This window comes from Spinacia oleracea, chromosome 4 (assembly GCF_020520425.1).
Source record: "Spinacia oleracea cultivar Varoflay chromosome 4, BTI_SOV_V1, whole genome shotgun sequence".
NCBI lineage: Eukaryota > Viridiplantae > Streptophyta > Magnoliopsida > Caryophyllales > Amaranthaceae > Spinacia > Spinacia oleracea.
Window position 1 is genome coordinate 3,977,588 of NC_079490.1, and position 71,025 is coordinate 4,048,612.

General features: G+C 35.1%; 7 protein-coding genes and 1 long non-coding RNA gene across 9 annotated transcripts in view; 4 read left to right on the forward strand and 4 right to left on the reverse strand.

Moving 5' to 3' along the window:
- The first annotated feature begins 10,033 nt into the window (after positions 1 to 10,033).
- Positions 10,034 to 14,452, forward strand: LOC110783401 (protein FLOWERING LOCUS T). The gene is made up of 4 exons (XM_021987744.2): positions 10,034 to 10,410; positions 10,547 to 10,608; positions 12,077 to 12,117; positions 13,938 to 14,452. The coding sequence occupies exons 1-4, from the start codon at positions 10,210 to 10,212 to the stop codon at positions 14,159 to 14,161; spliced, it is 528 nt and encodes a 175-aa protein (XP_021843436.1). The 5' UTR covers positions 10,034 to 10,209; the 3' UTR covers positions 14,162 to 14,452.
- Positions 14,453 to 15,423: 971 nt separating this feature from the next.
- LOC110783272 (uncharacterized mitochondrial protein AtMg00810-like) lies at positions 15,424 to 16,704 on the reverse strand. The gene has a single exon (XM_021987582.1). It carries the CDS (start codon positions 16,702 to 16,704, stop codon positions 15,424 to 15,426), a length of 1,281 nt encoding a protein of 426 aa, XP_021843274.1.
- A 9,958-nt stretch (positions 16,705 to 26,662) lies between these two features.
- On the forward strand, positions 26,663 to 30,311 carry LOC110783403 (uncharacterized). Its single transcript, XR_002532052.2, has 4 exons — positions 26,663 to 26,904; positions 28,723 to 28,838; positions 29,140 to 29,251; positions 30,159 to 30,311. It is a non-coding gene; the product is annotated as an uncharacterized lncRNA (long non-coding RNA).
- A 5,997-nt stretch (positions 30,312 to 36,308) lies between these two features.
- LOC110783402 (protein FLOWERING LOCUS T) lies at positions 36,309 to 41,656 on the forward strand. The gene is made up of 4 exons (XM_021987745.2): positions 36,309 to 36,890; positions 37,058 to 37,119; positions 38,239 to 38,279; positions 41,073 to 41,656. Exons 1-4 carry the CDS (start codon positions 36,690 to 36,692, stop codon positions 41,294 to 41,296), a joined length of 528 nt encoding a protein of 175 aa, XP_021843437.1. The 5' UTR covers positions 36,309 to 36,689; the 3' UTR covers positions 41,297 to 41,656.
- A 7,172-nt stretch (positions 41,657 to 48,828) lies between these two features.
- LOC110783406 (protein FLOWERING LOCUS T) lies at positions 48,829 to 53,543 on the forward strand. The gene is made up of 4 exons (XM_021987747.2): positions 48,829 to 49,496; positions 49,647 to 49,708; positions 50,672 to 50,712; positions 52,937 to 53,543. Exons 1-4 carry the CDS (start codon positions 49,296 to 49,298, stop codon positions 53,158 to 53,160), a joined length of 528 nt encoding a protein of 175 aa, XP_021843439.1. The 5' UTR covers positions 48,829 to 49,295; the 3' UTR covers positions 53,161 to 53,543.
- Positions 53,544 to 54,002: 459 nt separating this feature from the next.
- Positions 54,003 to 60,105, reverse strand: LOC110783404 (acyltransferase GLAUCE). The gene is made up of 2 exons (XM_021987746.2): positions 59,567 to 60,105; positions 54,003 to 55,090 (listed from the first exon to the last, which is right to left on the reverse strand). The coding sequence occupies exons 1-2, from the start codon at positions 60,032 to 60,034 to the stop codon at positions 54,161 to 54,163; spliced, it is 1,398 nt and encodes a 465-aa protein (XP_021843438.1). The 5' UTR covers positions 60,035 to 60,105; the 3' UTR covers positions 54,003 to 54,160.
- Positions 60,106 to 66,180: 6,075 nt separating this feature from the next.
- LOC110783407 (protein RETICULATA-RELATED 3, chloroplastic-like) lies at positions 66,181 to 67,946 on the reverse strand. The gene is made up of 2 exons (XM_021987748.2): positions 66,632 to 67,946; positions 66,181 to 66,556 (listed from the first exon to the last, which is right to left on the reverse strand). Exon 1 carries the CDS (start codon positions 67,723 to 67,725, stop codon positions 66,646 to 66,648), a length of 1,080 nt encoding a protein of 359 aa, XP_021843440.1. The 5' UTR covers positions 67,726 to 67,946; the 3' UTR covers positions 66,181 to 66,556; positions 66,632 to 66,645.
- Positions 67,947 to 69,214: 1,268 nt separating this feature from the next.
- LOC110783408 (uncharacterized) overlaps positions 69,215 to 71,025 on the reverse strand; it is a 4,783-nt gene continuing 2,972 nt past the window's right edge. The window contains exon 2 of one of the 2 annotated variants that reach the window (XM_021987749.2): positions 69,215 to 69,867. In XM_021987749.2, the coding sequence (XP_021843441.1) occupies positions 69,609 to 69,867 (259 nt within the window). In that variant the 3' untranslated portion in view covers positions 69,215 to 69,608. The remainder of the gene's footprint in view (positions 69,868 to 71,025) is intronic. The other variant, XM_021987750.2, reaches the window with a different exon arrangement.

Genomic DNA, 71,025 nt, shown 5'->3' on the forward strand with positions numbered 1-71,025 from the left:
CCCCCTACCTCACACAGTTATATGAAATTGTATTGATTTTCTTTTACTGGGTCGTAGTTGTTGTTAAAACAAAGAAACACAAGAAATACCTTGCTATGTTAGCAAGGTTATTTGTTAAAAAAAAATATGGGTTTTGCTCTTTTTTCCCCCTTTTTCTTTCTTTTGGAAATTCTGGGTTATTTTGTGTTTTATGATGATCAATGGGTGTGTTATTTATTTTCTCTTGTTTAATTTTCGCCATTTTTACGGTAGGCAGCAGTCCTCGGCGGAAACTCTTGACGCTCAGCTAGGTATAACAATTAAAATCTTAGTTCTTTTTTGTACTTCCAATTATTTTTGTTTGTGTTATAATTTTTAATTCAATTTTGTCTGTATTTTGATGGGAGTATTTCCTGATTAGGCCTAACCGATAGTTAACGTCATGCGTGATTAACCAAAAAATCCACTTTTTCAATTAAGTTCAAAGCTCGGAAGTCATTACACGTATAAGTTTTGTCAAGTTGAGCACTTGAAAAACCAGTTCATAAACAGAAAACATATTTGCATGAATAAAAAAAATGAATTATGAATACTTGAATTTAGGTGATTGAGAATAGAATGACTAAGCTCAAATGAATAACATGAGATCTTCAAACTATAATTCTAACCTCAGCTTTCAACAATGGAGGAAGCATCGTTTAAATGAATCATGGGTAGTGCTTCTCTCTCCCCCTCTCTTTCTCGGTTAAGCGATTTTGTTTATATGTTGTGAAGGTTTCTACATAATTTTTGATGTGACGAGGGAGATTGCAATGACATGAGTCAAATGAGGACAAAACTGTTTTTTTTAGAGGTGTAAGATTCTTTTTCTGCCACAAAGAGGTCAATCATATTTTGATGTTGCACTTTATTCCTTCCCCACTTATTTCTCATATTCTAATAAATATCTGTTTTTATTCCTTATGCTAAATTGAATGGAGTTGGAGAAATTTACATATGAAGTAGATTTCCCCGGTATTTTTCTTATTGTGCTCATGTTGACGTACCGTGATAATGATCAAACAACAAATATTGTGCAGTGCTCATGATGATGTACCATGATTATCATCAATTAACAACAAATATTTTGCTCGTGATAACTAACCATTATTGTGCTCATTCTGCTCTGTTCAAAGAATTGTTCGTGCTCAAGATTTGCTGTTAAATCTCATATGGCTGATTTTCTACTTTCTAGGATAGAATAGATCAGTTCAAAACTTCAAACATTTTTTGTCCACGACTCCACGCACTCTCTAGAGCTTATTAGGAAGTTTGAATATTTGCTTGCATCCTCAACCGGCACAAATTAGAAGGTGCATCTGGTTGTATGTAGCTCTACATGCAACCGGGTTAAAAGTACATTTTTACGGGTTAAAAGCACATTTTTACAATTTACAAGCACATTTTAGAGTTTAAAAGCACATATATTATTTGTTCTTTTAAAGCGGATGTACTTTTTGTGTAAAAATGTGCTTTTAATGGTAAATATGTGCTTTCAAACAACAAAAATGTGTTTTTTAAAGGAGTAAAAATACAAAACCGACTTGGTTGCATGTAGCTCTACATGCAACCGGGTGTACCTTCTACCGATTGCTAAACTGGGATGTTAGGAGTCTAAGTGCTCATCTATTGCAAAACTTGCAAGGTTGTTCGTTGCTCAACTTCTTTAATGAGAGGTTGTTGCAGTTTTTATTAAATACATCACTTGATGTTTTGAGCTTTTTACATTAATCTGAAGCCTTTTTCCTAACCAATATAAAGAAAAAAAGGGGGGGGGGGGGGGAGAGGGAAACCAAGAGATCTTAGCAAATGACTTGAGATAAGGAGGGAGATCAAGAAAAGATAAATTTAGGTCTAAATTTATTTAAAAGTCGAGATTTATGCTTTGTCTTTTCCTGTTGACCAACTGGTTCCTCTTCATCTAATGAATCAATCAGTTTGTAATCATTAATTGAATGAAACTATTTTCTATTCAGTCTTATCTCCAGGTTGTATTAGGAATCTTGATTTGGTGACTTGAAAATTATTGAATCAATTGTTTTCAGCTGCAAAATCATAATTATTTTATTCAGGCATGTTTGATGTGCGTGAAGATAAACTGGTGAATCGTAGCTCAATGGTCACATCTGAAGATAGAGTGGAAGAATCACGACTTATTAATGGTTTTTCAGTGGGAATACGTACGAGAGGATAAAGTGGTATTATCAGGTAACACTCTCCATTCATCTCATGTTGATTTTATTCTTATACTTTGAATCAAGATTTAAGAAGCTAATTAAAGGAGTGTGTAAATTGTAAAGCACCGTGTCAGATATATACGTTTTAGTGGATTAGGGTGAAGGGTTCGAGGACGGGGGAGAACAAGATGCCGTATAGAGCAATTAGTTTTTACTTTGGTTTAGTTCAGTTTCTGTAGTTGATGGTGGATATTTGGTTTTCGTAGTCAAGTTATGCCTCTTTTTTCTATGAATGTGATGAGGTATTCGGAGCAATAGATAAAAAACGCTCGAACTAATGAAAGATTAGGAAACATTTAGTATTCTTGATGTCTGGATAGAGAATGTTTCGGACGAGCTTCTCCCAATTATGTCCGGTAATAAAATAGGACAGGTAAAGAAACGTCTGAACTGTTAGGAGTGTGCACAGACATTGGACATGGAAGAGTGGCTGAAGAGTCTGAAGTCTACATTTATGGTAAACGTTAACTGAACTTGTTATCTTAGGGTGCGTTCTATTCACCTGGTTTTCACTTATATTTACTGAACTTATTTTATTTGAACTGAACTTAACTTATTTTAGAACTTATCAAATCTTATTTTAGTTATAAATTGTATTTTGATAACTCTTATTTTTCCTGAACTTAATCTCTTTTTCTTTTACCGTAGACATCTTATTTAACTTTGAATCAACATCGCAAGCATGATTCAAGTAATTAGCATGTCGTTTGTTCTTGACTTTAAAGAGCAAAACTAGGTAATTGCTTTAGCCTTTAGCAAATGGGACAGTCCTTGGCGGTCCTCGAACAAACCAGTCCGAAGAAACGGCTTATGAACCGATGAACGTGATCATTGACGGTCGTCAAATAGACAAGTCTAGTTCACAAATTTGGGAGTTATGTTCATATGTTGAACAAGTTTTTACCTCAAACATGTAGTAGTAACTAAATATTTTTTCATATGTTTTTACCTCAAACATGGAGTTATGTTCATATGTTGACTTCATATGCATATCTTTTCGTGTGCAATCATCTTCACTTCCTCCACATTGTGTACTAATATATTTGATGGTACTACAACTTTTAGCAATGAGTATATAACCATATGTTCTTTTTCCTTGACTAGCATCCTCAACGAGCACTACTCTTCTCGAGAACATGTCAAATCTCGTTTATCGAGTTGATCACCACCAAGTTACCTCTTTTAATAATGTGATTTTTGCACCCTATTGCCTTAGCGTGTTTGATTCCTTCTCAAGGTGTTGATGTTTAGGCAAATAGGATGAAGTCTTCCGCATGAAGAGCTTTGTCCCCCCCACTAACATCAAGCCTGGCTATGTGGGGTCCAATCGGAGCTTCATCACAGGGCCACAAATTTTAAGGGCCAAAATCGTTGGTTAAACCCCAACATGTTACAAGGTTATATATTTTCAGTTTCTTTATTAGATGACAAAAGAACTTATAGGGTCCAATATTTATATTTAGCACATGGCCGGCCACCAAGTAGCCGGAGACGACCCTGACTAACATCACTCCTTTTTCATCGCGAATAACCAACCCCAAACTTGTGGTGAAGCTTTCTCTTTTGGCACCAACGAAATTTAACTTAATCACATGGATGCAGATTCCACAACACTAGCTTTATGCATGACATGTACCTTTTGTAGGAAGAGAGGAAGAAGAGTCTTTCCCTTCGACGTTCAACCACATCTTTTTACATGGTTAATGGAAAACAACTACTTTATTTATGTCACAGACCAGGTTTCATTTCCAAACATTATGACTTTTCTAGTATACCTTATCAAATTGTAGCTAATTTTGCTATGGCACTCACCCTGGGAACTGGGGAATAGGGAGTCCTTAATGTGAGTTAAGTTATCGAGCAAGGAGACATTGAGATCGATCAAGGAAAGTGAGACACCAACCATGAGTCCATGACAAAAAGAAATACATTGCAATTTTGAAGAGATACACAAATTTTAAAATAGCATTTTGACCTTTTTTTGTGAGCATCTTAACCTCTTCTTTATGAAAAAAGGTACATTGAGAATAACATCCTATCCGTTTATTCTAGACGCATTTCCCTTTTTCTATTGAAATTCCATGGGAAAAAGTGAGACGTAAAGCAACTATGTGTTGCACTTAAAAGGAAGTGTAGAGTCTTGTGACTATTCTAACTTAAAGGATAAGAGCTTTCCTCTATTTTTTTTTTCTAAAAACTATTGTCACGTTATTACTAACTGAAGAATACTCCGTATTTTTGTGTGTGTATGTGTGTGAGAGAGAGATTGTGTTTGTGCGCGCGCATGCACGCGCCATAATAATTACTCCCTCCGTCCCGGAATACTTGACCTGTTTTCCTTATCGGACCGTCCCTTAATACTTGACTTGTTTCTAAAAATGGAAATATTTTAACAATATTATATTATTTCTCACTCCACCCCTATTAACCCACCTACCCCCTACTCCATACAAAAAATAATTAAAAATTCAACCCCTACTCTCCCCCAACCCCACCTCTTAACCCACCTCTCACTAACTACATTAAAATAATGCCCCACTATCAACTACTACCTATTAAATTAAATAAGTCAATTCAAGTCCCTTAAACTCTGTGCCGGTCAAACCGGGTCGAGTATTCCGGGACGGAGGGAGTAGTAGTAGAAGTACGGAGTAGTAGTTTTTACTCATGCACCTAGCTATCCTCATTCCTCACTCTCTCTTTCTCAACGAATTCTTAATCTTCCCTCATTCTCTAATCCTCGCACTCCCTTTTCCACATACTCCCTCCCTATTTTTTCCGACTCACAATTACTACCCGGTCGTGCTTTTTAGCAGTCACAATTTTATTTTTGGTAAATTTTATACCCACTTTTTAATTGTGTATTATATTTTCGAAAATGATAAAGGTCGCAACATGCGACATTTAAGCCGTGTCACAATGATGACATGGCATGCTTATGTGTCATGATTTAAATTGGAAACTAAAATATTTAATTTATATATCCTATTTTAAATGTTTCATAAAAATCTAGGAAAATCTTAATATTCTAATTTGTTTCCTTATTTATATCGAATACCTTATTTACATATTTTCATAGTAAAAATATTGCATTGATAGTAAAAATATTAGTTGTCGCAACTTGCGACCTTTATCATCACCCTTATATTTTTACTTTCCTAGGAGTCTGTTTAAATCATAAAATAATTTCATTTTGGTAATTACACCCACTTGTTTTTTTATATATATTTCTTTATCGTCAACTACCTCCACTTACATCATTATTATATAAAATTCAACTATACTTCCTTAATACTTGTGTCGGCCAACATGTGATTGCTAAAAAAATCGGTAACTTTTGTGTAAGACCGCCTTACCGGAATGACCATATTGATTGCTTAACTAATTGTTTCTATTGCTTAACTAATTAGTTGTAGTGCTTTACTATTTAGTTTCATTGTTTAACTAATCGATTTCTGTGCTTAACTAATTAATTTCATTGCTTAACTCATATAACATTAATGTGATCTTTTCGGCTTATATAAAAGTTGGTAATAAAAATACGGATGAGTAAGACCTAACCAATCGCCCCGACTAGTGCGCAATTTACGTGTAAAAAGTATTGTTGTGTCTTGTTCATAGTACATGAATTGGAGATAACATCTACATCATAGGCATCTTGTTAGTATGATAAAACTTTCGATACTTACAAGTGACAAAAGATCAAATGATTTATCATCAGGCAAATCGAATAAAGTTTTTAAGGATCATCATTAATTCATTCACTTTCTTTATGAAAGTGGAAGTTTTTGGTTCCTTCCTAAAAAGCTCCTTATCTTTCCAAAGTGGACAAGGTCCAATAGGAGATTAAGATTGACTTTATGCCAATTATATGTGATGTGGAACGACATAATTTTTACTGGTGTAACTGATTGGGTGCTCGCTACTTGTATATTTATATTTGATTTTTAATAGTTGTATAATGGTTGTAATAAGCAGTCAAATAGAAAACACAAATTCAAATTGCTACCGGTGTGACTGATTAGGTGTTCGTTGTTTGCATATTTATATTTGGTTCTTGATAGTTGCATAATGGTTGTAATGAGCGGTCAAATGGAAAACATAAATCCTTATACGAGGCTCGCAACGCCATAATTGCTGGTGTGGCTGATTGGGTGTTCGCTACTTGCATATTTAGAATTGGTTCTTGATAGTTGCATAATGGTTGTAATGAGTGGTCAATGGAAAACACAAATCTGTACATGTGGCTTGCAACGCTATAATTGTTGGTGTGATTGATTGGGTACTCGCTACTTGCATATTCATATTTGGGTCTTGATAGCTTCATAATGGTTGTAATGAGCGGTCAAATGGAAACCACAATTCCTTGCATGTGGCTCACAACGCCATAGTGGTTGGTGTGATTAATTGGGTGCTCGCAACTTGCATATTTATATTTGGTTCTTGATAGCTGCATAATGGTTGTCCTGAGTGTTTTTTTAAAAAATATTATATAAAAGAATCAGTATTTCTCTATTAATACGTATTATTCACTCCGTTTCTTTTTGTTCTTTACGTTTGACTTTTTACACGTTTATTAACGACTAATTAATGTATATTGAAATTCCTCTATTTATTTAAACAAGCCAAATTATGTTTATTTATAATGTTTCACTTGTATCAAAATTCCGATATTGGGAAGATGAGAAAATTTTAATGTCCCGATGAAAAAGTGTGAAGGATTAAAGGACCCAATGAATTTAATTGGTTAAAATAATTGTTGGACACAAATTTTGATAGAATATTAAAACATTTATGTGATAATATAAAAGGAAATGTAAAGAAAAAAAAAATATAAAGAACAAAAAGAATCGGAGGGAATACCTTTGAATATAATTTTTTTAAATTGAATTTCACATTTGCCATTACACAAATTTGCAACACCAATTAGTATTGGCAACGCTTATTATATTGACAAGATCTCATAGGATATTGAACCTTTTAGATTGACTTTACACCAATTACAAGTTAAGTGTAATGCTATAATTGTTGGTTTGATTGATTAGGTGTTCGCTACTTGCATATTTATATTTGGTTCCTGATTTTTATTTTTATTTTTTGAGGGGAAGATATAGCAGGCATATTTATATTTGGTTCTTGATAGCGCATATTTATATTTTGTTCTTATTAGCTGCAAAATGATTATAATTAGTTTTATATATATATAAAAAAAAAAATCAGTATTTCTCTTTCTTTAAGAGAGTAGAAGTTTTTGGTTCCATTAGGGATTTTGGATTCCTTCCTGAAAAGCTCTTTACCTTTACAAAGTGGACAAGGTCCCATGGGAGATTGAACATTTCACATTGACATTATACCAGTTTACTAATTTACTTTAGTCTAATTTTTTTGTTTTTATTGTTTGGATAACCCTCCAGAAAGAGCTAACATGTAGCATCTTTGCCTATAATTTTAGTCCAGAATATTTAAGGTAAATGACTTTTTTTACTTGGCTAACTTTGTAGTCAAATGAAAAATATAGATCCTTATATGTGACACGTAATATCATCGCTGGTGTGACTGATTGGGTGTTTGCTACTTGTATGTTTTTTTTTTTTGACAAGTATTCATATTTGGCTTGATAGCTGCATAATGATTGTTTTTTTTAAAACAAAAAACTCAATATTTCTCAATTTATACTTCCTTCTATATTTTTCAATTGCCAAAAGTCATTAACTCGAATTTACATTTGTCAATGCACTAGTTATCATTATTATTTTTAATTATATACGAAATATTAGTGAAAATTACAAAAATCATTAAACAGTTTCATCTTTTCCCTACAATAAAAAATGTTTTTTATAATTTAGATTATTTTTAGCCATTTTTCCATACAAGAATGTAATTCGCTGTTGAGAACCCCTAACACTCCCCCTCACCCACATGGCCACATTAGGAATCTATGGAATATGTATTTGCACCCAAAAAAAAAAAAAAACTATGGAATATGTATGAAGTGCTACGGAGTATATTGCTATGAGCATTTTTGTGCAAAATGGTAGTATGAGCAAAATAATTGTTGAAGAAAAAGAGGCTTAATTGAATTTTATTGCGGCCAGGGAATTTGATTACAAAATCAAAGATAAAAGAGTAAAGGTAGACGTTCCATTGTTATGTACGGGAGACATTTTACAATGCAAGATCTATTCAACGAGTGTAGTTTTGTGTAAGGAACAGTTTATTTGACTCAATTTGTCATGTATTTGTTAGATCTATATTTCTCTTGTAGATATCGTATGACTAGATTAGGTCCCGTGCACGCACGGATATTTGAAAATTATTATTTGACTATCTATTTTATAAAAAATTTAATTGAATTATTTATCCTTAAATCTATTGCGTAATTAATAATCTCGAATGGACTCATTTTATCATATTTTAACTTACTACGTATTATATATTTGTTATGTTTAATATAATGATCTGACTAAATTTTTTTAATATAAGTATTTAATATGCTAATTTGGCCAAAATATTGAGTAAGATTATTTTCTATTATTGATATGACAATTTGACTAAAATATTACCAAAATTTTAATAATGGCATAATCCATAATCCTATATTTTTTTTCCATAAATAAACATTTATACAAAAGGAGAGAAAATAAAAAAAGTATATAGTAAAAAGAGTTTTTGGCGGGAAAATTTTTCACCTGGAAATGACATGTGTCATTCCTGGTGTCTTTTTTAGTATATAGTAAAATAGATTCTTTATTAATGAATTAATTTTCCCTTAAAAAAAAGAAATAAAATATTCATTTAAATAATTACAAAACAAAAAAATAATTAGAACGGGTGATGATATTAATATTACACTTACATAGTTTCTACAGTTTAGATTAATCCCACACGTCAAATAGTTTGGATTATTTTTAGGCAATTTCTCAAACTACATAATACGTGTAAGAATGTTGTTCCGGTGTTGTAAAGATGGAAACAATGGGCTTCGAATGAAGGCCCTTTCGTATGTGTTGAAGATCTTGCTTGAATGAGTCGAGTCCGAATTCACCTACACAAGAGCAAAGTCACTAGCCTCGGGGGTGTTTCCGAGGAAAGCCCCTCCGATGCATAAGTAAGAACGATGCTCGGATTCTAGAGAGAAGTTCTCTAGAAGAGTAGTCTTAAGGCGATAAATTGGACGTACCTTGAGGTGTGAGCCTTGGCGGCCTATTTATAGTGTTTGCATAATAAATGCCCATAGGTCATTTATTGCTATTGGGCCTTGGGCCTTAATGGATGGCTGAATAGCCATAGTGGTAGGTTTGATGCTGTTGTTTAGAGCCATTGGGCTTTGGACTTAGTGGCCCAATTGAATATCAAATGTAATTCACTATTACCACCCACAAGAATGTAATTCGCTAATCGTTATCAGCTAAACACCTCCCACACTCCACAGAGTCCCCACACCCACACCCCTACCCACACCCCTCCCCCTCCCCTGCCGAAAAAGAGAGAATAAGGTGAAATGATAGTGAAGCTTATTATGTTCCTTGTAAAACATTTAGCTTTCATTTAGAATCTCTTTACATCTTCTAATGTTATACACCCATTCATGCTAACTTCTTCTAAGAATCTAACCCCACTATAGTTATGAAAGTAGGTGGACCCCTAATTGTTATGATCACATAAAAAGATTTTGGTTGTCAAAAATATTTGAAAATGAAATAAAATAAAAGTTATGCTTAAAACATGAGAATAACGAAAGATAAATTTGCTACACTATACTATCAACTGATGCAACATGAGATGCGCTGGAAGATGATGGGCGTTAAAAACTTAGTATATAAGTGCACATTGACATAATTTCTTCTCTACAACTTCTTAGTAACTCATCTTCTATTTTTCTACATAGCACGTCTTAGAAAAATTATAGCACGTCTTAGAAAAAAGAAAAACAACTTCTTAACCATTCTCTATCATGTCTAGAACACATAGAGATGCACTTGTCGTCGGTCGGGTTGTCGGTGATGTTTTGGATCCCTTCAATAAGAGTGTAAATATGCGTGTTAGATACGCCAATAGAGATGTTAGTAATGGATGTGAATTTAGGCCATCTGAGGTTGTTAGCCAACCAAGAGTAGAGATTGGAGGTGACGACCTTAGAACTTTCTATACCTTGGTAAGTCTATTTAATTTAAAATTTGTCTCTTAAGAACCCTTTCTCAAATCACGTGTCATTTTATCAAAATATTTTCATACTAGTAAAATTATGTAATTTGTTTTATTTTTTTTGCTAAATGATTGAAAATTTGTAGGTGATGGTGGACCCCGATGCTCCTAGCCCAAGTAACCCACACTTGAGGGAGTACTTGCATTGGTTAGTTTACAATATTTATACATCTCTAACTTTTTGCCATATTTATTGATGTTTTTCACAATTTTCATATTTGCATACTTAATTGTTTTTATTTTTCTGATTTGAAAAATATATACTAAAACCCTTCCCCTTTAAGAAAATAATTATGAAAGATAAGATCATTAATTACTTACTTGCAATTGGGATCTTCCATAGGTTATAATCCCTTATCTCCCCCCCCCCTCCCCCTCCCCTCTTTTCATCATTCATGCTACCAAGTACCAACCACCGTCCGCCACCACCGTCCGCCACCACCGTCGTCCAATAATACGCCGTCGGTATTACTAAGAATCCGTCGGAGAAGCGTACGTTCCAAAGATGGCTAGAGTGGTGGTGGTGGTGGTGGTGGTTGTGGTAGGAGGAGGGTTGGTTGTGTGAGTGTGTGAAGGAGTTTGGGGGAACCTTATCTTCCACCCTTTTATTATTTGTACCTTTAGTAGTACGTACTTGTATTAAATTTCACTCTTAGACTACGTACGTCATTATAAAATACATATAAACGAAAAATAAATAAAAAAGCCACTCCAAATCATTTTCCAATACTTTGTTCTATGCTTTTTCTTTAAAAATGATTCTTAACTCTTTTTTTTTTTTTTTTAAAGAAAAATTATTTCATCATAAGTTATTTCAACACTTTGTCTTTTTTGACGGTGCACCTATGTTATCCGGATTTGGATACTGGAGAAGGGTATGTGTCCAAGTGTATGACACGACTATTTTGTAAAAAAAAAATAAAAAAATTGCATGAGTTAGGTTCAAAATGAAGTGCAGATGTGTCTATATCCATGTCCGAGTGTCGAGTATCCAACACGAGTATTTGAACCTTTAGGTAAAATGAAGTGTCCAATTAGCAACGTTGTGCACATTTGCCAATACACCATCTATATATTTAATCTCATATTAATAATAATTAAAAGATTAAATATTTTTAAAACATTCATTGACATGAATGGAACAAGATACCATAAAGTACACATAAAGAAATAAATAAATAAGAGGCAGTCCAAATCATTTCCAGGCACTTTGTTCTTTGCTTTTTCTTCAAATGATTCTTATTTTTTTATATTTCTCTTATACTTTGTATTTATGACATCATAAATATCAATTCATGTTCTTAAAGTTTTTACCACATATGCTCTATAATGTAGAGGTTGTTTTTTCGCATATCAGATATGTGTGGTAACACACATATCAGCTAAAAGACAAATAGGTAAAAGACAAAATAGTAAGTACCATTCTGTAAAAAAAAGTACCATTCTGTAAAAAAATGTACCATTTTTGTTTAAAAAAGTACCATTTAATTATTTTTTTGTCCTTTTTCCTATTTTATCTTTTGCTATAATATGTATTTACAAGCACATAACTGATATCCGAAAATACTTCCTCCTATAATGTATGCTAACTGGATCCAATTTCTTTTTGGTTAAAGGTTGGTGACTGATATTCCCGGGACCACAGATGTTTCCTATGGTGAGTATTACTGATGTACGGAGTAGTAGTTGCTAAGTTTAAACATAATTAGACTGATCTGCTCTGATTTTTCTAATTTTTGGTTTAAACTTATTTGATTTGGTATTATTTGAATGTTTTCTGTGCGTGTTTTTTATTTTGTTAGTCTAATTTGGTCTAATCTGGTATAGCATAATAATAAATTAGAATAAGGTGAATATGATAAATTACTCCATATTGAAACATAATGCATACCTTTTTTATTAGAAAATATAGCTATTTGACAAGAAGTTTATGTTATACTCCGTACATAAAACCATCATATGTTATATACTTCAAAACGCTACTTATGAAAGTCAAAACACTTGATATTTGGGTGTTCTATTTAGATTAGTAAGTAATGAATTACTCGATTTTTTCTTGGTTTGGAAATGAGGTAACTATTTATAAACAAATGAAGTATTAAGGATCTTATAAATAGCACACACGTCATTATATTATGTACTCCGTAGCTGCGAATTTGTGACGATGTCTTCATTTTACCTTAAGTATTCACATTAAAATACTCGACATTTCAACAAACAAAAAAAAAAAAAAATTATATAAAATATGAACTTTTGACACTTTTTCATGAAGATGGGTTCTTTTCCTGCAAAGAAAGTAATTATTCTTCACTACTTTATTTATTTTATTTAAAAAATGCCCTTTCTCTGACTTTAGGTTTGCTAACTGAGGTACATGATCCGTACTTGTAGATGAAAGTTAAAATTAGTGAATCGAGTGGTAAATCGAGTTTAAATTTGAGTGCAAAGCTTAATCATTTGTACTCTTTGTCTCAACGTATGTACCAAATCCATCTTGTTACTATGATCATGTAAATCACTTTTTACCTTAGCATAGAATCATAGTGTCGAGATCATATAATTAGAGTATATGATTCTGAATTGGGACGCTATTAAAGTACGTAAAATAGAGTATTGATTCACACTTTATATCATTAGAGTATATGATACTGGATCGGGTCACTATAAATTGACGTAAAATAGAGTATTGATTCATACTTCTATTACTAGAGTATATGATTCTGGATCAATACACTATTAAAGGACGTAAAATAGAGTATTAATCCATACCTCTATCGTTAGAGTATATGATTCTGAATCAGGACACTATTAATGGATGTGAAGTAGAGATTTCGTCAATGATTATTTCTCAAACGCATAATGATAGAGTATAAGATTACACATGATAGAAAAATGTTAAAAGAGCAAAAATAGATTACTGATTCATACTGAACAAAGTAGCTTCAAATATTCGAATTGAATTAATAGTCTTTATTGACGGTGGGCACAAAATTTTATGAACGCGTAACACTTTTTTTTTTTGTTTTTTTTTTGTTTTTTAGAAGTGGATGGCAAATTTTAGCTTTTAAGTACTCCAATACTGAACATGCCCTACATGGCCTTTTGCATTTGTGCCCCCACAACATATTTGTAATATTTTGCTTGATTTGTGTTAGTATGTGACTATGTGTAGCCATCTTTTATCTTGTTTTTCTATGTATATTTCTTGCGGGTAATTGATAATTTTTATAAACCAACTTAACAAAAGTTGGTGGAGTTAATGGAGAATCGACCTTGTGACTTGAAGATTATAAGGTCGAACTTTATAAACTACGAAATGTTTGAGAGTGACTCGAGCGAGACCTACGTAGCTATGCTGGTTAATCTATAATAGATGTTGGTTCAGTAGGGTCCCTTCATTTTTTTTTTTTTTTTTTTTTAAGTTTTCAACAATGGGTTCTCTCTTAAGTCTTAATATGACAATATATTTTTGTTTAGGTCAAGAGTTGGTTTGCTATGAGAGCCCAAGCCCAACAGCAGGGATACATCGATTTGTATTCGTGCTATATCGACAACTTGGAAGACAAACCGTTTATCCTCCTGGTTGGCGCCAAAACTTCAAGACTAGAGACTTTGCTGAAATATACAACCTCGGCTTACCCGTTGCTGCCGTTTATTTCAACTGCCAGAGGGAGGGAGGCTCTGGTGGAAGAAGACTGTGAAATCCTGAAAATTATTAGGTGCACTCGAATACGCCGTGCATCTATGAGTATTTTAATACTCATTGGTGATCCCTATCACATTTTCTCTTCGCTTATAAAGGGAAAATGTGAGAAGGTGCACGATGCACCTACTATGTTTTGGTGAAATCCTCGACATTTCTTTACTCTACCGTAAAGAGGCCGTCACCAAACATCTATATATGTACCACACTTTTTAATGTCTTGGCTAATACTCCGCAGTAATCAACACTTCTAAAATAAATAACATTCTACCGATGAGGTATTGGCCTAGTGGTTAAGACTGAGGGCCTATTCACGATAGGTCTCAGGTTCGATTCTTCCCGCCTCCTTTATGATTTATATTGCTATTTATGACTCATTCGCAAAAAAAAAAGAAGTCATTTTAAGACATTTTTATTAGAGTTATATAGTAATGATCTACTTTTACTCCTCGGTAATTTAACTATCAAGAAAAGTAATTACTGCTTTGTTTTTGGAAGGGAATTATTTCCGTATTACTCTTAATATATAAACTAGTATAGTAACCGTGCAAATGCACGGTATAAAAAGTTTAAAATTTAAGTTTGCACTAAATTAAAAATATAAATATTTAGTTAGTGATGATACGAAATACTTCCTCCGTTCTTTTTTAAATGACACAATTATTTGGGCACGTTTGCCAATGTACGACTTCAAACACTAATATCTCCAACTTTGGAAAAGAAAAAATTATAAAAAGTTGATATTTAAAAAATATTTATTGAGACGAATCTAATAAGACCCCACACGACTATGTTTTTTCTTAAGTATAAACCACAAAATCAAGTCAAAAGAGCTTGTGTGAATAGTATCCAAAACCCAATTGTATCATATAAATAAGAACAGGGGAAGTATATATTAAACTTGTTCACGAAGTTATATACGTATATGATTATATAATAAAAAAGTTATTATAATTTAGCGAAAAATCAAAATTTTACGCCTTAATTTATACGCAGTGTTACCCGTTGCAACACACAAATCATACCACAAATATGCTTTACTATTTAAATTATTAGTTTGGCAGTCAAAGCGGGAGGTTGTCGTACGCTTAGACTGTCCCTGAAATCATCAAAAAGTACACGCGGAAGACCTTTAGTAAAAATGTCTGCAATTTGGTAATGGGACGGTACGTGAAGAACACGAACTTCTCCACGGGCTACTTTTTCACGTACGAAGTGTATGTCCATCTTAATATGTTTCGTGCGTTGTGTTGAACTGGGTTACCGGAGGAGATAGATGGCACTAACATTATCACAATAAACCAATGTATCTTTCCGGATGGGACAACGGAGCTCCAAAAGTAAGTTTTGAAGCCAACAAGATTCAAAAACTACATTTGCCACACCACGATATTCTGCCTCGACACTTGATTTGGACAATGTAGGTTGCTGTTTTGAGGACCATGACAACAGATTATCACCAAGAAAAATACAGTAACCGGATGTGGAGCGACGAGTGTCTGGACACCCACCCCAATATGCATCTGTATAAGAGACTAGGGATGCAATAGAAGACTTATACAGATGGAGCCCAAGATCAATAGTACCTTGAATGTAGCGCACAATACGCTTGAGAGCATTCATATGCTCGACTTTCGGATCATGCATGTGTAAACACACCTGTTGAACAACATAAGAGATGTCTGGCCTGGTAAATGTGAGATACTGCAATGCACCTGCTAGTTGCCTGTAGTGTGTAGGATCCCCATAAGATGGCCCAGCCGAGGCACCAAGCTTGGCCTTGGTGTCTACGGGAGTGTGACTCGATTTGCAGGAAGTCATGCCTGCACGCTCAATAATATCTGTTGCATAGTTCTTCTGAGAGATAAACAAGCCACCTGAAGTGCGGGTAATAGAAATACCCAAAAAATAGCTCAAAGGACCTAAGTCCTTCATTGCAAATTCGGCACTGAGAAGAGACATGATGGATTTTCTGAGAGCATCTGAAGAAGCTGTGAGAATGATATCATCAACATATAGAAGAATATAAGCAATGTCAGAACCACGACAATTGATAAAAAGTGAGTGATCAGCTCGGCTATGGGAGAAGCCAATGGTGAAAACATAGTCAGCAAACCGTTGGTACCAGGCACGTGGGGATTGCCCATACAATGACTTCTTCAATAGACACACATGATTTGGGTATTTCGGATCCCGAAAACCCATGGGTTGATGCATATAAACTGTCTCATTAAGATTTCCATGAAGGAAGGCATTCATGACATCCAACTGATGCATGGGCCACGAATGTGACAGTGCTATACTCAACACGGCCCGAATAGTTGCCGGTTTGATAACCGGGCTAAAAGTTTCGTCGCAATCCGCTCCAACCTGTTGAGACCTTCCATCACCTACAAGACGGGCCTTATACCGCTCAAAAGAACCATAATATTTCTTTTTATGCCTAAAAATCCACATAGAACGAATAAGATTCACATCATTAGGATGCGGTACTAATTCCCACGTCTTATTTTTAATTAGAGCATCATATTCATCAACCATCGCAACTTTCCAATTCGGGTCATTAAGAGCACTAACGGGATTTCACGGAATAGGCGAAGGATGTGCTAGTGAAGGTGCTCAAATTGAATGGCCTTTTGGGTTAATTTGTGAATCCCATGTTGGCTTCTTGTGGTCATTCTGGTGGGCTGTTGAGTATGGGTCTGTGGTAATGGGCTGGCAGTAGGTGGGCTAGTTGGAGAAAGTGGTTGGCGGGTTGCTGGAGGGTTAATGATATTTGGTGTGGTGAATTGGGCCGGCTGCACAGCAGCAGTAGGTGTTTCAGTATCCGGTTTGACCTCGGCCTGGTCTGTGTTGGGGGGGGGGGTGTTTGGGAAATTGGGTTTGGCATGTTTTGGGCTTGTGTTGCTGAAGTGGGCTGACTGGAGGGAGTCCGGTATTGCACAAGGTAAGGGGAGAGCCCATTGTTTAAGAAATCATAGGAAGTGTTTGTAGGTTTATTCAAGTTTGAAAATGGGAATTGATTTTCATCAAAAATGACATGCCTTGAAATAATTATTTTCTTACTTGATAGATCATAACACTTGTACCCCCGATGATTTGGCGGATATCCCAAGAAAACACAAGGTGTGGAACGGGCTTGCAACTTATTTATGGTTGCGGATGGGAAAAGAGGATAGCAAAGACACCCAAAAACCCGTAAATGTGAACAAGATGGTGTTCTTTGGAAAAGAACTTCAGTTGGGGATTTGTACTTCAAAGTTTTTGTAGGGAGGACATTAAGAAGATATGTGGCCATTTGTAGTGCATGATGCCAAAAGGAAGGGGGCATGGATGCGTGAGCAAAATGAGTGCGCACGATGTTGTTAATGGACTTGATTTTTCTTTCCGCCTTTCCGTTTTGAGGGGAGGTATGTGAGCACGAAAACCTAAATTGCAAACCATTGGCCGTGCAAAAGGAATGAAATGGTCCATTATCGAATTCCTGCCCGTTATCACATTGAATATTTTTAATTTCCCGTTCAAATTGGGTTCAGATTAATGCTTTAAAGGAGAGGAAAATAGTATAAACTTGGGACTTGTTTGCAATGGGAAAGGTCCATAGAAAATTACTATAATCATCAAGGAAAAAGACATAATAGCGGTGCCCGTTTGAACTTAAAATGGGGGAAGTCCATAAGTCACTGTAAATAATATCAAAAGGCATTGTAGTAAATGATATAGAATCATGAAATGGCAATTTAATGTGTTTTCCCAAAGGACAAGAAGTACAAAAAGAAATTCCGGCTTTATTACATTTAATCAATGCATCACTAAGCAATGAATTAAGAATGCATGGCCCGGATGCCCTAAACAAGAGTGCCACAAATTGGGTGAAGCAGCAAGAAAAGTGGATGGTGATGATATCCTATTCATGGCAGTAATAGGATATAATTCCCCGGTGCTCTCACATCTCATTAGTTGGTTCCCTGTCTGTAAATCCTTCACAGAAAACCCAAGAGGATCGAACTCAACAGAAACATTATTATCGTTAGTGAATTTACGAACGGAAATAAGGTTTTTGATAAGTTTAGGAGCATGTAAGACATTTTTGAGATGTAAAGGGGGATTAGGCGGGGTGAGGGAAGTGTGACCATAACCACGAATTGGAATAGTATGACCATTACCAACAATAATACCAGATTACCAGTATTGTTGCTCAAATTAAAATAAGACGTGAGAGTACCTGTATTGGCAGTCATGTGAGAAGTAGCTCCCGTATCCATGTACCAATTGTTATCAGGTTGGTGAAGAGAGAAAGTGTACACAACGGCCTCAATATCAGTTGGTGCATATCCGGATGAGGGAGGGGCTTGCATGGAGTATGCGTGTTGTGCATGGCTTGGACGTGTGGCTGGGCCCAGAATCCCATTAGTGTTGGGCCTTGTTGGGCGTTGTGGTTGCCATGCAGTAGTAGGATATGGACAAGGAGGCATTGCCCATGGATCATACTTCCATGGAGCATACTGTTAGGTTATGATACATATGACAATTCATAAATCATGCGGAAAAACCATAAAGCCAGGAAAGCATATTATTTACACGTAATCATTTAGCATAGTTTAGATGCATACACTTTGTTGTGTGCCTTCCCTAGCTGCGCCCGAACCGAACAAGAACAAGTCTTTAGGACTCCAAATGTCGTCCCTCCGTAGATAGTCCACAGCACGTCCGGATCCACCTTAACCTTGACCAACTAGGATCGCCCTTAAGGTACTTAGAATTTTCGGCTATTGTAGGCAATTATATGACTGAATTTTTGCTCTCAAAAATCACTTTGAATACTTGAATCGTGTATACAAATAATGACCCTAGGCCCTTATTTATAGAGGTATGGAAAAGGAATTGTAATCCTACTAGGATGTGGATTTGTTAATTAGAACTTTATTAGGACTCTAAATAACAAAGCAAATCTAATAGGATTAGGATTTTAATCTTCGCACGAATCCTAATAGGATTAGGATTTCCCGCACACGCATCGTACAAGCCGTGCACCCGCGCAGGCCTTGCGGCCCACGACAAGCGCACAGCCCATGTGCGGTGCTGCGCGCGCGCGCGCCCTTGGCTGGGCCTGGCCTTGCGCTGGGCCTGGTCGAGGCGTGCGTTGCTGCGTGCGGCTCGCTGGGCGATGGCCTGGCTTCGTGCTGGGCCTTCGTCTAGCGGGCCTCGTCCGATGCTAATTCGTACGATACGCTTCCGATTAAATTCCCGATTCCGGAATTCATTTCCGATACGAACAACATTTAATATTTCCGATTCCGGAATTAATTTCCGTTTCGAACAAATATTTAATATTTCCGTTTCCGGAATTATTTTCCGATTCCGATAATATTTCCGATTCTGACAATATTTCCGTTTCCGGCAATATTTCCGATTCCGGCAATATTTCCATTTCCGATAATATTTTCCGATACGTACCATGTTTCCGTTTCCGGCAACATCTACGACTTGGATAATATTTATATTTCCGATACGATCCATATTTCCGTTTCTGGCAATATCATCGTTTCCGGAGTATTCATTTCTTGCCTGTGACGATCTTAGCTCCCACTGAAACCAAGATCCGTCGGTTCCGAATATCCATAGATAGAGTATTTAATGCCATTAAATACTTGATCCGTTTACGTACTATTTGTGTGACCCTACGGGTTCAGTCAAGAGTAAGCTGTGGATTAATATAATTAATTCCACTTGAACTGAAGCGGCCTCTAGCTAGGCATTCAGCTCACTTGATCTCACTGAATTATTAACTTGTTAATTAATACTGAACCGCACTTATTAGACTTAACATAGAATGCATACTTGGACCAAGGGTATTATTTCCTTCACATACGGCCAGGGAGGAGGTTGTTGCGGGGCCACCGCCGGCTGCTGGGAGGTTGGCTGGGCACCGCCGCCGCCGTGGTTATTTTTGCCACGGTTGTTGTTGGAATTATTACCACGACCCCGATTCTTAGAGTTCCTACCACAATTATCATGATTATGATTAAAATATCTACCATTATTATTAGAGTTACCTCCATGGTGATGATTGGCAGGCTGCGGTGGTGATGGATCATCGTTCACCAGGAGAGCGGTGGAGCCAGTATCGCGAGCCCTCTCCTTCGCAGTGGTGTCTTGAAGCTTGAGACGGGAACATGCTTCTGAAAATTTAGGGAGGACATCCCTTGTTGAATATTGGTGACGAAGGTCGAGTACTCCTCTGGCAAACCGGCAAGCAGCCGCATCACAAGGCGTTGATCAGAAACCGGTGACCCCACATTCGCCAATTGAGTTGCAAGGGATTGTAGGAGGTTATAATATGCGATCACAGATGAGAAATTTACCGGTTTTGTGGTGGTAAATTCGGTTTCAAGATACGCCGCCCTTGTATTCTTGTTATCTTGAAAGATTTGAGCAACCCGGTTCCATGCTTGTTCGGCTACGTCATCAACAACTATAACTGAGGTGAGAATGTCGTGAGACAGTGGCATATATCCACTGCAATACAACAGCGTCGAGTCTGTCCCATAGGCTTGGATCAGCAGCTTTGGAGGCGGTGTATGCAGCGAGTTCAGCGGCTTCGGTGGGGGGTATGATGTGGTTAAGAACATTGTGTATCCTTGCCTGCACTTTAAAGAGATTTGCCCACTCATGGTATTGACCCGTTACAAGGTCCAGGGGGATGGAGATCAACGACTTCACATTCGTGACAACTAGGGCAGAGTGAAAGGTGTTTTTCTCAGCCATGGGAGAAGATGGGAAGAGGTTCAGAAATGGAGGAAGAAGGTGGACGACGGCTAGGTTAAGAGGGAGGATACCTAGTCTGATACCATGTAAGAGGGAATCATCCGTGAGTATTATTGATAATCATCAATCAATATATACAAGATTTACAATAACGGTTAGCATATTCTAAGACTTAATTACATGAACTAAATTGCTGTAAATTAGGGATTATTATTCTAATTTATTTACTTGCTAATATGCTAATATATGCTTTGACTATATCCTAGATTACATATAGTCTATCATTTACTACAGTTCACTGACTCCTTGTGTCACCTCTGAAAATGTGGGACACACCTTAATTGAAAGTAGAAGACCTACGTTGTCAGTGACCTTCTCGTTACTACGCTGGCAGCATATGTAAAGCAGAATCTTTCTCATATTGTTAATTGTTCGTATTGGGGTTTCTCCGCTTTCTGTTTCGTGTCATGTTAATGTCCAAAGCAATTTTACTGTTAAGTGGGTTTTTTTTTTGGCTTACAGTAGAATAATTGGTCTTCTGATTGAATGACTTTTCTGTGTTCTTATGGGATCGGGTTGTGTGTGGGTTCAGCCCTGGGTCATGCTTGTAGAGTTGTAGGTCCCTAGGCTTGTCTCATTCCCCAAAAACTTGAGTTATAGTTCATATTTTTGTTTCCCATATTTATAGATCATGTGGAACATCTAGTCTCCTTCTCCTTGCCACTCATGTTTTGTTTTTATTTATTAAAAGGTTTATCTTGTACTTCCTCCGATTTTTAATACTCGCAACGTTTGGATATGGGATATTGAGTGTTGAATTTTTTTAAAAGAAATTAACTTTGTTTTTGTTACTTGTATGGCTTTGATGCAGATGAGAAGTTGGTATATCCGTTTTCCAACAATCTTACAAGAAGACAATATTCTCACTCAGTTTGCTGCTTCAATGAGTCAGTTTTCCATTTTGTCGAAGCAGCAAAGGTATGTACTCTTCTTAATTACGTGTTTTGTATCTATTTTTTCTCTCTAATAGGCATTTTGGAGGTAAATAAATCTTGGAATGTGTGGAAGATAGTTTTTTCTGTTTAACAATTACTCCATAGTAGGCTATCTTCATACAATCAATGTCTATTAGACATATGTTTCACTATCTTCATACACCATGTTTATCTATAATTTATTCCCTTGTGATGAATACTAATAAAACTCAACAAGATGTGTTGGTGTAATGGGCCCAACATATTTTTTTTTTCCGCAACCAACCAAAATATAAAATTTGAGTTTTCTCATCATTAACTTTTACATGATTTTCATCATTTACAATCTCACTTCTAGTGTGTATATATGCATTTTGAAATTACATTCATATTCATTTATTCACCCATGACATACTATATTTTATTTTCACATTCTCGATCATGGCTATTGACACTATGGGTGATGATAAAGGTCGCAAGTTGCGACAACATTTAGTTGTCGCAATCTTACGTGTCGGAGTTTAATTGGTACATATATGCGCCACGTAGGCTATGAGTCATCATAATAATTTTACTATCAATGCAAAATTTTTACTATGAAAATATGTAAATAAGGTAATTGATATAAAAAAAGAAACAAATTAGAATATTAAGATTTTCCTACTTTTATTTTAAACAGGTATAATAGGATATATACGTTAAATATTTTAGATTCCAATTTAAATCATGACACATAAGCATGACATGTCATCATTGTGACACGGCTTAAAGGTCGCATGTTGCGACCTTTATCATTTTCGCTTCACTATTACTAGTCATATAATTTCTCATTCACTTCGATGAATGATTTACCTAGTTGAACACGATCATAATATTTTTCTCCAAAATTTCTTTATTATATTCATCCACAAAAACACAAAATATGAACTAATTAAAAACTCTATTAAATCTTTCTCAATATTATCGTGTCTGCAGGACAACACTAGTTTCATGAAAGATATATAGGGCATCTTGACAATATGATTTAGAAACTATTATAATTTTTTAGGTCATATTTTATTGTACTTCTCCAAAAGGTATGCGTGCCTTTAATGGTCAAATGTCAAGACTTAAGTAATGAACCTATTTCGACTTGTAACCAAAAGTCAAGGGTATATTTGCATTTAACCTGTAACACCCTTGATAAATAATTTTCTTCAAGGAAGAGCAAGACCACATATTTAAGTTTTTCAATATTATCTAGTAAATTCTATCATAATTTCTACTTGTTTCAATAGACCAATGTCTTTTATTCTCCACAGCGGTAAGATACATTGGTCACATTCTCTTTTTATATTTTCTTTTGTTTGTTACCATCTTTGTCCCACTTCTTGTGGGAATATGAGTTCTTGAGAGAACCACCTTGGTCTCGTCAGAAACAATGGACGTGATTCATTATTTTTTTATTAATAGCTCGTTATTTTTCTCAGCCACGAGGAGACAAGATATAATTCAGAATATTCCTTAAATCTCTTTTCACGATATTGTGTCTGCATGACAACATTATTTGCCTGAAAGATTGAATATATTTTCTCTAATATTTTTGCATCAGTGATTCTCTCTCCGCATAATTTCAATTGTGAAGTAATTATGAACATAGCTGAGTTATCTTCAGATACATAATTAAAGTCTTGTAGTCTTAAGTGTAACTAATCATAACGATCACAGTTTTCTGGTGGTCATACTTTTTCTTTAGATTACTCCAAAGAACTTGTGGATCTTTTATGGTCAAATACTCAATTTTAAGACCCTAGTGGAGTTGATGACGAATAAATATCACATATAGCCTTTGCCTTGCTTTTACTTGTTGGTTTATTTATTTCATTAATTGTATCACCAAGGTCTACCGCAAATTCAAGTTTTATAAGATTCAACATATTCCACTATACAAGGAATATTAGAAATTAAGACTTACGGAGTAGATAATAAACACATTCATAAAACTAATTCATATTGCTATTCGTGTAATCAAAAGCATAACACATTTAATGTTTTGCTCTTATTTCAAGTAATTGGTCAAGACTAGACCTGGTTATCGGGCGGGGCGGGTCAGGGTCGGTGCGGGTCAAAAGAGGGTCGGGTATTGAAAGGGTCATTTTTAGCGGGTCGATAATGGGCGGGTCAAAAGCGGGTCGCGGGTCATTAGCGGGTCATTAGTGGGCGGGTCAATAAACGAGCAATGAAAAATGAAAAACAAAAGAGCCATGTGCAAGTACAAGTAAATACGAAGCTATACACGTAATTTTTTGTATCATTACTATTTTAATTTTCAAAATAATTGTAGTATAAGTTTGACCCTATAATGACCATATCCAATAAAGGCCCTGTCCAATAAGAGCCCTGTCCAATAAAAGCCCTATTAACTTGACCCTAACCCTATATCCATTAGACTACCCTGTCCAATAACCAGGTCTAGTCAAGACTATTAAAACATTGGGGAGACCGATGACTACAAAAGAAAATTTAATGCACCTACATTCTATGTATACTACGGAGTACTTTGATCGATCTAGTCACACTTCATATGAAATACTCCATAGTAATTAATTAATCTTCGTGCTTTTACAAATATACATTATTAAGCGGCAATATGCATATATTAGACCCATAAAGAAAACGACATTAATTATGATAATACTATTGTAAATATATCAGTTAGAAAATATGCAAGATAAACTATGGTGCGGTTGTATACAAAATCGTAATACGATGGTAAGTTCGTATACGATGCCATAAAACAGGTCTGGGATATATCATTATACTAGTCCGTTCCATAATGATCTTTATAGTTACTATTTGCACAAATATTAAGATTAAGTAGAAAAGTTGGTTGAATATAATAAAATATGGATAAAATAAGAGAAATGTGTAAAAAAGGTAGGTGGATGTAAGAAATAAATTAATAAAATAAGAGAAAGTGAGTGTAAAACTGTAAATATTTTGGGTAAGAAGGATAAGGTAGTAAATTTTCATGTCCAAAAATAGAATAAAGCAAAGCGTAAAGAACATTATGAAACGGACTAAAACGGAAAATGTAAAGATCATTTTGAAACGGAGGTAGTATATTCGTATATTATGCCATAAAACAGATCTATAATACACCATAGATGTACATGCATATTCACAAAATAGCATTGCATATCATAACTGAAATAGCAAAAACCAATAAAATTTAGCAATAAGATCATGAAAACCAACAATTAATCATAACTCCACTACATCAAGATAGATGTTATCCCACTTTTTGGACTAACGACATAACTGCTCTAACGTTTGATCATGTCGTGTCAACCAGGTTTTGTCGTGTCACAGGTGAACGTCGTGCCAGGGAGACGCGTCAGCCATGACGTCGTGCGACGAAGCATAGACGACAAAGGACTGGCGACAACGCACAAGCGACAGAGATATAGCCTCGACGAACAGGTTGACAAAGATAGGTTAAACATCTGAGCCCAAGGCCCAAGACAGGCAGCTACGTCATACTAGCAGAACAAGTCCAAAGAACATCAGAGAATTGCGGAGATGGTTGAAGACTGGAGAGACGTGTGATAAGGGGATCCCTACCTTTTAGGGAACTCTCAACTAACAGGACCGTTGGAACTATCCTATAAAAGCACGAAGACGATGACCCTAGAAGACACAAGTTAACTCAAGCACTCAAACTCTCAAGCTCTCAAGCGTTCAAACAATTCTTATTCTCGTACTTTAAATTCTTTGTATTAATCTTTAGAGAAGCATAAACAATCACACAGATCTCATAGAATACTTAGTGGATTGATAGCCTCATAGCTATCTGCGTTTTTTACCTTATTCCTGGGTTTTCCGCGTCAACACTTCTCTGCGTCGTGTCTCGTTTGTTTCCCTTTATTCGTTCATTGCTTAGTTAGTGTCGACCCGAGCCAAGTGTCGCCCCTAGACGAAATTTGGCATAAACAATAGATAATTAATGTTATCATCAAATAAGAGATGTCAACATATTGTTGACAGGAGAAGGTTTTGCGCATCAAAGTTCCATGAATTAAAGCAATTAAAGTAAACTTAAATTGATGTTATGATGATAATTTTTTTGTGTTGTGAAATAAAGAGAATGAGAGGAGAAATTCCGAGAGAACACCTGTGTATTTTATTCCATGAACAATGGATATATATACATACAATAGAATAGAGTTTAGTTGGGGATAAACCATAAAATCTAGAATATTCTAGAAATATACTAGAGGTATAATGGCATCCACATAATATTCATAACAAAGATAACAATTGGTAAATGGTACACCCGATTGTATGTAGCTCTACATGCAATTGGGTAGTCATGATTTTTAACCCCTCAAAAAGCACAATTTTATAGTTTAAAGCACATTTTTAAAGGTTAAAGTACATTTTTTATAGCTTAAAAGCAGATACATTTCAAAAATTGTTAGTACAAAAGAACATATGAGCGCGAAGAATTTGAGAGGATATGTAAACTGATGTTGGTTGCTCACCTTTTAAGTTTAGGTTTTTTCCCAATTGGAAGATGATATTCAATATCATAATATTTGAAAAACAAATGTGATTTTAAACTGAAAAATGTGATTTTAAACTGAAAATATGGTTTTAAACTTAAAAATATGTTTTTTTTTTTTTTTAAGGGATTAGAAAATACAAAACGATCCGGTTACATGTAGAGCTCCATATAAACGGGTGTACTAATAATTTGTGCAAAGATAACATTTATGGAAATTAATGGTAACTTTTTGTTTTCTTACGTGATGAACTGAGATTGATCGAGTCATTGAGTGTCTCGAAAGGAATCTCGAGGTGAGTCTCTAGTCTAATGGTAACAATGTGTTTCTCCACGGACCACGACGACTGTTCGTTCTTCCCTAATTCATTCACTTCTACGTGTTCTTCCTGTTCGTCCGTTTGATTGAAGCTATCTGAGTCTTCTCATCAACGTACAGCATTCCAATCCATGAAGGTTTATCATCTACTTCCTTTAATTTCCAATTTTGTTCTAGGTTTTATTACTCTTAATTGTTTGAATTCGGCATTTTCATGTTTCTGGATTTCCATTTTCAGTACTTACATTTTTTATCTGTTAATCCGAGAATCGAATTTCAAATCAATACGTACATTGTTCGCAGTTTCTGAACTTCCAGAATTTTGACAAGTTAATCGTTTTGATTTTAATAGGGTTTTGAAATTGTGTGCTAATTAGGTTGTGTGATTAATCTTAATTTTAGTTATTTCCTTCTGCTAATTTCTCTGATTAGACTGAACGGTGCTAATTAGTTGTGTGATTAGTTCATATCTTCATAATTGTTTGTATTAATCGATTTGAATATGTGCATTGTTCACTGCTTTTGAACATCCAGAATTTTGACAAGTTAATCGTTTTGATTTTAATTAGGGTTTTGAAAATTTGTGCTAATTAGGTGTGTGTTGTGATTAATCTTAAGTTAGTCAATTTATTCTGCTAATTTTGTCTGATTAGATTGAACGGTGCTAATTAGTTTTGTGATTAGTTCATATCTTCATAATTGTTTGTATTAATTGATGTGAAATTGTGAATATGTGGTGATGTGGTATTAATTATTTACCAATTCAATCAAACAGATAACTAAGTTTTTCATTCTATTAACCAGATACTTGTATTATACTATATATCAATGTTAAATGTCTATTTGAATTGATTGACGATTCCCTATATCGACAACATCGGCGCCATTTTGGGGGAGTTCTCTGTGTGTGTCTGGTTAGGGGTGAAAGAAGGAATAATATGAAAACATACTTAGTTAGGCACTATGTCTATGGCCATTACCATTGGAGTAGGAGTTTAGTACCGTTAAGTCGTTAACGGTATTACAATCTGCAGCTTAGAAGTCAGGGCACTATCTTTTGTTGGGGGTAGTTACATTCATACATGCTTTACAAGTTCTTGCTCTCTTTGCCAACACATTTACAAGGTGGTTTGCTTCCTGTCCACGTATTCAAACGTGATGTTTGTGAAGCTCATGTGACTACTCCTTACCATCATAAGCAACTTATAAATACTGATCAGACAACAAATGAACTTGTGTACAAGAGTTGATGGCATTGGCACAATCCAACTGTACATTAACTTGGTGAATGTTGTTACTAATGGCTAAATGTAAACCTTCCCTAATACGATACTCATCATCTTACCAAGTAGGGGTGTCGTAGAAAAACTTTGCTGACAAAAACCCATACCCCACTTTACTTTGTGATCTCTTATATGGAGAGTTTGATTCTACAGAATTTGAGGTGGTCTTTACAAGAATTTAGTTTTGAGTCAAAAGCTTTACTATTCCTTGTGAAGTTGTGATAATATGATGAAACGACTCATAAAATGCCTACTCCCATTTTAAAAAAAAATTGTGGAGTGGAGGATGATCATTGTTACACGCATATTTTGCCAAAAGTTCAATTAGAAATAGCCCTGCATTAACACTAGATAAGGCTGCAATCACCTAGGGCCACTACCTTAATCCAGTTATATGAAGCTGTATGGAATTTTTTTGGTGAGTCGTAGTCTTTGATTAAATTAAGAAACACAAGAAATATCTCATTTGTATTTTTGTGTACTATAAAAAAATAGTTGATTTTGTCTGTATTTTAATTGGAGCATTCAATGATTAGGCCTAACTGATAGTTAGCGTGATCCAATAATCCATTTTTTCAATTCAGTTCCAAGCTCAAGTTGACACTGAGAAACATGTTCATAAACAAAATCTATATTATGAATAAAATAATGAATTCGAAGATTTGAATTTAGGTGCTTGGGAATGGATCAATGGAATGACTAAGCTCAAATGAACGACAGGAGGTCTGCAAACTATAATTTTAACCTCATCTCTCAACAATGGAGAAGCATCATTGAAATGAATCATGGTAGTGTTTCTCTCTCTCCATTTCTCCCCGTTAACGGTGTGTTTGGATAGCAATGTAGAAGGGAAAGGAAGGGAGAGAGGGAGGAGGAAGATGAGGGGAAAGAAAGAGAGGGGCTACTCCATTTTCCCTCCAAATATACCCAAATTATGGTGTTTGTTAAATAGGGAGGAAAAATGGATCCCTCCCTCCCTTTCCTTCCCCCAATCTTTTATCCAAACAAGGGAGCTTGTTCCCCTCCGTTTCTCTCCATTTTTGCTTATCCAAACAAAATGTAAGTGATTTTCTTTCTTATATTTTGAAGGTTTCTAGACTATCTACATAATTCTTGATGATCAGGAAGATTGCAATGGCCTGAATCGAAGGAGAAGAAAACTGTTTTTAGAAGTGTGAGATTCTTCTTCCGCCAAAAGGAGGTCAGTCATATTTTGATGTTGCACTTTGTTCTTTCCCCACTTATTTCTCATATTCTTATAAATATCTGTTTTATTCGTTATTCCAATAAATATCTGTTTTATTCGTTTACACGAACTTTAACGGTTTTTTTAATTGTTATTATTGAGGTCATGATGACGTACCATGATTATGATTAATTAACAAAAAATATTGTGCTCAACTGCTTATGATTACAAACCATTATTGTGCTCACTCTGCTCAGTTCAAGGAATTGTTCATGCTCAAGATTTTGCTGCCATATCTCATATGGCTTATTTTCTGCTTTCTAGGACAGTTTAGCCAGTTCAAACATTTTTTGTTCACACAGTCCCTAGAGCTTATTAGGAAGTTTGATTATTAGCTTGCACCCTAAATTGGGATGTTAGGAGTCTAAGTGCTCATCTATTGCAAAACTTGTAAGGTTGTTAGTTGCTCAACTTCTTTAAATAATCTGAAGCCTTTTTCCTAACCAAGATTTAAATAAAAAAAACAGAGGGGGAGGGAAACCAAGAAAAATCTTAGCGAATGACATGAGAGTTGAGATAAGGAGGGAAATCAAGAAGATAAATTAGGAAAACATCTGATTGGATCAGGGAGAGAAATTAAAGAGCCATCACTCTTATAGTCTTATAGGTACGAATAGTTTAGGCATTTAGCTTTCATCATTTTTCACTTTCGAATTTTTCCCATCCTGCTTTACGTCTAAATTTATTTAAAAAGCAGAGATTTAGGCTTTGTCTTCTCCGACCGGAGTTGAATGGGTTCCTCTTTATCTAATCAATCAGTTTTTAATCACGGCTTTTCTATTCAGTCCTATCTCTTGGACTCTTGGTTGTATTAGGGATCGTGAGTTGGTGACTTAAAACTGATTAAATTAGTTGTTTTCAGCTGCCAAATCAGAACTGTATTCAGGCATATTTGACATACGTGAAGATACAGTGGTGAATCATGGCTCACTAATGGTCACATGCGAAGATAGGGTGGAGGAATCACGGCTTACTAATGGCTTTTCAGTGGTATATGTAAGAGGATAAAGTATCAGGTAACACTGTCCATTTCTCATGTTGGTTTGATTCTTATTTGAATTAAGAAGCTAAGTCAGGGTGTTTTATTCAGGCGTTTATAGAGTTATACGCTTTAGGGAATTAGGGTGAAGGGTTTGAGGACGAGGGACAACAAGATGTCGTCTAGAGCAATTAGTTTCTACTCAGGTTTAGTTCAGCTGCTAGAGTTGAAGATGGGTGTAAAGATGGCTGTGGCCCAGCCCGAGGCCCAACCCGGCACGAAAAAAACCCGACCCGACATGAGCCGCCATCATTACACCCATCTTCAACTCTAGCAGCTGCTCATGTCGGGTCGGGTTTTTTTGGGGAAAAAGCATGACAAGACATGACACTACTCGACCCGACACGACAAAGAACGCTAAATTTAGTAAAATTAGGCTTAGACATGTCGGCCCATGGTCATGGGCTATGTTCTGAAATTTTCTGCCCGCCCAACATGATATAGAGCGGGCTTGTCCATGACCCGTAGGCCGGCCCGACCCGACACACAACCAGTTTTAGGTAAGTGGGTGGGACTGTTTATTTTATTTGGTTTTTAATATAGTCAAGGTCTGCGGGGTTGAAAGAGTCTAACCTGTGAATGTGATGAGGTATACGACTATACGGAGTTATAGATAACCGCTTGAACTATGATTGTTCACCAAAGACAATAATCACTACGAGTGTAGACAATTGTTAATAATACCAATATATATGTTTGATCGTATTTGTCTAGGTACTGAGAATTGCATAAAAGTACTCAATTTGGTTTTGTTTACTCTGTGTTGTAAGCAATTAGCTAACTTTTAATTGGCCAAAGTTCTATGATTATCCTTGTACCAAAATACTAAAAAAATAGTACTTTATGTATCTATCATATGATTAATTGATTATCCTTGTACCAAATTTGAGTTTCCCTAACCAAAATTTATAACTCACATTTTACTTATACCTTTAGAGTCTGGTTTAATTGCTAGAATTGAAGGTGGTAGGCAACTTCGATCTTGCAAAGTTTGGTGATATGATGTATTCATAGCGAGGTGTTAGACCTAGATTAATTTCTTGAATGTGTTATTAGGTGAATTTATAGCAGAATAATTTTTTAGTAAGTCTTTACTCCGTATGATGGAGTTGAGATTTGTGTTAGTGAGCCCTAAAGGGGACGAAAATGGTTTTCAAAGGTTTGTTTTGTATAATTTGTTAACAAATTTTAAATATTTCCCCCCATAATTCGAGTTATCCCAAGTATAGGGTATATTTTATGTTGAATTTTTTACTCCAATTTTATTTTATATAAACGTTACTCAAGTATTTTGTAAACCATTCTTACTCTTGAAAACAATAATAATAACCAAATGCTTACCCTCTAATATACACCCCAAAAGAAATGACATATTTATGTAATCTAAATAGGTTACACTCCCTTAGTTTTAACTTTAGGTTCGCTAATTAAGTTATCTTTTGTATGTTTAGACATTTAAAAGTTCTTAAGTACATCTTCAAACATGGATTAAGTGTTACTATTAGAGCCATGTGATGCTTAAACGTGCTTAGTTTGGAGATGAGAATAGCATAGTATTACTTTAATCTTGTCTTTAGTAGACAATGATTTCTAAGTCATTTACTATGTAAGCATTTGATATGATTCCTTTGATCATATTCACATATTTTGTAGCCATGATTCTCTTTGTTACTTGGCTACTATATTACCACATATTCTTATAATCTTATTCTTCTATCAATCAATCATAGTGATTGAAGTATTTGCAAGTGCATCACCAAACCAGACCAAAACGCCATAGCCTAAATAGTCACTTGAAATAACTAGTCACTTGAAATATGACATGGAGTAGTACATTGTAGTTTTAAGATATACAAATTCGAGTTGGGTAGCATTTTAACCTGTTCTCTCCGAAAAAGGTATTGTGGAAATAACATCCTATCCATTTATTCTTTATGTATTCCTCCCTTTTTTCTTAGCGAAATTCCATGGAAAAGTAGGATGTAAAGTAAGATGTAAAGTAACTATGTGTTGCACTTAAGAGCGAGTGCCTGTGACTATTTGAACTATTCTCTTTGAACTATTGTCACATATTATTGGTGTTAGGATTTCTCTACTTTACTTAGCATCTAATCTACTATAGTGCATGTTTGTTTTGACATTGTTTATTACATGTAAATTTGCGCACACAAAAATAGTGTTGTTGACTCTTTGTACTAGAACATTTTAGATTCTTTTTATCTGATAAGCTTACAATTCCTTAAAACTAGAATTTAGGCAGTTTAAAACCTTAATTATATACTCACAAATGGAATAAATTACCCTTCTACAAAGTGGAATTAAGGGTAAGGCTGGATCCCTTTGTGTACTCAAAGTCCCATGTTTAGTGTCCCCGAATATCTAAAACCAGGGGGCAGGGGGGTTGGTAATATGGTGATGCAAATATGATTGTATCAAAATGACCTTTACCCACAATGTAAGTGAAAGAGTAAGTTAGGAAGATTAGTTTTGAAAGTTTCTTATTTATTCCCAATATAGTGCAATACCCACTAAATAAAGAATTGGCTACTGTTTTAACCTATGTTACCCGGATTGGGATACCCATGGACTTGGGTACGTGTCTGACAGGGCTATTTTGTGAAAACATTGCGTGATTTTGGTCCAAAGTGAAGTGTCCAAGTGTCGAGGATCCGACGTGGGTTTTGAGGTAAATTGAAGAGTCTAGGGAACAGACTTTTAACGATCACTTCTTAATTATCATCTCAACAGCTAATCCTTCGCACTCTGTTTCTCGTATAACAATTCGGGGGTTATGTATTTTTTTTTTTTTTGCTTTTTGGGGGTGGTTTTAGGTGCATAAACTATTGTTATGTCTTGTTCATAGTACGTGAATTGGGCATAACATCTACATCATGTCATAGGAGTATGATAAAATGCATCTTGGTATTTACAAGTGACCAATGCCAATGGATCAAATGATTCTAAGTTGTAAGGTTTATCATCAGGCAAATCGAATAAAGTTTTTAAGGATCATTCCTTTTCTTAAAGAGTTGAAAAGCTCACATATTCAGGATTTAGGATTCCTTTCATTTCCTTTCACAAACCCTGTAAAGCTCCTTATCTTACCAAAGTGGGCAAGGTTCCTTAGGAGAATGACCTTTTTTATCAACCTTTTGCCAATTTTATAACTCACTCAGGTGGAAGTGGAAATGCAAATGCTTATATGCTTAAATGTGACGCGCAACACCATGGGTGACAGGGTGACTTGTTAAAAGTTGAGGTTATTGTAATGAATCGATTTAGAGGGGTTATTGATAAGGCGTGGGAACTTGGAAGATGGTCAAGGTAGCTTCGTGTTATAAGTTCACATGAATGAAAATTTGTAAATTTTATTCTCAAATGTTTTATCATTTTGAATATGAATAGTTATTAACCAGTCAAGCCAGCTAAGATCATGTCCAAGAATCAATAGCCAACACCTGATTGCCAAACTAGGCCAACGAAGACCCAAAACTCGGTTGCATGAGTTAATAGTCACATAATTTGGATGGGAAACTTGGCTAAAAATAATTCAAACCATTAGGCACCTTTGGAGTACAAAGTACTATGTATGTATGGAAGTGCCACTAGAACTATGAGTATCGTTTTATTTGCGCAAAATAGTAATATAAGCAAAATACTTCTTGTTCATAGTACTAACTAGTACGTTGGAATACATAATTTTTGTGGTTTAATTAGATTCCTCAATTAATAGTTAGATTCCTCATACATAATATGACTAATACTTTGGATTAATTTTAAGCCAATTTTCCATACAAATCGTCAACTTCCCCCAGCACCCTAAGAGCATGTACATTGGGGCTCTTGGAGTGGCTCTCCAAGTAGCTCTCCAAGTAGCTCTCCAACAAGAACTATCTCTTGGCCAACATTGGGTCTCTTGAGTGGTTCTTGAGGGGCTCTTGAGTAGCTTTTCATGGAGAGCTACTTCAAGGTAGCTCTTGCCCAAGAGCCCTCCAAAAGTTGATTTTTGTTGAAAAGTGGGGAGTAACTTTGAAAATTGGATAGTAACTTTGGTTAAAAACATAATTAATTGTGGACCACCAAAAGATAAAAATGATAATGGAAAGCTCATTTGAGTAACCAACCAATGTTGGGTGTTTTTAAGAATGAATTCTTGAGTGTGTCTTGTAGAGAGATAGTGGTAGAGAGAGAGGGGAGAGTCATCCAAGAGCTCTTTTGAAAAGCCAACCAATGTACATGCTCTAAAAGACTACTACGGTATAATTTATTTGTGGAAAATGGTAATATGAGCAAAATAATTGGTGGTCATAGGACTATATACTGAGTATTACGGAGTACACAGTTTTCGTGGTTTAATTAGGGCTTGTTTGTTTGACATGGGAATTAAATTCTTTAGGCTCTGTTCTATTGGACTTATTTTGACTGAACTTATATTATCTGAACTTAACTGAACTTATCTGAACTTATTTTTTCTAAAATAAGTCGAACAAAACATGACCTAAGCTGTAATTCAAGAGAAATTAGTTCCCTTGTTAAATTCATGGGAATTTCTTTGAATTTGTTTGGTTGACAACATAGGAATTAAAAATCCCCATGAACTTTGATTGACCAAGTGAGACTAGGTAATTTACTTTTCATGTTTTGTAGGAACTCAAACTTCCCATGAATTTCAAATTCCTCCATTTTTTACTCTTTTTTTTTTTATGTCAACCAAACGACTAGCCAATTTATGAATTCCCATGAATTTTCACTTCCTCCATTTTTAGATGTCAACCAAACAACCACTAAATAGTTTAGATTATTTTTAGCCAATTTTCCATACGAAAATGTAATTCGTTGTCGAGTTCCCCTAACACCCTAAAGACTCTTCCCACGTGGCCACACCCTCATTAGGCATATATGAAAATGACAATATATACGAAGTGCATCGTGTACAATGTTGCTACTTGACTACAGCGCACTGAGCTGCAGAAACCAACATCTTCAAATTCATAAAAAGCTTAAATTTGGGTGCTTGCTTGATGCTACTTTGATGGTTGTAAACTTGTAATGAGATGCTTTTTTTTTTTCTTTTCCTTCTTTGTGTTTTTAATTAATCAGCAGTAGCTACACATTAATCGGGAACTCGTCCTCCCATAATCGTTGCCCAATCTCCCAAGTGAGCTAAATTGTGGACGACCTTATTACCGCTATGCTTAACAAAGACCAAACAAGGTCAACAAACAAAGAACATTAAGAAAAAATGTTTTCAACTATTAAATGTAAGCTACTACAAAATAGTTATGTTTAGAATATTCTCAAACATTAAGGGTGAGTTTTATTCACCTGATTTTCACTTGTTTTTACTGAACTTATTTTATACGAAGTTATCTGAACTTATCAAAACTTATTTTAGTTATAAATTGTACTTGATCAACCCTTATTTTTCCTGAACTTATCTTATCTGAACTTATTTTTCCTGAAAAAAATAAGTGGAAATAAGGTGAACATAAACATAACCACGGGGTCATATAAGTATGTACGGAGAAGTTACTATAGTTCAGACTTAATTCCACATACAGAGAAATAATTTGGATTATTTTAAGCCAAATTTTCATACTTCTATGTTTTTTGTTCTACCCGCTTCTACTTTATTCTATTTTGGCATTCAATTTACTATCTTACCCTTATTCACATAATAATTACTCTCCCTGTTATTACCCATTAATTTACACCTGGCTTAGTTTTTCCATCATTTTCTACACTTACCACTTCTTAAAACAAGAGTCTACAATAAATGGGTATTTAAAAAAAGGAGGGAGTTTTTGTATAAGAATGCAATTCACTATCACTCAAACACCCTAAATATTCCCCCACATGCCCACCCCCTGCCCACACCCCATCCCCCACCTCTGCCCCCGCAGAAAAAGAGAAGAATAAGCCAAAACGATAGTGAGGCATTAAGCTTCATGTTCCTTGTAAAACATTTAGCTTTCACTTACAACCTCTCTACATCGTCCAATGTTCTAAACTTCTTTCAAGAATCTAACCCCATTATAGTTATGAAAGTAAGTGGACCTCTAGTCGTTTTAATCACAGAAAAAGATTTGGTAGGCCAAAATATTGGAAAATGAGATAAAACAAAACATGAGAATAATGAGAAATATAGTTCCTACACCGTACTAACGGGGTAGCAACTGATGCAAGATGAGATGCGTTGAAAAGATGATGGATACCTTCACCTTAGGTTGATGAGTTACTATATAAGTCCACATTGGGTACCTTCTTCTCCACAACTACTTAGTAACCCTCCTTTTATTTATCCAAATAGTAAGTTGTAGGAAAAGAAAACATTTTTTTCACCATTCTCTATAAATGAGGAGAGCAACAAGAGATCCTCTCGTGGTCGGTCGGGTTGTGGGTGAAGTTTTGGATCCCTTCAATAGGAGTGTAAATCTGAGAGTAAGATTTACCAATAGAGATGTTTTTAATGGATGTGAGTTTAGGCCATCTGAGGTTGTTAATCAGCCAAGAGTTGAGGTTGGAGGTGATGACCTTAGGACTTTCTACACCTTGGTAAGTCTTTTTAATTTGCATGAAAATTCAAGCCAACCACTTGTTCATAGTATAATACGAAGTATAATTTATGAAAATGTTGAAACGGGTGCCATTTTATTAAAATAATTTCACACTAGTAAAATTATTTGTTATGTTTTGTTTGCTAAATGAGTGAATTATTGTAGGTGATGGTGGACCCTGATGCTCCAAGCCCAAGTAACCCACACCTGAGGGAGTACTTGCACTGGTCAGTTTATACACTTTTTTATTTTGTTAGGAAAGGGCAGATAGATGCTAAGTCAGTTTACACTCTATGTTTCGATTGTTTTCACTTTTACTATTCACTTTTGGCTCTTTTTTCTTAGTACTTTTTATTGATTTTGAACTAAAAATGTAAAGTTTTCTTGTTTTTCTTTTTTGGTGAAAAAAAAAGAAAAAGGAATCGATTCATTCTTGGACGTACTAGGGGATGATTTTGGCACATCTACTCTAATAATAGCAAAGTTTTTTTTTTGCGTTCTGGTTTGCTCAAATTGAGTTGTGCCAAAATCAACCTTATCCTTTGTATGATAAAAACTTTTCATTTCTCTCTTGACTTCAAACTTACTCCGTCGAAACGTTATGGTCTATACTTTATCTCGATTACCTCAATAGAAAAAACAATAAACTAAAAAAATAACCACAACTTAAGTTTTTGTATTAACTTAACAAAACCTTACAAGTAACCAACACTCTCCTAATTAAAACTATATTTCTAAGAGAAAAACTCTTTAACAAGTTTTCTATGAGACAGAGAGATTAGCATTTGTTAATTACCTTCTTTGACAAATCCATAACATATACGAAGTGCTTACATGCAATTGAGAAAGTTTCTTATCACTAAGAAGATAGAGAAAGTTTCCACCGGAGAAGCTTACGTGCCGAAGATGGCTAGAGTAGTAGAGTGGTTAGGTGGTGGTGGTGGTGGTGGTAGTGGGAGGATCTTAAGGGGTGGTGGGAGGATCTTAAGGGGTGGTTGTTTGAGTGTGTGAAGGGGTTTTTGGAACCTTAGTTCTACCCTTTTATTATTTGTATCTTGAAGACTTTCGTAGTTGTAGTACGTACTCAACTGGTCGTATTAGATTTTACTATAGGTGATGTCATAATAAAGTACACATAAGAAAAAATGAAAAAAAAAAACGTAGTCCAAATCATTTCCAGGCACTTTGTTCTTTGCCTTTTCTTCTTCAAATGATTCTTAATATTGGAGTAATATTTTTATTTCATTTTTTTTATTATTCATCTAATCATAAATGTCAATTCATATTTTTGCCAAGTAGGCTCTACTAATGTATGCTAACTGGATCCTATTTCTTTTTGGTTAAAGGTTGGTGACTGATATTCCCGGGACCACAGGAACATCTTATGGTGAGTACTTACTGATTATCAAACGGGCCGTAAAATACTTACTTAATTTAGAAATGACGCAATTATTTCTAAATGGAGGTAGTATTAAGGTTCTTAGTTATATCTATATGCACATATGTTTTCTTACTCTGTTCTCATGTATATTACTCCGTATGTTGTCTTTGGTTGCTTCTAATTAGCTTGTGACCCGCCCGTTTAAAATGGACCAGGCCCTTTATATATGGGCCAAGTCCTTAACATGTCAGCTTGGTAACGGATTGGGTTGGGGTAGGACGGGCGGGCCTTTAACGGGTTTAACTTTTAAACGGAAATTGCTAAATCTAACATTTGATATGTGGTGTTATTCACTTATTCTTGCTATTGTGTTTGCATGGAGTACATATGTTGCCTCATAAAATATTAATTATCAGATATGTTATTTAAATGGGCCTGGGCGGATCTGATCAAATGGGCATTGACCAGACCCGATCCATTTACCAAACTACCTTAGATACTATAACCATTCATCCATGTATTAGTTCTTAGGGGGTTTATTCCTTCTCCTTTGTCTTGTATGAAAAAGACCACACAAGTGTAGAAAACCATTTTCCCTTTCTCCAATTGCTCATCACGAATAGCATAGCTTTTGTTTTCTCTGACTTTACTAGATTATCCGGGTATAGGTACGGATACGGACGACCAACTGAAGTACCCATGTTACAATAGGAACGATAAATCTATGAACCAATTGATATCTCTTGTTTGAACTTGTAATAGATAAAACAAGTGAATCTCTATGTGGGGTCCTTCTTTCTCTATATTGTCAAAATCATATCATTAGAGTATATGATTCTGGATCAGAACACTATTAAAGAACATAAAATAGAGTATTGATTCATACTAATGGAAATACAAGATCCATAATGCTATAGTTTCTTTACTATTTTGTTCGGGTATGGGTACAGATACGAATACGACGACCAACTGAAGTTCTCATGTTACAATAGGAACGATAAATCTATGAACCAATTGATATATCTAGTTTGAACTTGTAATAGATAAAACAAGTGAATCTCTATGTGGGGGTCCTTCTTTCTCTATATACCCTTTCTATATTGTCAAAATCATATCATTAGAGTATATGATTTTGGATCATAATACTATTAAAGAACGTAAAATAGAGTATTGATTCATACTGATTGAAGTGGATCTTGGTATAGCATCCATAATGCTATAGTTTCTTTACTATTTTGTTCGGGTATGGGTACGGATACGGATACTGCGACCAACTGAAATACTCATGTTACAATAGGAAAGATAAATTTATGAACCAATTGATATCCCTAGTTTGAACTTGTAATAGATAAAACAAGTGAAACTCTATGTGGGGGTCCTTCTTTCTCTATCCACCCTTTCTATATTATCAAAATCATATCATTAGAGTATATAATTCTTGATCGGAACATTATTAAAGAACGTAAAATAGAGTATTGATTCATACTGATTGAAGTGGATCTTAGTATAAGATTCATAATTCTATATTTTTTTCGGGTATGGATACGGATACGACGACCAACTGAAGTACTCATGTTATAATAGGAACGATAAATCTATGAACTAACTGATGTCTCTAGTTTGAACTTGTAATAGATAAAACAAGTGAATCTCTATGTAGGGGTCCTTCTTTCTCTATATACTCTTTCTATATTGTCAAAATCATATCATTAGACTAAATGATTCTAGACCAGAAAACTATTAAAGAACGTAAAATAGAGTATTGATTCATATTGATTGAAGTGGATCTTGGTATAAGATCTATAATGCTATAGTTTCTTTACTATTTTTATTCGGGTATGGATACGGGTACAGATACGACGACCAAATGAATTGCCCATATTACATAGGTGAACGATAAATCTATGAACCAATTGATATTTATAGTTTTAACTTATACCAATTGCCTGTTGGTTCAGTGGTGATTGAGGCTGAACTTGGTAGGGAGAACTCGTGTTCGATCCCCCGCAACAACAATTGGGAAGGGACTGGAACCCATCCACCTAGAACTCGCCCCGAATCCGAATTAGCTCTAAGGGTGAACCGGGTGCTAACACCAAAAAAAAAAAACTTATACGTAGTAATAGATAACAAGTGAATCTTTGCTGTAGCTCTTAGTTGCAAATGCTAAGTGTGATTCAATCATTTGTACACTACTACAATGTCTCTATGTGTGGGTCCTGCTTTCCCTTATGTAGAACATTGTTCATCTGTCAAGAATCAATTCAGTTTTGCGTACCAAAATTCATCTTGGTACTATGATCATGTCAATGACCATTTTCCCTCTCCATATTGTCAATATCATGTATCATTAGAGCATATGATTCATAACACTATTTAAGGACATAAAACGAAGTATTGATTCATACTGATTGAAGTTTATTGTGGTATAAATGTCTCTCAATCCATAAAGATAAGAATATAAGATTATACATTTTGATTTCATAACAATATTAAAGGATTAAAATAGAATATTGATTCATACTGGATAAAGTAGCTCAAAAAAAATTCCGAATTATTAGTCTTTAATGACACTGGACCCCAAAATTTGTAAATGCGTGGCACTCTTTTTCATCTTTTAATGTTTTGTAGAAGTGGATGCCAAACTTTTGGCATCTGAAATTTGCATTTATGCCCCTACAAGATATTTATAATATCTTTGCTTGATTTTTGTTAGAATATGAAGCGATCTTTTCATCTTAGTTTTAAAGTTTTTCAACAATTGTTTCTCTCAATATTATGACAATATACTTTGTTTAGGTCAAGAGGTGGTTTGCTATGAGAACCCAAGACCCTCAGTTGGAATTCATCGTTTCATATTTGTGTTGTTTCGACAAATGGGAAGGCAAACCGTTTACGCACCCGGGTGGCGCCAAAACTTCAATACTAGAGACTTTGCTGAAGTGTACAACCTCGGTTTACCCGTTGCTTCAGTCTATTTCAATTGCCAAAGGGAGGGAGGTTCGGGTGGAAGAAGGTCGTAAAAGTGCGACACTTTTTTACTCTACCGTCTAAGAGACCGTGTCAAAACATCTACCGCGCTTTTTAACATTCTGTTTAATAGTAATAATAAAAGTTGTCATTATTAAATAAGGAATCGATGCTCTTCTAAAACAAGTACCTTATAAATTTGTCACAAAAAACTGTCCTTTTAGCCATTTTTGTTAGAGTAATGCAATAATTGTAATGATCCACATAGCAGTGACTATTGAGAATCAGAGTAGTAATTACTGACATTTTTTTAGGGAAATTACTGTTTTGTTACTCTAATATAAATGTAAACATTAAATTATTTACCTAAGTTATATTATAAGGCATTTATAATAAGTCTTAAATTCTTAATACTTTGTATGAGTTTTTTCTTTGTAATGTACAATCTCAGAGGGTCTTGAATAAAAGTTAAGCTTTTTTTGTTTTCATATGAATTCTTGCTTTCTTGTTAAATGTTTATGGTTCTTATCAGCCCGACCCAATAGTATTTGGGCCTCATGTATTTAAATTTTGCAAAGGTTCACTTTTATATCAGCCCAACTTTTTAAAACAAGACCCAAATCTAGTTTTACACCAAAGTATAACAAGACCCAATTCGTATGAGTGTGCATCAATAAATTATCCAGTTGTGGAAGGAGGAACTATGGCATACTCTATTTGTCTCATTTTACTTGTGTATTTTTAACTAAAAATCTCTCATAAATTAGTCAAATAGAAGTTGTTCCGGTGTTGAAACAATGGGCTTCAGATTGAAGAACCTTGTGTTGAGAAAGATCTTGCTTTACTGATTGAGTTGTGTCCGAAAATACCTGCACAATGAACAAAGTAACTGGCCTCGGGGGTGTTCCGATGAAAGCTCCTCCGATGCCTAAGTAAGTACTTGGTTCGGATTCTAGAGAGAATTCTCTAGATTAGTGTTAAGGCTTTAAATTGGACGTACCTTGGTGTGTGAGCCTTGACGGCTTATTTATAGTTTTTGTGTTGTAAATGTCCTAATAGGTTATTTATTATTTGGTAGGCCTTGGGCCTTGTGTTTGGCTGATTGGCCTTTAATGGGTAAATGACTTTATATGTTGTTGTTGTAGCCTTTTGGACTTTTGGGCTATTGGCCCAATTGGTGTCAATTGGACACCCAAACATAAGTGAAAGAGTAAGTTAAGAAGATTAGTTTTGAAAGTTTCTTATTTGTTTCCCAAAATAGTGCAACACCCACTAAATAAAGAATTAGATATATTGTTTTAACCTATGTTACTTGGATTCAGATACCCATGCCGGACACGGTTACGTGTCCAAGTGTCTGACACGACCATCTTGTGAAAAAATTGCTTGATTTTAGTCCAAAATGAAGTGTCCAAGTGTCCATATCCATGTCTAGGTGTCGAGGATCCGACATGGATAATTTTTCAACTCAACAACTAATCATTTGCACTCCGTTTCTCGTATAACAATTCGGGGTTATATAATTATTATTTTTTGCTTTTGGGGGGTGGTTTTAGGTGCATAAACTATTGTTATCTCTTGTTCATAGTACGTGAATTGGACATAACATCTACATCATGTCATAGGAGTATGATAAAATGCATCTTGGTATTTACAAGTGAGTAAGTGACCAATGCCAATGGATCAAATGATTCTAAGTTGTAAGGTTTATCATCAGGCAAATCGAATAAAGTTTTTAAGGATCATTCCTTTTCTTAAAGAGTTGAAAAGCTCACATATTCAGGATTTAGGATTCCTTTTCATTTCCTTTCACAAACCCTGTAAAGCTCCTTATCTTACCAAAGTGGGCAAGGTTCCTTAGGAGAATGACCTTTTTGATCAACCTTTTGCCAATTTTATAACTTACTCAGGTGGAAATGCAAATGCTTATATGCTTAAATGTGACGCGCAGCATCATAGATAATGGGGTGACTAAAGATGGCCATGGGCCACGTCCCGATACGAAAAGCCCGACCCTATATGAGCACGAAGTCATGGGTCGTGGGTCGGGTCCACATTGTTTTGGAGAAAGCACGACACAGCCAAACACGACAAAACACGCTAAATTGAGTACAATTAGGCTTAGACACGACGACCTGTGGGCATGGGCCGGGTTTGTACCCGTTTGAAATTCACGACCTGACTCGGCACGATGCAGAGTGACTTGGCTGAAGCCCGACCTGGCCCGTCCCACACCCATCTTTAGGGTTGACTGGTTTAAAATTGAGGTCATTGTAATGAATCGATTTAGAGGGGTTATTGATGAGGTGTGGAAACTTCGGAAGATGGTCAAGGTAGCTTCGTGTTATACAAGTTTATCGAGAAGTGATAAATCCAAGGAAATTTTTTACTTCTTCCAAGGAAATCCACATTTTTTTAAAGTTGATTTCCTTGGAAAGAAGTGAAATTCTTCCTTGGATTTATCATTTCCCAAGTTTATCGGAATGAAAAGTAGTAAATTTTATTCTCAAATGTTTTATCATTCTGCATATGAATAGTTATTAACCAGTCAAAACAAGCTAAAATCATGTCCAAGAACCAATAGCCAACGTTTGATAAGCTAGTCCAACGAAGATCCAAAACTTGTTTGCATGAGTTAATAATTCAAACTATTAGGCACCTTTGGTATACGAAGTAATATGTCATATGTATATATGGAAAGTGCACGAGAACTATGACTCTTATTTGTGCAAAATGGTAATACTTCCTATGTTCTTATTTACATGATAAATGAGGTTAGAAATTTACTGATTTTATCTTTTACGGATTTGCAAGTAGTACTCCCACAAATTCCGATCCAGAGTATGCTCCTATCCACCGATTAAATGAATAACTATCAGGAACGAAGTAATCTTTTATATTTCTGTAAGAGGACAATATGAATGTTCTATCATATTCAATCAACCCGCTAAAGGGGTTGGATCTATGCTAAAATCATTTATTTACAACGGAATGGTATACAAAGTCAACAGACCTCAATGAATATAATCAGATTTATGGCTACACAAACCGTTGAGAGTAGTTCTAGATCTCGTCCAAAACCTACTACTGTAGGGGCTTTATTGAAACCGTTGAATTCGGAATATGGTAAAGTAGCTCCTGGGTGGGGAACTACTCCTTTGATGGGAGTTGCAATGGCTTGCTGAAAGTATCCCTGATCCCATTGATAACGAGTGGGGCCAAATAATTCGATCGGGGTAGTTGCGGAACCATACCACATAGTTCCCGCAACAACAAAAGCTGCAAAAAAGACAGCAGCGATACTACTAGAAAGAACGGTTTCAATGTTGCCCATACGTAATCCTTTGTATAGACGTTGAGGCGGACGGGTTTATTGGTTTTGTAATGAAAAGTATAAGGTTTTGTCACCTCTCCAACTATCTCTCCATTAGGTAGGATTTTTGTGGCCCAAGCACTTATTTGTTGAGGAGAAACTGATCCAATTCGGAGTTGTTGATGTTTATACTGATCGATCATAGAAAAAAATTCTAATTTATTCCGATTAAGCTTCCATCCTATTAATCTGGAAATTCCTCTCAGATACAAGGAAATGATTCAGTTCCAGAGCCAAAGATCGTAGTTCTCGGACGAGCAGTCGAAAAGATTCTGGAGCATCTTCAGGGTTAGGTATTGTTCCTCCAATGATCGTAGTAAGGTTCTAGTCTATCTCTTTCCTATATATGGAAAGTTAAAAAATCATCATAATTCACACAAACACCTTTGACTTCCTCTCGTGGTTTATACATAAGAAAAAACATAGTCGTGTGGGATCTTATTAGATTCGTATCAGTAAATATTATTTAAATATCAACTTTTTATAATTTTTCCGATACACAATTAGAGATATTAATATTTGAAATCGTGCATTGGAAAACGTGCCTAAATAATTGTGTCATTTAAAAAAGAACGGAGGAAGTATGAGCAAAATGATTGTTTTTCATACTTCTTAGTACTAAGTATTACAAAGTACATAGTTTTCATGGTTTAATTAGATTCCTCATAAGTGGTAGGACTAATAGTTTGGATTACTTTTAGACCTTGTTCTCTTTAACTTATAAGATTTTATTTTCAGGTTCTATAAATTCAGATAAGTTTCTACGGAGTATAAGTTAAATAAGGTCTTCTAAATTCCAATAAGATGTTATAAGTTTTTTTTTCTTTGGAGGGAATATGGTGTACAAGTTCCCATAAGGTCATATAAGTTTCAATAAATCATATAAGTTTCAATATGTAATATTATGATTATTTGCATTGTTATATTAAATAAATCATATTTATGTTATTATATTAAAATAATTTGTGATTATTTGAAGTTAATAATTATCAATGATATGTAAGTATTAATTAATATGTTATTGTTAATTTATTATCAATATATAAAAGAAATGTTTAATGAACACTTTTAAAATTACGTGTACATCACAAATCAATGGACGGTCTTTTTAGTGGGACATATAACCAATAAACATGTAGTATCATAACGTTTTGCAACACCACCTGTAAATATTTAAAGGTAACCCATTATTTTCCCTAATAATAATGATAGTTATATTTCTTACCATAATGTGTTAATGTAGTGTAGACTTGTAGTGTTGGGCTTCGGGTTTGTATTCTTCCGGAGGATGGAGCGTTATCATATACCGTTCGGCTAATCGTCTATCTTTGAAGTCTATTCACAAGTTTTCTTGGAACTGGGGCTGGGGTAGTATGAGGTTAGAGCGTAATTTCATTGTACGTTCTGTTCTATAAGAAGTTTTTTATTAGCTCGGAGTCATTGTAATTCTCCCATTCGAAAGGATGGTGTCAGGTAGTCCGCCTGAGTTTTCTTTCCTTATTAAAAAAAATCAAGTATATTTCTTCTTCTGTATCGTCCTCTTCAATCAACACGTTTCCCAAACCAACATCCCGCCATATTTCATGGGACACTAATGTAAGCATGAGAGAGTATGTATGAACTATTTCCCCCAAAGTATTCAAATTTTGGTGGAACTTGATTTAATATAATTTCTTGACCGCCCGGTCTTACCCTTTAAAAAAGCTATACTTGTAAGTTGTGAAATACTCGTAGAGAGTATCAAATAGTTGTTTTTCGTCCGTGATGAAGTTACATTACAGAGTATACAAAGGTTTATTAAAGAGTAAATCAATGTTACTGACTCTTTGTTTTACCTCAAGTACCCGTGTGGATCCTCGACACTTGGACATGAGTATGGACACTCCAACACCATGTTGGTCTAAAATCAAGGAAAATTTCCACAATTTAGCCGTGTCGAACACTTGGACACGTACCCGTGATACTAGTACTCGAGTCAGAGTAACATAGGAGTAAATCACAAATATTTTTTTACAAATCGGTAGAATTCATACTTGGATTTAATAAATTTTGGATTACTATTATCAGTATTCAAATGGTTAAAAGTTTAGTATTAATCTAATAAACATTAAATAAATTCTAATAAGATTTAGTCGGTCTTATAAATTTTAATAAATTAAAATAAGTTTAGATAAGTTAAGTTCAAATAAGTTCAGAACTTATAAGTTGAATGAAATACACTCTTAGTCAATTTTCCATACAAATGTAATTCGATGTGAGTTCCCGGGCACCCTAAAAACTCTCCCACGTGGCCACACCCTCATTGAGCTGGGCATCTATGAAAATGACAAGATATACGAAGTGCATCGTGTATAATGTTGCTACTTGCATACAGCGCACTGAGCTGGACAAACCAACATCTTCAAATTCATAAAAAGCTTAAATTTGGGTGCTTGCTTGATGGGAAAAAACTTTGCATATTTTAGTTCTTGATACTTACTGATTTTTTTTTCTTTTCTTTTTTGTACCATCCAAATCTCTCTAAGGGTTAATCCGAATTTGGGACGAGTTTTGAGTGGATAAGTATCAGTTCCCTCTCAATTGTTGTTGCGGGGGATCGAACACGAGATCCTCCGTACCAACTACCAATTTCAGCCTCAATCACCACTGAAACAACTTGCAATTGGTTTATTTTCCACTTTTTCCCTATGTGTTTTTATATTACCATTTTGTTTTTGTTTTTAGGGAACCCCAAGAGGTAGGATTATAGTCAGTAGCTACATTCAAGCCAATAATCGATAACTCGTCCTCCCACAATCATTGCCCAATCTCCCGGAGTGAGCTAAATTGTGGATAACTTTGTTATCGCTACGTTTAACAAAAGAGTAAACAATATCAACAAACATAAAGAAAAAATGACTTCAACTATTAAATGTAAGCCACTAGAAACAGTTACGTTCATAATATTCTCATACATCAAGGGGTCAGAGCATGTTTATCAAACACCAAAATTTGAACTTCAACTCAATAAAATATATTTTCTCCGTTCCACAGTATATGCATCATTTCTAATTTGCGCACTATTCATCAATTAACTCTGACAATCTTTCTTTCGCCATTATGTAAGAAAAAACATAGTCAAGTGAGATTTTGTTAAATTTGTATTAATGCGAGGATTTCAAATATCTATTTTTTATAATTTTTACTTATACGCATTTAGAGATATTAATATCCAAAGAAGCATGTTGGCATACGTGCAAAAAGAAATGGTGTATGTATTGTGGAACGGAAGTAGTAACATTTTATATTTTCTCTCTCCCAAACACCAAACCCAACACCAACAATATTTAACAACATTTATCAAGCACAATCTCTAAAATGTCACTTTACAATTAAAACACCATCTATAAAATGTCACTTTGCATTTGAAAAAATTAAACAATATTGTTTGGTCCCCTCATATGCCACATGTCAAGTCTTCCATGCGTGAAATTGGGGGAGATGATACACATACCCCAGAGGTATGTAGGACCCACATACCCTAGTCATTTATTGGTCCAGGTCAGCTTAAGGAAATTTTATTTTAGAGGTAGATGGGTTTTATTTGGGGTGAGACCAATCAAAGAATAGGGTATGTAAGGGCCCACATACCCCCAGGTATGTGTAGCCTTTGCGTGAAATTGGTTTTCCATTTGGTGTTCATGAACACCAATTCTCAAATGGTTTCACTCTCTATGTCTTTCTCTTTCATCTCTCTAACTATTTTATTGTATTTTATTCAATTCTCTCTCTTGAACACCAAAAATTATTGTTTGATAAACATGCTCTCATATAATATGTAGTTTGCTATAGTTCAGCTTAAATCCCACATACAAACAATAGTTTGGTTTCTTTTAAGCCAAATTTTCATACTCCGGTTTTTATGTATCCATTTTCCAAAAAGAGTTTTTTTTTTTGGGGTTCTATCCGCTTCTTATTCTATTTTTGTTCTCTGCTACTTTACGCACTATTACCCATTAATTTACATCTTACTTTTTTCACCTTTTTTACACAGAATCACCACTCCTCGAAACAAGAGTCTACAATAAGGATATAACTTAAAAAAGAAAAGAAAAGGAAGAGACTTGTATAAGAATGCAATTCATATCACTCAAACACCTCCAATATTCCCCCACATGCCCACCCCCTTACCCACTCCCACTCCCCCTCCCCCACCTCTGCCCCCTCAAAAAAGAAGAAGAATAAGCCAAAACGATAGTGAAGCTTATTAAGTTTCATGTTCCTTGTAAAACATTTGGTTTTCATTTACAACATCTCTACATCATCTGATGTTCTAAACCAAATTCTTCCAAGAATCTGAACCCATTATAGTTATGAAAGTAAGTGGACCTATACTTGTGTTGATCACAGAAAAAGATTTGGGTGGCAAAAATATTAGAAAATGAGATAAAACAAAAGTTATGCTTATAACATGAGAATATTGAGAAATATAGTTCTTACCCGTACTAAAAACGGGGTAGCAACTGATGCAATGTGAGATGCGCTGAAAAGATGATGGATACTTTGGGTTTGAGGACTTAGTATATAAGTGTACATTGGGTATCTTCTTCTCTACAACTTCTTAGTAACACGTCTTTTATTTTCCTAAATTAGCGCGTATCTTAAAAAAATAAATTATTTTCTTAACCCATTCCCTATCAATGCGTAGAGCAACAAGAGATCCTCTCGTGGTCGGTCGGGTTGTCGGTGAAGTTTTGGACCCCTTCAATAGGAGTGTAAATCTGAGAGTAAGATTTACCAATAGAGATGTTTTTAATGGATGTGAATTCAGGCCATCTGAGGTTGTTAATCAACCAAGAGTCGAAATTGGAGGTGACGACCTTAGGACTTTCTACACCTTGGTAAGCCTGTCTAATTTGCATGAGAAAACAAACCAACACTCATACATAATATAATATAATATACATAATAATACCATTTTATTCAAAATAATTTCTTACGAGTAGTATTATTTGATATGTTTTGTTTGCTAAATGAGTGAATAATTGTAGGTGATGGTGGACCCTGATGCTCCTAGCCCAAGTAATCCACATCTGAGGGAGTACTTGCACTGGTCAGTTACACTATTATGTTTCGATTGTTTTCACTTTTACTCTTCACTTTTAGAGTTTTAGCTCCTTTTCTTAGTTACTTTTATTGATTTTGATACTTAAAATTTACACTTTTCTTTTTTTTGTTTTGAAAAAAGAAAAGAAATAAAAAGGATGGATTCGTACTTAGATGCACTAGAGGATGATTTTGGCACATCTACTCTAATAATAACAAAGCTTTTTGCGATCTGATCTGTTCAAACTGAGTTGTGCCAAAATCAACCTTATCCCTTGTATGGCAAAAGCTTTTCATTTCTCTCTTAATTTTACCCTACTCCTATGAAACATTATGGTATATTCTCTATCTAGGTCACCTCAATTTAATAAACAATAACCACAACTTAATTTTTGTATTTACTTACTAAACAAAACCTTACAACCAACACTCCTAATTAAAACTATATTTCTAAGAGATAGATTAGCATTTGTTACCCTCTTTACACCATAGGAAATACTTACATGCAATTGAGATCCCTCCAAATTTTGTTAATAACATTCCTCATCTTTCCCTCTCCTCATTTCCCCATTCATGCAACCAAACCATCGGCCGCCACCATCGTTGGCCATCGGAGAAGCTCACGTGCCGAAGATGGCTTAGAGTGGCTAAGGGGTGGTGAAGGTGGTGGAGGAAAGGGGTGGTTGTTGTTTGAGTGTGTGAAGGGGTTTTGGGAACCTTATGTTCTACCCTTTTATTATTTGCATCTTGAAATACTTTAGTAGTAGTACGTACTCACCTAATCGTATTAGATTTTGCTATTTGTGACGTCATTATAAAGTACACATAAGAAAAAAAGAAAAAGAAAATAGTCCAAATCATTTTCAGACACTTTGTTCTTTGCTTTTTTCTTCAAATGATTCTTAAATATTTTGCCACTTAGGACTATATAAATGTTTGCTAACTGGATCCAATTTTTTTTGGTTAAAAGGTTGGTGACTGATATTCCCGGGACAACAGGTGTATCATACGGTGAGTACTACTGGTTATCAAATGGGCCGTTAAATATTTCCTCCATTTAAAAGTGTAATCATTTCTAAATGGAGGAAGAATTAAAGTTCTAATTTATGCATATATGCACATATGTTTTCTTACTTGGAGTTTATTACGTTTTCTTGTCAAAAAAAAAAGTGACTCGTTGGAGAGCGCTTGTTGCTTCTATTTACCTTAATACTAATGTTAAAATACTGGGTGTGGATGTCAACTACCTTATTTGATAAAGTCTTGAGTGGGTCGTATCCAAGACCTGATATCGAATCCCGTCTACATCATTTGTCACCTTGCCTTAGTGGCTCTCTCTACACTTTAGAGAAAAAGAGTTGTTAAAATACTTGGTACTTGAACAATTATATGAAATATTTGACGTTTTACATAAAACGGTACATGCTAATTTAAGATGAATCGAAATTAATTTCGCCACACTGTTAGTAGCCGAATTGGCTCTAATATACTCCGTATTATATGTCTGATATTATTAATGAACTAATTTTACCTTTAAAAAAAATTATGTTCCATATTATCCATCCATGTATTATGTGATATCTAGTGGCAATGTGCAATTATGCTATTGGTCCTTGAAGGGTTTATTCCTTTATCCTTTTCTTGTATGAAAAAGACCACACAAGTGTAGAAAACCATTTCCCCTTTCTCCAATTGCTTATAACGAACAACATAGCTTTTGTTTTCTCTAACTTAGTTCGTTTCCGGCTCCCGTTGGTATAGTTTCTTTACTGGATTATTCGGGTACGGGTACGGGTACGGGTACGGTTATGACGACCAACTGAACTACTCATGTTCATAGGTGAAAGATAAATCTATGAATCAATTGATATTTCTAGGTGATGTTTGATTGCAAGTAATTAGAGGGGGAAGTGTGACTTCCTAGGAAGTACACATTTGTCAAGTTGTTTGGTTGACAAATATGATAAAGGAAGTAGAACTTCCTAGGAATTTGGAGTTTTCATGGGACATGGGAAGTGGCTTACCCACCCTCCCCTTGGTAAGTCACAATTCCCATGCCATTTCTTATGAAATGTGAATTCCTTAGTGCAACCAAACAAGAGTATTTCATGTCCTAGGAAGTTCAATGGAAGAACTTCTCATGAAAACAAACTTCCTATAGGAATTCAATTCCTATGTCAACCAAACTACCCCTAGTTTAAACTTGTAATAGATAAAACAAGTGAATCTCTTTGTACTAGATAAAACAAGTGAATCTCTATGTGGGGGGTCGTTCTTTCTACATATACCATTTCTATTGTCAAAATCACATCATTATAGTATATGATTCTGGATAGGAACACTATTAAAGGACGTAAAATAGACTATTAATTCATACTGATTGAAGTGGATCTTGATATAAAATCCATAATGCTATAGTTTCTTTATTACTATTTTATTCGGGTATGGGTAAAGGGTACATATAAGGCAAACGACTGAATTACCCATGTTACATAGGTGAACGAGAAATCTAAACACCAATTGATATTTCTAGTTTAAACTTGTAATAGTTGATGAAGCAAGTAAATCTCTGTTATAGCTTTGAGTACAAAAGCCAAGTGATTTAATCATTTGTACACTACTACAATGTCCCTATGTGTGGGCCCCTTCTCTTATGTAGTACATTGTTCATCTGTCAAGAATCAATTCAGTTTTGCGTACCAAAATTCATCTTGGTACATGTCAATGACCATTTTCCCTTTCCATATTGTCAAGATCATGTATCATTAGATTATATGATTCTGGATCCTAACACTATTTAAGAACGTAAAATAAAGTATTGATTCATACTGATTGAAGTTTGTTGTGGTATAAATGTCTCTCAATCCAAAAAGATAAGAATATAAGATTATACATTTTGATATCAAAACAATATTTAAGGATTTAAAGGGTGAAAATAGAGTATTGATTCATACTGGATAAAATAGCTCAAAAAAATCCCGAATTATTATCCTTTAATGATACTGGGCCCCAATTTTTATAAACGTGTGGCACTCTTTTTCATCTTTTGATATTTTGTAGAAGTGGATGACAAACTTTTGACATCTGAAATTTGCATTTGCGCCCCCACAAGATATTTATAATATCTTTGCATGATTTGTGTTAGAATATGTACTATGTAGCCATCTTTTCATCTTAATTTTAAAGTTTTTCAACAATTGTTTCTTTCTTAACATGAACAATGTATTTTTTTTAGGTCAAGAGGTGGTTTGCTATGAGAACCCAAGACCTTCAGTTGGAATTCATCGTTTCATATTTGTGTTGTTTCGACAAATGGGAAGGCAAACCGTTTACGCTCCCGGGTGGCGCCAGAACTTCAACACTCGAGACTTTGCCGAAGTGTACAACCTCGGTTTACCCGTTGCTTCGGTCTATTTCAATTGCCAAAGGGAGGGAGGTTCGGGTGGAAGAAGGTCGTAAAACGTGCGACACTTTTTCACTCTACCGTCTAAGAAACCGTGTCTAAACATCTGCTGCGCTTTTTAACATCCTGTCTAATAGTAATAATAAAAATTGTCATTATTAAATAAGGAATTGATGCTCTTCTAAAACAAGTACCTTATAAATTTGTCACTAAAAACTGTCCTTTTAGACATTTTTGTTAGAGTAATACAATAATAGTAATGATCCACATAGCAGTAATTTGACTATTGAGAATCAGAGTAGTAATTACTGACATTTTTTTAGGGGAATTACTGTTTTGTTACTCTAATATAAATGTAAAAATTATTTACCCAAGTTATATTATAAGGCACTTATAATAGTCTTAATACTTTTTATGAGTTTTTTTTTTTTTTTTTGAAATGTACAATCTCAGAGAGTCAGAGGGGCTTGAATAAAAGTTGAGCTTTTTTGTTTTTGTATGAATGTTTGCTTTCTTGTTAAATGTTTATGGTTCATATCAGCCCGGCCCAATAGTATTTGGGCCACAGGTATTTAAATTTTGCAAAGGTTCATTTTTATATTCAGCCCAACTTTTTAAAACAAGACCCAAATCTAGTTTTACACCAAAGTATAACAAGACCCAATTCGTATGAGTGTACATCATCCAATTGTGGAAGGGGGAATTACGACATACTCTCTGTCTCATTTTACTTGCTCAATTTTGACAAAAGTGTTCTCACAATTAGTTAAATAGAACAGGTAAATTATATTCGAAGTCAAATTATAATCGGGATAAAGGGTGTAAATCATACTCATTTCAAACGGGGCGAACGTGATTTAGTTATATTTATCGTGTGTACGAACACAACGAAAATAAGTACTCAAACAACATAATCAAATTCATAACAAGGACATAAATAATACAACCAACTATGCCGGAAATTAGAAGAATCTCATTGAATCATACGTACCCGTACTTCTAAATATTCCGTTTAATACGTGTAAGATTAAAAATGAACGGAGGAAGTACGTTAAACTAAGAAGATAGGAAGTTGTAGAAAAGAGACTCAAATTTGGCCATCTCCTTGTGTGGAAGGGTAACCAAAACATTTACCCCGGAATTGGATTCCTCAATATCAGGAAACAACAATATGATGTCTTTCCTATGGTACACCAAAGGGCAACAATACTTGGGTTTACCCCATGGATACTCCACTTGATTAAACCCTAATCTCCACCATGAAGACATTAAGAACTCCCCATGAGGAAACCCTTTGTACAATTCACCCCAATCGATGCTCGACCGGGCGTACTCGTCGTTCATCCTCGTCACCCCTTCGGTCACGAGATCTACGAGTTCCGAGAGCGGCGCTTTTTCTAAGATCTCGCAGTCCGTGTTTGCGTACGCCGTTAAAACGGCGTTTCCGGTGAATGATGGTGGTAAGGGAGGGTTCAATTTTGGTCTAATATCAACTGCAAATAGCATGGTTGATGACTTCTTTTCTTGATTGTTATTGTTATTGTTATTGTCACAATAATAGTTAGATAACGCCTTAGACCGCCAGACCAGAGCAGAAACCACGTTGAATCCTGTTATTTTCCCATTTCCATTTGTGGGCCCCTCTTTTGCTTTGGCCTTAAGGGTAGCAATGTCATTTCCCGAGAGGCTAAAGATCTTGAAGTCTAGATCTTGAGTGGTGGTATCGTATACGTTGCAGTTCTGCTCGATTTCACCCTCTTGTCCAATTGGGATCTTAAGCTTAAGCAACTCGGGATGCGAGAACGTGACACGTGGCGGAGAACGAGCGGCGAGCAACTCACGGTCGTGGCACGGGACAACTGCTAAGGGTTTGTCCCCTGCCAAGGCTGCTAGATTTTGTAACAAGTATTTGATGCTTGTACCATCAAATATTGCATGGTTGGTTTGGAGACCCATTGCAAACCCACCACATTTAAACGCCGTCATCTGTACCATAATAGTTGTTAAGTGTCATTAATAATAGCAGGATATGTACATTTTAGACCATAGAAAAAAATTGTAAGAAAATACTCTTTTTTATGTTACAATTTTTGTAAAAAAAATAAATTTAAAATAAAAAATTGTGAGAAAACGCCTTATATGTTTTTTTTTTGTTCTACTACGAGGTGTTCTCACCGCCTTCGGCGAGTGGACTAATCTCCCGCGGGAGTTTGCATGGGTAACTCGATGGGCAGCATCCCTCCCAGTTGAGATTTTTTCCATTCCCAAGGCTCAAACCCGAGACCTTGGTTAAGGAGCAAGAGGCCATTAACCACTCATGCCAACCTCAATTGGTATAAAAAACACCTTGACTTTTTGGCCAGAAGACAACCTCAAGACATGTTTATAATTGAAAATCTATTAATATATAAGGTGTTTTCTTAAAAAAACATACTTTAAAAGGTGGAGTATTTTTTAACAAAAATAATAACATAAAAGTTTTCTCACAAATTTTTCTTTTCTTTTTGACAACATACAATATACATGATACGTAATATGGTATATGGAGTATTAAATACTATTATACTACTACGCAATACATAGATTTAATAAAGGGAAGAAATTAAACAGTTTAAAAGTCTTTTTCACATTTTAAGTACGTACAATACAACCAGTGGCGTAATCAGAAATTATATATAGGGGTGCCAAAATTTAACATACGATTTTATAACAATGCAAAACAAAAAAAAATGGGAAAAAAAAAAAACAAGGGTTAAAAGTAGAGCTGTCAAAAATCGACCCGACCCGAAACCGATCCGAACCCGACCCGAAATTACTGGGTCCTGAACAAGATTTTGTGACCCGTAACCCAATTTTATCCGAACCCGAACAACCCGAAAAGGAATGGGTCAAAACCCGACCGAACCCGTTTTAGACCCGACCGATTGAAAATCATTGTATTTATAGTAATAAATGAGATTATGAGAAAATTTAAGCATAAAAGACACGTTGTTTTTACTATTGTTCTGTGTAATATGATTTTAATTTGAATTATACGCCATTTTATGATTGAATTTGACAAAATATAAACTTTCGTAGGAAAATTTGTTAACTTGTGCCAATATTTTGTATATTTTTCACCTAAATTAATGAAAATATAATGCGCGTTTTAAAATCTCTCAACCCGTTGGGTCGACCCGAACCCGAAAGTTCTGGGTCTTGAACAAGCATTTGTAAACCCGAACCCGAAATTGACCGACCCGATTCAACCCGAACCCGAAAGTAAATTTTTACAACCCGACCCGAACGACCCGTTTGACAGGTCTAGTTAAAAGTAAGGGAGACAAGATTTGAACCTTGAACCTCTATCTTTCAAGGTAAAAATTACCACTTGAGCTATATTAGATATGAGTTTTATAATGCATATTTAATTTTTAAACATATCATAGGGGGCAATGGCCCCCGCCAGCCCCCCTTAGTTTCGCCCATGAATACGACGTTGTATATGAATAGTGATTTCTCCCATCTACGTCAAAATCATTAACTTTTCGCTTAATAATATTGAAAATGATGTACAAAAATAGGTTCCTAATTAAGCATATATCCATGTTATTAAATAGTACGGACTACTAAGTACATATGTATTTATGTACCAAGAAAAGGAATGAAAGAAACTAAGGAATAGAACAATTTGTTTTTTTTTTGTTTTTTTTTGACATAGGAAGAACGATTTGTTTTAATTTGCCTTATATAGTAATGGTTTATACTAACTTATTCTATTTATAGCATGCAACAAATAAAGTTGCTCTAAATTAAGGAACATGTTCTTTTTCGTCTGAATTGGTCAATTGGTGATCAATTCATGGACTTAAGTTTTGGAAAGAGAATGAATGATGCATGAATGCATGATAGAGGAAAGTAACATGGTGTTCATGAAAATCATCAAATTTAATATAGTATCTTCTTGGTCCTACACTCCTACACACTAATTCTAAGCTAAATTGGTGAATTATCCATCTCTCATGTAACCATTTTAATTAATTTGTCGATACTTTCTTCAATCCTGAATAATATGAATACGGAGTATTCTGTTCCATTTAATTTTACATTGAATTGACTTCAAGAGGTTATTCAGGAAATACAAATTATACGTCCGAATCATACCACGTTATAGTCGATTATAAATGTACACTACAAAATAATCATTTTATAGAGACGAGGAATTTTGTCTCTATATAATTCAAATCCGTCTCAAAATGATGCTTAGAGACGGATTTGAGACGAAAGTAGGGCTTCTCTATAGAGAGCGTCTCAAAATAATTTGAGACGGAATTCTTGCAAATCCATTACAAATTTGAGACGAAATTTTTGAAACTCCTTATACAATTCCATCTCAAATTTAATTTAGAGAAGAAATTTAGTAATCCGTCTCAATTTTGAGACGTTTGTTGTATCCGTCTCAAAATCCATCTCTAATTGATGCATAATTTTGTAGTGGTATCCATCTGGTTTCAGGGTGACTACTTTTACTTAGTACGGAATACTTCATATTTTCATAAATTTGTTATACTATTAATCATTTATGGCAATTTAAGTGTGTATATGACCACTCTTTGTGATATAATAATGGAGTAGTATATTAATGACCTTAATTAGCCTCTGTGCTATAAATAGAAAGCACTAATTAAATAAGTAAAAAGTAAATAAGAAAGTAAGAAACGAGTGGTAGATTGCACAAGGTAGGTAAAAACACTAAACACTAACAAGGGACAAGTAAAAAGCAATGAGCTTTAAAGTCCTTCAACTGTCTATCACTAGCTCATTAAAGGGCAATAAAGGAAAATGATATATAGACGCTTAAAGAATAATTATAATTAAGAAGTTAAAAGTGAAAATATTAATTAATCGGTAGAGATTAATTAAATACACAAATTTTTTTAGTTTATAAACTTATATAAGGGGATGTATTGAAGGCTAGGTCTACCTTAAATGTTTCTGGCTTTTCGGCTTAACTTGCCTTCAAATGAAAAGAAAAAATATACTCTTATCAAGAGTAGACAAAATCTGACACATACGACACAAACCATACAGGAAAAAACGGGTTAGTGTTAAGGATTTACGACATGTTAATTAACGGGTCAACATGACTTGATGACATGTTTGATTAAACGAGTTGAATTAGCGTACATTGAAATTTTTTAACCCGTCAATTTTCAACATAAACACGACACGACACATTTAATAGCTCAATTTATATCATTAAATGGGAATATGTATGGAGCTAGGAGTACATTCAAACTGATTGCTGCAACTCTTTCAAGATTGATTTATATTTTTATAATATCCTGAAACTTTTAATTACCATTATCTTCGAAAGGTTTTATTTTTTATTACTTTTCTTTTAGATCTATTATAAAACCGGAAATTCACATTGTTATATTATATATATTCATGTGAATATACTACTCCGTAATATAGTGCAAACTTTATAACCACTAATTTTTACCAACATTCTTTGAAATGAACTAGTGAAATTCTGACACTTATTTTAAAACGGATATATTATTTTGATTTGTCGGTCAAACAATATTGTAAGGATTACTAATTTGCTTATCATTTACTTCAAATTAAGTACGTATACACAGGCACATTACATTATGCTTTCTTACAAGGTAAACGACCTTGTAAGAACTAGATCTATAATGTCAACTACCACTACAATATTAATTTTTTCCTCCTAGACTCTAACCAATATATGTATGTGTGGTATGACTCTTTTATTAACGACAATATACATATTAAAATACATTTCAAAATTATATACTCCGTATCTAAATCATACGTATAAAAACAAAGTTAAAGCATTAATAATTCTATGAGAAACAAGCTTTAATTAATTCACATATTATTTGAAGTAAAATTGTACGTGTAAATATTTAATGTTTTTATCTTTTTACTTTACGTGACACCGGCTTAATTAATTTGCATAAATAAAATAAAAGTTACGCATTACACACTACAAGAATTTGTATCTTTAACGACAACCTAATTACGACGGGTCAAAAATCTCGTCGCAAAAGCCTTTTGCGACGGGGCTAACAACCAAACAATGACGGGAATAACCGTCGCAAATGTCTTTTACGACGGGTTTACGACAAAATTACGACGGAATTTCTATTAACGACGGCCCCCTTTTATGACGGGTTCGCGACAGGAAATCCCGTCGTTAATCAACGATTATTAGCCTTTCGCGACGGGATTTCTCGTCGTTAATAGTACCATTTCTTATAGTGACAACTACAACAGAAACTAGATTACTAATTCTATGAGAAACAAGCTTTAATTCACATATTATTTGAAGTTATATTGTACGTAACAATTTTACGTGGTATATGCTTAATTTGCATAAATAAAACAGTTACACGTTACAACTACAACCGAAAACAAAATTGTACAAAAATAATTAAGGAGTAACGTACGTACCTGAACAATGCAAAGAGGGTGACCATCCACTTCCAAAATATCATCCATTTTCTTGGTAATTAGTTGCTCAAATGAAGGATTAGGGTAAACTAAATCTCCAAGTTCATCCAACTTATACTCACTACTAGCTACCACAAACCCTACCCCGAAATTTTCGCAATCCACCTCAATTCGACCACTCTCTTGATTAACCTTAACCCTTCCCGCCAAAAAATTATACGGCACTAACAACTTTTGTAGCGCGTTTTTAAGCATTTTGAACGCAATTTTTGGGGGAAATTCGGGGTTTGGAGTGAAGAAATGTATGGTTTGGACATCAAAGTTTAGGACTTGATCAATGTTGGATAAAAACATTGGTTTTTTTTGGACATCATTTTCTTTTGGTGAGAAAATTAGGCATGAATCTAGAATTGTGACCTTAAGGTCTTGAACACTTTTAGGTGGAGGAACTTGGTAAAGGGTTCCCATAATATTGATAGTATTTTTTTTAGGGTTTGTTATTATTTTTGTTGTGTTTTTAATATGTTTTGAGAAGTGTGATATGTGGTATATATAGAGGTAAAGTTAGCTAGAAAGGTCATGTAAATTCATGAAGCAAATTAATATGCAAGCTGTTTTTGTACTACTAGTCATTTTCTCAAAGAATTAATTTTCACGGTCAAAAGTCCTCTTACAAACTTACATGTACGTAGTACGAGTAGTAACTATTTTGCATGGATTTACTTATTTTTACTAATAAAAAGTCTTGCGCGCATGAGGTGTACAATAAATTTAGTGTTCATCAAGATAACTTTTATGCATTTTTTTTGTAACTTTCACCTATCTTTTTTATAACTTTTGATAGATAAACATTTTAAAAGGATAAATGATTAATTTTATAAATTATTAGTGATTTTGAAGAAATCATTTTTATTCAAATGAAAAAATTCATCACTAAAAAATAGATAGCTTTTACATATATAAAGGTAACTTTTAAGCATTTTTAGTCAACTTTTACTCCGGTGTACAATAACTGTTGTACACTACTTGTAAATAAGAATTTGTGTTTTACTAATGGTAAATACTCCGAGTATGAGTAATGATTTATGCAATTATTGTAAATCTAAAGTCGTAGTATATGTACTAGCTGAGTGGGTGAGTAGCAGTGAAGATTTTAAGATGGGCATAAATGTCATCTCTACAATCACAAATTTACATAGTTCATTCTTCATGAGACTATTTAGCTAGATTTTGATCTTGTTTGGTTATTGGATGTCGGATGTTAATCGGCTTGTTTGCTTGGCTGGGTAGACTGACTATTTTTTAATTAATTAGCTTTTTGTTGTCTGTACTATTTGACTTTACGGAGTATTTGTTTAGTGTTTGATAAAATCAATTGTTCGGCGTAATAACTTTAAAGCAAATAACCACAAGCCAAAAGTCAAAAGCTAGCAAAAAGCTTTTTCATTTTGGCTTAAAAGCTAGATGAAAAAGTCATTTACTACCCGTATTATTAATTTGTCTTTTTTACCAAATGAATGAGCCAAAAAACAATATAAAAAAAAAGCTAATGTAAAGTCATTTATCAAGTAAGGGCATTGTTTCATAATTGGATTTAGCTAAATAGCCATTGCAAAACAAACAAGACCACACACTACAAAAAATTGTATGTTTAATGACAACCTAATAACGACGGGTTAAAAATCCTGTCGTAAAAACCTTTTAAGACGGTGCTAATAACCAAAACAAGACGGGAAAACGTCGCACATATCTTTTACGACGAGGAACCGACGGGAATTTTCATTAATAACGGCCCCCTTTTATGACGGATTCACGACAGAAAATTCCGTCACTAATCAACAATGATTAACCTTTAGCGACGGGATTTCCCGTCGTTAATAGTACGTACAATTTCTTGTAGTGACAAAAGCTAAACAACGTTCAAGGCTCATCAACTAATTATTTAGTGACAAGAATTAGGTTAAAGTGTTTTTCTGATTTGGATTTACTTGAGTTTAGGTACTTGTACAATCTACGAGGCTTTCAGTTACATTTGCGCAATTTTCAACCAAACATATTGAGATGGATTGTCAGTTTGTCACTAATATATGTGCGTGACGCGATTCTGAAAGGGCAATTTTGTAGTTATTACTACCAGTCATATATCGACATGTGGACTTTGTTCTTGTCATTTTAGGAGGAAATAAGACACATTCATGTGCTTCATAAACTATGAATTTAACTTAAAGTTGTGCCAATAAATTCATGAAACCATATCCTTGTGTCAGTTATTTAAATTTAAATCTACCATTCCCTCAATCAAATGAACTCAACTAAATCACCCAACCTATTAAATTCATTGCAGAAACTCAAAGCCTCTTATGCCCATACTCATCTTATCTTTTGGCACATAAATTATTGGTTTTCATGCTTAAAGAAGGTTGGTGATGTATGACCTATTATTCCTAGATAAATTATGTGGCTATAGAAAGGGTGGTGTTCATTAATTTTGAAGGATGCCCTTATTCTTCTTCTTTCCCTAGCTAAATTACAAAAATGTATGAGAAAAGTATCTTTTATTTTACATTTTTTTTGTGAAAAAACGCCTTTGACAATGCAATATGTTTAGTTTTTTTTGTACTATGCGTCATTAAAATATTTTTACTATCAATGCAATATTTCTACTATGGAAATAAGTAAATAAGGTACTTAATGTTGGAAATATAATGCATTGGGAGGTTTTTTTAAGTTTGGGCCCGGTCGGGTTAAATGGCCCAGTGGACTGGTAGGGCATTAATATTTTACTACCTCTTTTATAAATTATAAGTTGCGTGCTAAACAAGTATTTATTATATTTATAAATTATAATAAATTAGAACATTAATATTTTACTACCTCTTTTATAACATGTATAATATGTATATAAGTTAAATATTTTTAGTTTCCTATTACATTCATAACACATAAGCATGACATTTTATCAATGTGACACGGCTTAAAAGTTACAAGTTGCGACCTTTATCATTTTCGTATACGTATATGTTTCAATTTATTGTTTCAAGACATTACTTCATATAATGACATTAGATTTATTTCGATCTATATTTTCAAAATACCAACATAATTACTCCCTATTATATAATGGGCCATCACTTCGATCGCATGATATAAACATCACTTTGGCAATTGGTAGAATGCCTTGCTCGATAGTAGTTGTACTGTTGTAGCATCTAATGGGCTTGGGCCAGTATTTAATACATGGGCCGACTTGCAAGGTTTAGTTAACAAAATCCAGTTTTTGGGCTCAGGACAGTTGGCATGGGCCCCTTGTGTCCATAGAGCTGATTGGTTGCTGGATTTTCTGTCAGATGTTTGAGTGTTTATCTGTGACTGACTACAATGGGCTGGACCACTCACTTCACTGCCGTTGTTATTACATGTGGTGGTTTTCTTGGAAGTACCGCTGCCAGAGAGCTACCGCGGCGGGCTGTCAATTCGGATCATCGGTCGCTACGAGTCGGATATAATCGGATAACGTTTTTTACTGGATCATTGTGCTCATGTAGATTGATTGGTTGGATTTTTTTTTCCCAGGTCACCTTGATTTTTGTTGGTTGGATCAACTTTCACTTTTTGGTTGCGATTCTAAAACCAATTATACAAAGTTGTACTCCAGATAATGAACAACTAGTTTTTGGGTCCGAGCGATACCCAGTGTTACTACATTAATAACATTCACAATTACTTATATTTTTTTTTTTGCAATGATAACATGAAACATGTAATATCTTAGGGGTAAAAGCTTTATTGTTTGTTTAAACTAAAGGTTAGGGGTTCAAACCTTACGCAAACTTCTTGTATATGAAGATTTCAAGGATCAAATGACCTATTAGCAAAGTGCCACCTGTCACGTCTGTTTTTTTATAGACGTCTTTTAATATATAGTATAGATTGCGATGATTAGTTTCGGGTTTCCTATTTTGCTAGTGAGTGTGTCTTTCTTATGTTTTAGGCGGTTGGGCCTAATCCTAATAGATGTTGTTAGCCTTTTGAGAACTGATTCCTTTATGCATAGAACATTGCAAGTCTAGTAGGTTTTATGTAGGGTTGGGTTCAATTGGGGGCCAATTGAGCCCCCATACACGGAATTATAAAGAAAAATGTCTTGAATTTTGTCCTATTTTCATATCATAAAATAGTTGCGAAACCAAAATCAAAAGCTTTTGTGTAAGACCGTCTAACGGTTAGACCACTTCTTTTGGTACTAACTAAATTAGCGTAAAACATAACTAAAAGTAATAAAATCGTAACTAATTGAATAACAAAATAGTTAAGGAATAAAGACAACTAGTTAAATTATTTTTTAACAAACTTATTATTAACTAAAACTCATAAATTCTTAACTAATTGATCGCATTGCTTAACTAATCAGTTTCATTGTTCAACTAATTGATTCAATGCTTAACTAATTGGTTCGGTTGCATAACTAATTATTTTCGTTGCTTAACTAATTGAATTTCAGACTTAACTATTTGGTTTCAGTGGTTAACTAATTAGTTAAAGTGCATAACTAATTGGTTCCAATGCATAAAAGTGGTATAACCGTTAGACCGTCTTTCCCAAAAGTTTATAAACCAAAATTAAGAGAATTATAATCTTCTATGTCATCCACCACTCAAGTTGAAATATGAAAACATCACTAAATTGGAGACGTTGGAGTACAAGGATCTTGTTTTTGGCTTGGGGTGAAGTTGATGCCTAGTGTATGATTACGTTTGTAGGTTTATGAATGAGACAAGGTTATTAAGATACGGAATTAGATTGATGAAGTTGATGGAAAGCGAAGAAATACAGGAAAAACCAAATTGGTAGGTAAGACCAAAAGTAATTAGCAATTTAGTTTGAGTAGTGGGGGGATTTATGTTGTTCTAGAAAACTTAGAAAGAACGAAATCAGCATCCATATGACAAGAAGAAAGCAACATTTTCACTTCTTTGAGTTGTTTCACTTAAAATTGACCCGTCTAGATCGTGTGGCATTGTCTGTTGTCATGTTATTGGATCGTAGTAAGAAAGAAAGGGAAACGATTTTTGCACACAACTGTTACACAGTTTTTCATACTTTACTCCTAAAGGGTGTGCCAAAATCAGTTTCCAGATAAAGGACATGAATAGTAATGATACATAATGTTCGATCGTTGACAGTTGACACACATGAATATGGATATGATTTAGAATGCCCTCTGTCCAAGAGGCGTCAATAACCAAATATAATGATATAGAGTAAGAAAGAAGGGGAAATGATTTTGGTACACCCGTGAGATACAGTTTTTCGTGTTCTACTCACAAGGGGTGTACCAAGATCAGTTTCCAGAAAGAAGCATACAAATAGCTAATTACGAGAAATGACATGAAAAATAATGATACCTAATGTTCGATGAACATCGTTGATACTTGACAGTGACACACACAAGTATGGATAAGATATAGAAAGCCCTGTGCCCTAGAGGCGTCAACAATCAAATACATCCTCTGTTCCTAAATAGTTGCACCGTTTTGACTTTCACGTTTGCCAACGCATAACTTTGACCACAATACTTATAATTATGTATTAATATAAATTATAAAAAGTTGATATATTTAAAATATATATTAAGACAAACCTGATAATACTTTGTATAATAATTTTTAATTTTATTTATTAGTAGAAAATTGAGGTAAAAGCAAGACAAGTAAATAGGGTCAAAAGTCAAAATGGTGCAACTATTTAGGCTGGAGGAAGTATAATGACATGGAGTAAGAAATAAGGGAAATGATTTCTGCACACCTGTTAGACACAGTTTTTCGTGCTCTACTCACAAGGAGTTTGTCAAAATCAGTTTCCAGAAAGAAACATACAAATAGCTAATCACTTGAGATGCATGAATAGTAGTGGTACCGAACGTTCGACAAAAATCGTTGTCACTTGACACACACGAGTGTGGATACGATATAGAAAGCCCTGTGTCCAAGAGGCGGCAACAACCGGATATAATAACACACAGACGTTGGAGACGCCAGCCACCACCGAGTACTCTAGCGTTCGTGTGACCCAAAGGCCCGGATATGATAACATGTACCCAATAGGCCCGGAGGAAGGGATATCGTCTCAGCAACTAGTGTACTTTGGAACACTGACAACAAAAGGTAAACATCTGATATTCTGATGGCTGCTGTCAAATTATATGCAGTTCTGATTTCTGAATCAGCTACTGTCTGGCATTCAAGCAAATCTGAAGTACAAGAAAACTGACAGAATGTTCTCAAATGGGATTGCAGAAACAGAATGTTCTCAAATGGGATTGCAGAAACAGATTTTGGCACACCACTTTGTTGATTTTAGCACGTTAAAGCACAGTTTCCTGTGATCTCACAGTGTGTGCGCCAAAATCACTTCCCGGTTGGGCTTGTAGTTGAATCATTCTAGCAAACATACAACCAGGAAAAAGTTCTCCAAAAATACCAATATTGAACACAAATCATGAACTGAAATTTGATTTTTGACATGTAAAGCACATTGTCCTTTGTGCCAAAATCACTTCCAGGGTTGTTGGTAGTTGCATTACAATCTAGCAAACATATACAATCAAACAAAAGTTCTCCAAAAATAACAATATTGAAGTATTGAACAAAAATCATGAACTGAAATTGGTAGTAGTAATACATTCCTACGCCTGTCAGAATTACAACTTCATCAGAAGTAATACTTCTTCCTACGTCTAACCAAACGACCACTCCGATCACAAAAACCGAGCTCTATACGGGTGTACTACTACATTATTGCTTAATAATGCTTCTACTACCAAAGAAATCTACCATAAAAACTAACAAATTATGAAATTAACCAGTTTATTTCTCAACATTAACAAGTAACAACCAAAATCCCCAAAGAAGTTAAAATGTCATATGATACTCCTAGAGAAATCACTGATAAACTGAGTAGTCGTCTTCTTCCTCATTTCAAATCACCCAACTGCGAAAATTTATTCAAAACTGTTAATACTGCAAAACTTAATCAACAACATTAAACCAACCATTGTATTATAACCTTGTTATAGTCGACTAATTCGCCACCAACTTCTCCTTCTCCTCTCCGTCGTCCAAACCACCAGCCGGGGTGACGGCCGCCGCCGGTGTCACACTCTGGGAACCAGTCAAACGAGCTAGGACAACAAAGGACATCCCACCAAGAATGTTATTCAAACACCTTAGCACCACCACGGACGACTTAAACACCACCGGGGACGCCGCCTTGGCCAACAAAAACTCAGCCCCATTCAACGTCTGATATCTAAGGTTACTGCTCAACCCCATATGAACCGCCCATGTGACGGCGTTTAACACCGTAGGTGGGGCCTTATTCGGGGTTTCGAAGGTGGGGTCCATCTTCTTCTTTACAGCAATCAGCCCGTTTGACATTGCAGTCCCGACAAGCCCGGCTGCAAAGCCCACCGCAGCGAAGATGACACCCTTGTAGACAAAGGTTCCGCATCGGGCCATAAGCCCGAATGATCCGGGCTCGAACATGTGGCTATTCGGGCAACCCGCGAAGATCGAGGGTAACGCAGATGCAGATGAAGCTGCGGTTGGTGCTAGAAGATACATTAGGGTGAAGTTGAGGATCGAACCTACGACCAATGTGGAGAAGACGAAATCGAGTTCGTTGAGACCGAAATTAGGGCGAGATGCCATGTCGCCGATAACGCAAGATGTAACGCCGACGAGTTCTTCCATCAATACTTTGAACGGAAATTGAGGATCGGCTAAAACCCTAGATTTCCATCCTTTGATGAACATTCCGATTAACCCTAGTTTTTCCCAAAATGAGGAATCGCCACCGTCGTTGTTGGAATTCGAGGATGAATCTCCACCATCGCCAGAGTTCCAACCTCCTCCGCTGCCGCCGCTGCTGTTACCGCCGATAGATCCTGCACCCCCTCCTCCATCGGTGGAGGCGAAGCTTAGGTGACGGGGAAGGTGATCGGAGGCGGAGTTTAACCGGAGATTGAGAGTGTGATTGAGAGGGTAAGAGAAGGAGTTTGAGGGAGGAAGGCGGTTGGTGGAGAGAGGAGAGAATTGACGAGTGGTGGAGGAAGATAGAGGGGAGTAACGGAGTTGAGACATTAACGCCGACGACGCCATTGATGGAGGCGCTTTGTGGTTGTTTCAGCGGCGGGGCGGAGATTTTTTACTAATGGAGGGAGGAATGAAGATCTTTTTTAGGTGGAAAGGGAGAGTGAGGGATATTTTTTGACAGGAAGGAATAAAGAGGAAATAAAAAAAGTTTATGAAATTAGAAATCAAGAATAATATTTAAAGTGCCTTTTTAAATGTGTATAAAGCATCAAATTTGGGGACTATTAATTGATTATTTGAGTGTATTAGTGTGATGTGGTAGGAGAGAGAATTTGATTGAGTTGAAAAATCTAACTAGTGACCAAAACTTGGGGTTAGGTGAAGTGGTGAAGAATGGGATGCTAATAGAAAGGAAACATAAAAACGTGATAGAGGTTTCCGTCTATTGATTAAGATTGAGAGTCATAATCATGGTAAAAAATTAATTGGTTCTGGTTCGTGGGAAGTTCGCGTGCTTCATTAATATAAGGAAGGAAATAAAGCGAAATTCAGCTGATTTAGGTATCCGCCAAGAGGAAATATTTTAGTTGTTTATTTATTATAGTCCGCTAGGGGACATTGTTAACCTCCTTTGTGAAGACTTTATTACTAAACCATGTTTTATTTCTTATTAATTTATGTCAGCATCTAACCCCTCATTTGCAACCAAAAAACAAAAATAAGATTAAGAGTATAAAATAGGTTATAGTTCGATTCTCCTCCCACATTTATTACGATATGCTATGTTTTCGTTTCTCCTTCTCATTTGCCTTGTAAATGACATTGTGAACTCAACACATAATAATAATAAATAAAAGTTTTTATTTTTTAAAATGAACATTAATGGTTGTAACTCCTTAAAATTTTCGAAATAAAAGAGAAAGGAAATTTTCAAAAAATTTGCACCATATGTTTGATAATTATTTGAGATCTAAAGTTTGAGGTAATTAGTTAAAATTCTATTTATAAAAAATGAAAAATGTTGACATAGTCCTAATGTCCACGTTTAAGGTTTCCCTACAAAAATTGTCCTAAAATTTTGCATACAACAATTTGATTAATCAAATACCACCGATATGTATGGCCGTATGGGTGATATTGGTGGCAAACTTGGTCACAACATCGAGCCTTATTAACCGCGTTAAATATGAAAATGACTCAAATATTAACCTACATAGCAAACTACCTGAAATTGTTGGTTCAGTATGATCCTTTTTCCCTATATACCTATATACACCAGAGGTGAAATTGTAACTACTGAAAGTTTGGAACGTTTGGTTCAGGGTTGGACGGGAGTCACGGGACCATCCAAATCATCGGTAATGGGTCAAGTATGATCTGTGTTATTCTAATCGGGTTAGTTTTGACAGGCCCGAGTATAAAAACACAAATTGGCCCATTAAGGGAGGACGCAGATCAATTCTTCGTGTTAACCATGTGTGTAGCAACTACTCCGTACTACGTAGCAACTAGCAAGTTCTACAGATAACACTTCCTGTTGAATAACATATACACGGATCGAAAGGTAGTACGAAGTACTAAACAATACTAATTACAAACGAGTTTAGAAGTATCAAACCTTAGCCGAAAACATGTTCTATACAGCAATTATATACTGAACTAACTGATCATTTGGTCATGCACTTTCCCAGTTCCCGCCTGCTATCAGAGTTACAGTAACCCGAACAACAGAGTAACAGGCCATCTCTCGAGAAAAGAACATTAGAAGACATACGGGGGAGGGGGTAAAACCGTAAAACTATCATACGCACTACCATCAAGCTGAGACAAGTCCTGTTGTTTCTTGATCGGGTATGTCTAGTGTCTTGCTCCATCACGCACATTAAAATACTGATATTTACTGATAAAAATGTAGATTTCGGGTTTGTTCAAGTAATCACTGTTTTTTTCTACTGCAAGTTACCCATATTTCTTCTTGCAATATCTCTTCGCTTAGATTGAATCAATTGTACGTACTCATTTACAACAAGATGGAACTTGGAAGCTACCTTGTTAGATAACGTAGCAGAAACACCGTTTTTCTTCAAAGCTTGGCTGATGTGCTTCTTAGCCTCCAGTGTGTGTTTGTTGCAGAAAGGAGGAGATGTTGAGTTTAGTATAGCCTTGTTACAAAGAAGGGAGCCAAGCCGTCCGTCATCCCTGCTAGATCTGACCATATTAGTTAGGAAATTCAATTGAAATGGTCTAAACATTAGGAAAATAAGCAAGAACGGTTCCATACGAAAAAAAGGCAACTTCCACTCATAACTGTTACAATACTAAGCATCAGCAGAGGCAGCTGACCGTTTCCCACACAAAATAAATGGCACAGTAGCCGGTAGGTTATACCCGACTACCCCAGAGCAAAGATCGGATAAGAACAGACACACGGCTAGGCTCCGTTTGGTTTGGTGTAAAATGTTTTCAATGTAAAATGATTTTCTATGGAAAACATCTTCCAAGGCAAATCACAATTCCAAAATAGTTCATGTTAGCCGACCCCAAATCATTTTGGGACTAAGGCTTTGTTGTTGTTGTTGTTGTTGTTTGGTTCCTTAATAGAAAATGGGAAAAGAGGAAACCACTTTTCCTACCATTGAAAATCATTTTGGGAAAAGTGGAAAATTGTTTTTCACCCCATACCAAACCAAACAACGTAAAATGATTGAAAAGGGGCAAATCGTTTTCCATAAAAACTTTTTACACCCTACCAAAAGGACCCCAAGTAGCTGACATTCTGCATTTGCAGAACGCTTCAGGTGCAGAAACAGGAAGAACATGTACAAAATGGAAAGAAATACTCCGTACAGAAGGCCAGCTACTAGGCGTATCTGTTTTGACATTTCCAGTAAGTTTTGACATTCCATCAAGAAACAAGTAAAGAATGTAAAGAGACATCTAAAAACGCACCGAAACAGAGTGAACTTCACGAGCATATATACCCTTAAAAACACCAAAGGAAAAGAAAAATCTTAGGCATACTTGTAGAAAAATAGAATAATACCTTAATGCAATCAAGTTCAAATTACAAGTGTGAATATGTCAAAAAATGGAACTTTACAGCATGCCTGCATATTTCCTAGAAGGCTGCAAAATTAGAGTTGGGTTTGGACCTCGGAAGTAAACACCATACATTTCCAATTTTCTAATGATGACTGAGTAGTTTGACTACGTTATCAATACGTGGGATAATGTAACCTAATGTAAAATTGTATAGAAGTGAATTAGTAGGAACATATTTTGCTGATGATGAGGACCAGTTGAGCATAAATAATTTATCAAGCACCTCGGGTAAACAGGTGGACATTGGATAAACCAAACTAGGTG

Excerpts from the sequence above, each read along its gene's own strand:
- LOC110783401 (XM_021987744.2), top strand. The coding sequence starts at position 10,210 with ATGTCTAGAACACATAGAGATGCACTTGTCGTCGGTCGGGTTGTCGGT. Across the intron at positions 10,609-12,076 it reads TTGAGGGAGTACTTGCATTG|GTTGGTGACTGATATTCCCG; the intron begins GTTAGTTTACAA and ends TTTTGGTTAAAG. Across the intron at positions 12,118-13,937 it reads GACCACAGATGTTTCCTATG|GTCAAGAGTTGGTTTGCTAT; the intron begins GTGAGTATTACT and ends ATTTTTGTTTAG.
- LOC110783272 (XM_021987582.1), bottom strand. The coding sequence starts at position 16,704 with ATGGTTGATGAATATGATGCTCTAATTAAAAATAAGACGTGGGAATTA.
- LOC110783402 (XM_021987745.2), top strand. The coding sequence starts at position 36,690 with ATGAGGAGAGCAACAAGAGATCCTCTCGTGGTCGGTCGGGTTGTGGGT. Across the intron at positions 37,120-38,238 it reads CTGAGGGAGTACTTGCACTG|GTTGGTGACTGATATTCCCG; the intron begins GTCAGTTTATAC and ends TTTTGGTTAAAG. Across the intron at positions 38,280-41,072 it reads GACCACAGGAACATCTTATG|GTCAAGAGGTGGTTTGCTAT; the intron begins GTGAGTACTTAC and ends TACTTTGTTTAG.
- LOC110783406 (XM_021987747.2), top strand. The coding sequence starts at position 49,296 with ATGCGTAGAGCAACAAGAGATCCTCTCGTGGTCGGTCGGGTTGTCGGT. Across the intron at positions 49,497-49,646 it reads TTAGGACTTTCTACACCTTG|GTGATGGTGGACCCTGATGC; the intron begins GTAAGCCTGTCT and ends GAATAATTGTAG. Across the intron at positions 49,709-50,671 it reads CTGAGGGAGTACTTGCACTG|GTTGGTGACTGATATTCCCG; the intron begins GTCAGTTACACT and ends TTTGGTTAAAAG.
- LOC110783404 (XM_021987746.2), bottom strand. The coding sequence starts at position 60,034 with ATGGGAACCCTTTACCAAGTTCCTCCACCTAAAAGTGTTCAAGACCTT. Across the intron at positions 55,091-59,566 it reads ACCCTCTTTGCATTGTTCAG|ATGACGGCGTTTAAATGTGG; the intron begins GTACGTACGTTA and ends ATTATGGTACAG.
- LOC110783407 (XM_021987748.2), bottom strand. The coding sequence starts at position 67,725 with ATGGCGTCGTCGGCGTTAATGTCTCAACTCCGTTACTCCCCTCTATCT.